Source organism: Crocodylus siamensis, chromosome 6 (assembly GCF_052110815.1).
Source record: "Crocodylus siamensis isolate JL-2025a chromosome 6, ASM5211081v1, whole genome shotgun sequence".
NCBI classification, from domain to species: Eukaryota; Metazoa; Chordata; order Crocodylia; family Crocodylidae; genus Crocodylus; species Crocodylus siamensis.
Window position 1 is genome coordinate 11,558,367 of NC_143400.1, and position 67,505 is coordinate 11,625,871.

The following is a 67,505-nucleotide window of genomic DNA, read 5'->3' on the forward strand; positions in this document are numbered from 1 at the left end:
GCTTTGAATGGATCCAGAGCTTTTAATTGATCTCCCGATTCGATTCAGATTTGGGCCGAATCTCCTCTGAATGGAATCGGCTACTGCAGCTTCACACAGCTCTAATATCCATTACACCAGGATCAATCCTAAACAGGTTTCCCAGATAAGATGTAGTAACAGTCTATCCTGGGATACTGAAAAGTATGTTTGTACAGTTATCCCAGGATCATGGTGGCCTTAGGGTTGTTGGGGCCCTGGGCAAGAGGGTCATTTGGGGCCCCTTTAAAGCTTAATTGTGATGACCTATAAGCAAGTCAGACATCTTCAATTTCAATTTCACTTTGCCCTATCCATGAAACTGCAATGAAAGTATTTTAATACAATATTGATAATACAAATATTCCGTGTAATTAATTTGTATTTTTATAAAATGTGGGGCCCAGGGTGGTCACCCAGTTTGTCCTAAGGCTGCTACTGCCCAGGATTATATCATTGAATCAATGGCAGAAAAGTGGCAGTGTATTCAGCCACCCATTAAACCCTGATTAGAAGGGTGATGTGTACACATGCCACATCCTGGGATATTTCTGTTCTGGGGTAAATACAAGCACTGTTTACCCAAGGACAAATGCAGTGTCTATTCCTAGCCTAAGTTCAAGTATCTCGAGTTCCTAACTCATCCAGTTCTGTAAAGTCTCTGCAGCGGATTATTCAGCAGAGCAGGTTAATCCTGTCTCTTGCCTTGCATCACGTCAGATCTGCTGCGGGCTCTTCCTTAGGCAATAGGGTAATGTCCATGCTTCCTGCATCTCGTTTGAATTTCATTTAGACTTGGGGAAAGATGTCTGCATTTCTCCCTGAAGTCAGTGGAATAGCCAAAGCAAGAACAGAAGTCAGCTTGCTTAGTTAACTAGACTGCACTTCTTCCTGTATCACCTGTTTTTTCTTTCTTCACCTGCAGGCATTCATTTTTCAGTTTTTTGGTAATATTTTACCACCAGAGGGTGGTTAAAGTAAAATGCTAATTCTCTCTGACTCCCTGGCAAACTTTAGAAGCAGATATCTTCTGCTCCCAGTGTTGCTCTCTACTATTTGGCAAGAATATATATTTCTGCCTTTTAAAAAAAAGGTTCTTCTTTAGAAAAACTGGATCTGGAATTATTTGGAAGGTCATTTCTGAGAATTCAGTAGTGTGTTTGAGCAATGAGAGAGTCATGATGATGGAGTGTTATTTCTCAAGTGAACTTCATGTGTGGCTTACAATTAGATAACGAGCATTGTTAATGCTGCATTTATGGTCATGCTATCATTATCTGTTATTAGCCTAATTATTTGTATTACATAAATGCCAAAAGGCCTGACCTGGAAAAAGTCAAGTGTTATATACTTTCCTGTCCCCCTCATCTCCTTTAAAAACCTCAAACTGACTATTGTGGTTTTTGTGATCTGTCCCTGTGAGAAGTGGAACAGTTATCAAATAGATAATGGAGATTTCTGCTGCTTTGGGTGTATTGTTAAACGTGTAGACAACGCCCCCCTCTGATTTTACTGGGATGATACTTCTCTCTGAAGCATATTACAGAAACAGTATTCTAAAAATGTATACAGTTTACTCAAGGTAATAAGTTTTATAGGAAAATCCTGTATATATTGGGCCAAATTTCCAGGTGACTTCGGTGGAGCAATGTTGTTTTCAACAACCCCTTTCCATCTTCAGTACTAGTAAGACCTCAGCTAGAGTACTGTGTTAGATTGTGTCTAATTCTGAGCACCAAACTTCAAGAAAGGTGTGGACTAACTGGACAAGCTCCATAAAAAGGAACAAAAAGTGAGCAGCTGTCTAGAAAACACAATTCATGAGAAAAGGTTGAAAGATTTGGGTTGGCTTTGGCTAGAGAAGTGAAGGCTGAGGGAAGAGACAAGAGTCTTCAAAGACCTCAAAGGTTATTGTGAAGTGGAAGGTTAGAAATTGTTCTCCATGGGCATTGGGAATTAAATAAGAAGTCATGGACTTAATATGAAGCAAGGGAGATTTAGCTTGATATGAGGAAAAAAACTTTCTAGCTGTAAGGTTAGTTCAGAACTGAAGCAGGGAGGTTTTCATTGGAGCTTAAGGGGCAGTTAGAGAAATATCTGTCAGGAACAATTTGGGTATATTTGACCCTGCCTTGGACCTGTGAATGGTCTAGACGACCTCTCAGGGCCCAGTCCAGCCCTATTCTCTATGATAAGAGGAGTTCTGGAAAATTGAGAAAAAAAGAATTGAAGAATAACCAGAAACGAGGCTATTTCATGACCAAACTAAAAGACAAATACCATGATGCTTTCGTGAATGTTATGTTTTATTGTGTGTCATATCAAGCTGCAGCATGAAGCAGGAAAGCAAGATTAGAACGATTCCCATACTCCGGGAGCATACACGACAGCGGAAAGGACCCTCATTAAGAACACTTCACACTTATACAGCGGGCAAATCTTCAAAGCATGGTACCAACAGACACAGAGAAGCTGCAATTTATGCAACAAGACAAAGCAATCTTCGGCACATCAGCCATCTTCATAACAGGAGGAAGGGAACAGGCAGGTCTTGGCTTCTCTCCTTGCTGTTCTTCTGGCTGTTACTTGGGGTACTGTGGGAACTGGGGATACTTGGGGTACTGGGGGTACTGGGGGCATTGTGGGAACTTGGGGTACTGCACAGGGTACTTGTAGCACTGCTGATAGTCTGGGTAGTAGGGTGGACGGTATTGTTGCCATTGACAGTAGGATGGCCTCTCTACCACAGAGATATGGCAGGAAGGTCTGGACTCATGGCAGCGAGACCCAGAACTGTGGCATGAGGGTCGTGATTCGTGGCAGGAGGTTTCACGCTCGTGGCAAGGTCTGCGGGAGCACATCTTCAGTCGTGTGGGCAAAGCTGCAAGAAACAAGGCAGAGACGCTCTGTGTTAAATGAACCAGAAAGGACCTTCTCCCCTTCCCTTTTCTATTTCTACAGCACTCAAGGTAAGGTCTTTCTTCTTCTTCAGTTTTAAGCTAGTGGAAACATGAATCCCCAAAACACTGGTGCCAACATTTCTGGGAGATCATCTAGAATACATGACTTCAAACCAGGGTGTCACTCTGATGTGGGTTTCCGCAACAAGATACAACTAGCTCATGAGAAAGGAAAGCTGCTTCAAAAATGCTGCTTGCTTTCCTCTCTGGCAAACTTCAGCCTAAATTAAAAGGTTGGACAACTCAGTCCTTCAGAAGCCATTTTGAACCAGTGTCATTAACCTGGTACCAACACTCTCTCATTCAGCTCTGTGATCTGGTCCCTCTGTAGGCTCCTTTCCTTCACCTTTTCCCCTGGTTTTCTGATATTCTGTCTGTGCACCACAAGTGTTTTTTGGTGCTAGCATAAAGAAGCAACCACATACACAGAGGGTGAGGACAGGGAAAGCCCAGTCCAGAGACAGGAGTAAATTTAAGACTATGATTTGCAAAGCATTATATTAAAGCTTCCATTCAAGTAGCAGATAGAAACAATAGAAATCAGACTTACCCTCTTCAGCAGCAAGGACAAACGCAAAGGAGTGAAGATGAGTGAATGAGGAGCACTGGGTTATGAGATCTTTTTATATGGTTCCAGTCCATAGTCTAGGAAATGAGACAGCCCATAGCAATGTTGCCCCAGCCCTTTGCTCATCTGAACCCCTGCCTGTCTAGTATATCTAGAACCTATGAACTCTTTGACTCATTTTTTATTACAATGATTATTTTGATCCATTGTTGATGCAGAGCACTTTGGTAAGAAAAGTTCTTTCATGATTATTTCATATGTGATGAAACTGCCAGTAAAGAGTTGAAATGGTTTGCATGTTGGCAACCAGTTCTGAGTCAGTGGAAGAACCAGATTTGCGAAACTTGGGGTGGTTTCCCTGGGACCATGTGACAGCTGAACACCAGGGCTTCTCTGATGTGGTGGTTGCTTGATTGTGCCACAAGGAAATGTAGTTACCAGGTGTGATCCTGTGAATCCTGCTTCTCTCCAAGTCTCTGCAGTCCCATAACCAGTCTGCCACATGCCAGCACAGTAGCTGAAGTGACATCCACCGAAAAAACAGTGATTTCAAAGAAACAGTGAATGAGCGCATCTACATGTGCGCATTTACTGCGCAGTAACTGAAATTACTGTGTAGTATGAGTGTGCGTCTACACATATACAACTGTACTGTGCAGTAAACATGGCGACTTATGCTGATGGCATCATGCAGGTATTAAATTTATGCCCAATTACTTACTGTGCAGTAACACATACAGATGCTTTACTGCTCAGTAACATTGTGTGTGTGGGCTGATTTTGGATTAACTTTAGTCCCAGCTCAGTCCACACACAGCGTTAATGTGCTTTAACACCTGCACATGTAGTTGCTGGCTCATCCCCAATTTACTGCGCAGTAATTTACTGTGCAGTAAATTTAAGTTGGCCTAAATGCACTTGTAGACATACCCACTGAGCACAAACATGTTCAGTTCTCACTCTCACAAAATTAAACTAATAATGGTCTTCATATCTTGCTTCTAATCTCAAATTACAGGGTCATAGACATTAGGGCTGGAGGGGACCTTACAAGATCATCCAGTCCAGCTCCCAGAAAGTTTCCCTTCTCTTTCATTGGCTTTAATTAGCTAACGTCTGTAATGTATTTTCAAGATGTGCACTGTATAAGGTGAAGTGTTCTTATTGAGCTTTATTTCTGGTGCGTTATTTGTATTTGGTAAAGCGTATGAAATATTTTTATGATGGAATAATTTAATTTACTTTCCTTCTTTGGTCCCCAATTGAGGCAATAAGCCTTTACAATTTGGAGGCAATAAACCTTTAGAATTCATGAGAGTTCCACTGTCAGGGGGTTTTCCTACTCTTTGTCCAAGATGGATTTATATTCTTATTTTTTTTATTCCCTTAATTCATATTACCAAAGCCAATAGCTTCAGTGAAGCAGACGGTTTTGAAGGAAACGCAGATCTCAGCAAATTTCCCGTCTTTCAGAAACCAGAAAAAAAGGAAAATTCATCTTGAAAAGTGCAGGGCTGTAACAATATTTTTTTTCTTTGTAGTGAAACATCCCTTTATAGTGAAAATTAAAGAAGCTGGAAAAAAGAGGAGTAAAAAAAAAAGTCATCATAATTATGTAAGCTGGGCTTCATCCTGAAGCCTAGGGCAACATTTAGAAAGAGTGGCAGGGGCATAATTATAGAGACCACTCAAGTTTATGCATCTCTGTGTATTGGAAACACACCTCCCATTCTGATGTTCTTGCTTTGCATCTTGGATTGCATACATCATATAGTGAAACATATTCCTGTCCTCATTCTTAGTTTTGACATCAATAATAATAGGGTTCCTCTCTCCTTTCAGCGTACTAATAAGCCATTTGTTAATTAAATGTCTAATGCATCACACACCATATTAAGCATGTGTTCTACATAATGTCTCAAGAAAGACGTGCCATACTGCACTGAATTGAGATGAGAAGTAAGGCAAGACTTAACATATCAGGGTGGTGAGGTACGGTAGGCAGGTGACTGGCTGGCTCAATGCCCCAGAAAGCTTGCATAAGTGAATAGTTCCCATTCATAAATGCAGGATAGGACCCTAAACAGAATCACAAGGTAAAACTTTGTTAATCAAGGGGTAAATAGGCACTTGATTTAGGATAAATGTCCTTGTGTGCTTGTCCAAGTTATGTGGACCAGGCAGGGAGTAACAAACATGGGAAAAGGCTCCTTGGAGTCTCCACTCACTAACCAACATAAACCTGTCCAGGATGTTTTCAACTGGTATAAACCTGTGTGGCTGCTTCTTTAGTCTTATAGGTTTATATGCTTTTTATTTAATCCTATTGGGTGTGTCAACATGTGCAATTAATGCTATTTGGCTTTACTGCACAGTAAATTTACTGCTCAGTGGACTAATTTACTATGCAGTAAGTACCTAGACTTGTGGACAGTGACACTTTCCTGTGCAGTAGAATAGGTTACTGCACAGTAAAAGTGTCTCATGTAAACACAGCCACTTTTCATCAGTGTGAGGGAAAACAAAATAAACCTGGTTTAAACTGTAATAAGAGTGTGCTTTGTACCAGGTTAATGACACCGGTTCAAAATGGCTTCTGAAGGACTGAGTTGTCCAGATGTTTAACGGAGGGTGGAATTTAAAGCTGATTCATTGTACTGGTACTGAAAGTTATGTGTATGCTGTTACTGTGGCTTAAACCAGGTTTGTTTTGGTTTAGTTGGTGTTGGCTAGCAAGTAGTTTAGGCTAAAGTGAAGCAAACCACTCCTAAATTGATACAAAAGTGTCCATAGAGAGCTTTATGGAATCTGTTCAACTCAGCTGGTGCAGATGTATGTATGGACAAAGCTCAAGTCAAACTGAAGCAATTCTGCAGGTAGTACTGCCAGAGAACTGGGGCTGGCCAAATCCATTCCTGAACACTGCAGTCATTTAGAAACCTAGGAAAAGTCACATGTACCAGCTCTTTGTACTCTGCCATCTTGGTTCAAATGCCCCATCACCTAATTCAAAGGTTCAGGTCTCTGAGACAGTGGTCTCTGATCTTTTTTTTTTGTATGGCTGATGTAGAACAGCAACTGTATTTTATATTGAGGTGGTTAAGCCAGACAATTGAACCAGGTCTCTGATGAACAGTTCTGTTTTTCTATTTATGCTGCAAAAGATTCATTCATCTGACAGATCTGCCTGCATGCTTACTGATCTTGCTCAGATGCAGGATTATGGCCCTAATCTTGCAATCTTTGCTCACCCACCTGTTTCCAAGAAGGCTGTAAGGTGTAGCTATAGCAGCAAGGTTTGCATAATGGTTACATGTTTGGCTGCCTGGGAATTCCCCCAAGAAAATGGCATGAATGTTTGCTTGTGCCAGGCAATGCTCTTACAGGGGTAGGCAAAATGTGGCCCGTGAGCCGGATGTGGCCCCCAAGGCCATTCTACCTGGCCCGCGGGGCCCCTAAAAAATTTTGAAAATTTATATTTATCTGCCCACAGCTGCTTGTCATGCAGCCGTCAACGGCTCGCCAAAATTCAGTAAATGGCCCTCTGCCCGAAATATTTGCCTGCCCCTGCAGTCAAAGAAAAGCTCAAGCTCTTCTTTATAGACTGGGCTATTCCAACATTTTGTTGGCTAATATCTTAGCCTGTTCCCTCCGCCGTCCCATGCGAGCCGGATGTGTTATCACAATGAAATCAGCATGACTGAGCAGTAAGGGGAGAAATTCAGATCCTGTTGAAGTCAATGGGAGACATAGCTTGGCCCTTACAGAATAGCATGTGACCACACCTACACCTGTGATTAACTGTGATGTAGTACATTAATTATAACCTCTATTAATAGAAAATGAAATTCAGTTCATGGTAGGCCAGGACTTCTGGTTTCTGTTTCCACCTTTGCCATGGGCTCAGTGTATCATCTCGTCCAGGTTGTCTTATTGCCCTGTGCTGTGCTTATACCATCAGTAAATGTAGCAGCGTATCTAGCATTTGGGACCTAGAAGCAGGAAACGGTTCATAGTTTTTGTGAAAATGTTCAGAATGTTTTTCTTTTAAATGAAAGGAATTTTTGTTTAAAAAATGCCAACCTCCTTTTTTATAAATGACGTAAATACTTCTTATAAGAAGAATTTGAATTATGTCCTCAAAGTCCTTTAAACCGTGGCATAACTAACTCATAAAGGAGATAGTTATTTCTGATTTTAATACTTAAGCATTTTTGTAGACCAGGCTAGAAGCCTAAACCTTTCTTAGGGCAGAACCCCAGGCAAAACCTTTGTAGAAAATTCTGCTTCTCTTTGGGTAAGGAGAGATATTTATATGTTCAAAGCTTTTTCAAAATCCCTCCTTTTATAAGCACTTTTAATTCATAGTGCATCAGTCATATACAGATGAACAACAGCCCCCTAGCTAAAGTATCACTGAAGCCCTTCAGATTCATCTTGGGCTTGGCTGAAAATGAAGCTTAGGGAGAGACAGTGAGAATATAATAGAAGGGGGGAAAAAAAAGACTGTTGATTTCTGAATTTGTCTGTTGTCCTTTTGTCTATTTATTCCAGATAACCAAACTACAAAGGAAAATGTCTGAAAAAATGTTCTCCCTGTTTTTCAACCAGCGGCAGCATTTAAGAGCTCATGGTTTTTTAACTGGGGCTGCAGATGCCTAGCTGGCATGCGAACCTGGATCTCGCCTGGCTCAGCTCAGGGAAAGGGCACCACATTTACAGCCTTTGCCTGAGATTTTCCAGGCTGTCTCAAGTAGGGAGTGTCACAGATTCATATATTCACAGCTGCTAGGGTTGGAAGAGACCTCAACAGATCATCGAGCCCGGCCCCCTGCCCCGGGCAGGAAAGAGTGCTGGGGTCAAATGACCCCAGCCAGATGCTGGTCTAACCTTCTCTTGAAGACCCCCAAGGTAGGGGAGAGCAACGCCTCCCTTGGGAGCCCATTCCAGATTCTGGCCACCCTTACCATGGAGAAGTTTTTCCTGATATGTAGCCTAAATCTGCTCTCTGTCAGTTTGTGACCATTGTTTCTTGTTACTCCAAGAGGTGCCCTAATCTCTGATTTCTTGCTGTGCCCCCCTAATGAATTTGTAGGTGGCCACAAGATCACTCCTCAGCCTTCTCTTGCGGAGGCTGAAGAGATCCAGGTCCCTTAGTCTCTCCTCATAGGGCTTGGCCTGCAAACCCTTAATCATATGAGTGGCCCTCCTCTGGACCCACAAGGTTATCCACATCCTTCTTAATGTATGGTGCCCAAAACTGGACTCAGTACTCCACCTGCGGTCTGAGCAATGCCATATAGAGAGGAAGTATCACCTCCTTGGATCAATTTGTCATGCATCTGTTAATGCATGATAAAGTGCAGTTAGCTTTGCTGATGATTTCGTCACACTGACGACTCGTGTTCATCTTGGAGCCCACTATGACTCCAAGATCCGCTTCCACTTCTGTGCAGCTGAGAGGGCCATTCCCCAGCCAGTAGGTGTGCTGGATATTTTTATGCCCTAGGTGCAGCACTCTGCATTTGTCTGTGTTGTATTGCATCCAGTTGTGTTCTGGCCGATTTTCCAACCTGTCCAGGTCTGCCTGCAATCATTCCCCACCCTCTGGTGTATTCTCTCCACCCCACAATTTAGTATCATTCACAAACTTGGACAAAGTACACTTCATGCCCACAACCAAGTCACTGATGAAGACATTGAAGAGTACAGACCCAAGGACTGAGCCCTGTGGGACCCCACTACCCACATCCTTCCAGATCAATACGGACCTGTCCACCACCACTCTCTGTGACCCCCAAGCCAATTTGCCATCCACCGGCCTGTGTGATCATCTAAGTCACAGTCTCTTAATTTATTTATGAGAATGGGATGAGATACCATATCGAAGACCTTCCTAAAATCCAAGTAAATGACATCCATCTCTATTCCTTCATCTAAGCATTTTGTGACCTGGTCATAAAAAGAAACCAGATTGGTTAGGCATGATCTACCTGCTATGAATTCATGCTGGTTGCCCTGCTGCATTATTTTTCCCACTGGACTTACACAAAAATAATTCTTAATAATTTTTTCAAAGACTTTTCCAAGGATAGAGGTGAGACTAACTGGCCTATAAATACTCAGATACTCCTTCCTCCTTTTCTTGAAAATAGGGACCACATTGGCCCTTTTCCAGTCCTCCGGGACCTGACCCAAGTGCCACAAGGGCTCAAACAGCCGTGCCAGTGGTTCTACTATGACACCAGCTAATTCCTTCAGTGCCCTCGGATGCAGCTCATCCAGTCCTGCCGACTTGAACATATCCAGTCCATCCAAGTGACTCTGCACCAAGTCAGCGTCAACAGTTGCTGGGCTGATGCCCATCTAAGAACCCGTTAGGAGACTTATCTTGACCCTTGTTCAGGAACAATGAGGCAAAAAACTCATTGAAGAGCTCAGCCTTGTCCCCCTGTCTGAGTTAGGCCCTTCTTGGAAGGGTATTGAGCTGATATTTCACTTGGGGCTGCGAGGTGATTGTTTTCAACAGGAGTTATGTGCTTACAAGGACCTGGGGCCATGTGATACAGATGATCATTTCCAAAAGAGACTTAACAGTGTAGATGGGCTCCTCCTTAGGTGTTTTGGAAAATCCCACTAGGTGCCTCCTTCCTTATCCAGCCATTTAAACACTGGTAGAAGTCTGGCCTTTGGATCTGCAATGCTTAACAGCAGCAGACCTAGCTACCCTAAGAAACTGGGGAGGCCTGAGTTAACCCACTCCCAGTGAAACCCAGTGGGCACTGAAAGCCATCCAGCTGCTTTGAATATTATAGTCTAATTAATAGGAAAGGGTTTAAGTAGCTGTTTAATTCAGGAACCAGAAGTTCACAACTTGTGATCACTGAGCAGCTGGGGCTCAAGAGCTTTTGGGAGGTTGTCCAGCTGATTTCTACTCCTTGGGTTTTTTTCCTGGAGGGTGTCACTCAATGATCTCTCCCACTTTATGTCTCTGCCCAGTTTTATACTGACTGTGTTTACTTCCCCAGTCCCATGCCAGCCGGGCTCTTCAGACTCCCCTAAAGAGGAAGGGAAATAGCAGTAGAGAAGGGATGGAGAATATCCAGGGGAACAAACACTAGGACACCAGCGCTTGTGTGTATGGTAAGTTTTAATGGCTCAATTTTAGCATCAGATACAGAAGCATCAGTGGGTCATTTAATCAGTAGATTGAGTGATCTGAGCATGAAAGAACAAATCACATTTCCTACGGGGGTTGCTAACATAGCAGGTTGACTGCAGCACTGTTTGGAGAGGGTGGTGTAGGAAGATAATGAGGCATGCAAAGCTTTCGGAGCTCCAGGCACCATCCAGGGATTGCAATGCCGGCTCAGCCCCATTGCATTCTGGGATGCACTGCTGTTTGCTGGTAGGTACCCCTTCACTTTTGGTGCTGCTGCTGTGGTGGCCAGTGGATAGGCTGCTTGGTCTGCTGCTGCTGGCAGGGGATGGGGGCCGGAGCTGGCAACGGCATAGGCGGCACGGTCTGGATGTCAGGCAGTGGTGTCACCTCATGGCAGATGACATCCCCAGAGCTGTGGCAAGATGAACGTCCACTGTCGTGGCAGGAAGAGCTCTCCCTGTCATGGCAGCCTCTGTTTTCACGGGAACACATCTTTTCTGTAGTGCAGGGAACCTGAAAGAGAGAGAGAGAGGGAGAGAGAAAGAAAGCAACTTTAGTTCAATGCAAAAGCAGAAGTTTCATCTTAGATTTTCTTTGTATCCCTGTGCAGTGTTCAGGATCCCTCAACAGGTCCCAGCTGCCCACTGGTTTTCACTGGGGGCTCCATAGCATTTGTCTGTGAGACTGTCCAGAAAATTCCCACTTGCTGAGCCAGGTTTCAGGCTAATCCTCTGAAAATACTGGATGAATTGCCTAAAACGGACTGAGTCAGCAATCAAGAGGGAACGATGAGCCAGGGAGATTATTATCATGGAGCCTTGCCCTCAAAGGCTTCAAGAGCCGGAGGGAGAGATGATTAATTCTCAGGTTGTTGCCTTAATGAGAGCATTTCAAGCTCTTTTCTTGTTGTTGTTGGTGGTGGTGAAAACTGCAGACCAGGGAAGGTTGAAAAGTTTGGCAACTTCACAGCATAAGACAAAAGACAACAGGGAAAAGGCAGCATTGCAGAGGAGCAGTAATGTTTCATTTTGGCACTTGGAAAGAAACCATTATTTAAAAGGATCATTTGTTTAAATATCTCCTTCGGTTCTGTTAGGAAAAAGCATGCCTTAAGTACATTTGAATCCAAATCAAGCTGTTTTGTTTGGACCAATTTTATCTGACATGGAATGATTTCATTTTCTTTTACTTTTCAATTCACCAAAATGAATTCCCAGATTTACTAGTGAGGCCAAACACAGTGCTGGTCTCAGCTCTCTTCCACCTGTTTCTCCATTCGTTTGTCCTTTCTGCTCTCCTGTATTTTACGTCAGTTCTTTCCGTGTTATCCTCAGTAAATACCTGGGAGCTAGGTACTAGTACTAGTCATACAAGCAAACAGGAAAAAAAACCCTGCTAATAAAGTATGCTACTTAGCACCAAAGATTTGGCATCAACTTTGGCACAAAGCAAAAACGTACCACCAAGGCAGAACTCAAGTCTGTATTTCAGTATCCTGAACCGTTAATACATCTTTGGCAAGATAGTCCAAGTCCATTAAACTACTTTATATGGATTCATTTATCCATTTAATTCATTAGTGATAATATTAACTTACCCTGAATGCCAACAGGAACACGTGCGGTAGGAGTGAAGCTGAATGGATGAGGTATCCTTGGTTGGGAGAACTTTTATATGGTTTCTAAGCCGTCCTCCTGGAAACGCAATATGCCCCTTGAGGAGCAATGACCAACCTGTTTCAAAATAGCCACACCTCTGATTATCCACCGTCTTGTTTGACTCATCTTGCTTTATCAATAGCTTGCCTTTTATGTGATCTGTCGTCCTTCTATTACACAGAGGTTTAATTGCTAACTCCACCCGCTGTATGTTGCAAAGTGGAAATGGGTAAAATAGTGGGGGAGGATTTGGTTGTACAATTCGGCTCCGTCATCCCTGGCCAAGCGCTGCATTGCAAAACTGACAGTGCAGGTGATTGCTACGTGATGTGAAGCCATTTTCTAGTGCTTGATAAAATTTGGGAAAGAGTCCAATGGAGGCTTGTGGTTTCCCTAAGTGGCTGTGTATTTTATGCAGTGGCCACACTTCTCTAAAGGGAACAGGCATGCTGGGTGCCCACTCTGAAGTACTTTAAAGCCTAATGTTCAGATGGCTCCGAACCCCTGCTTTTGGAGAGTCAGGGTCCTGAGAAGTATTTCCAGTCGAATCAAAACAACCATAGTTGCTAATGGCAGCATAGTCTAATTACATGACATCCAGGACTGGAGCTCAGGAGACTTGGGTTCTGTTTCTTCACTCTGTACCTAAAGCACTTGGGTGCATACACACATACTAAGTCAACTTAAAATAAGTTGCCTTAACCAAGCTGACTTGAGCCATGTCAGAGAGTGCACATGTACAGCTCCTTGACATGGTGGCAGACATCTTACAAACCAAGTCAACTTGACTAATGCGGCTCAGAATAATACAACTTAGAAGTGTATTATCTTGAGCCACATTTAAGTTGACTCTGCTCCACGTGTGTGTGTACACTCTGACAGTTAAGTCAACTTAAAAAAGTTAAGCTGGTTTCACTGGCAGAAAATAGCATGTGCGTGCACAACCCCTCAGTGTCCGTGGACTCATCACTTCCATCCTATGTGTTTCAGTTTCCTTGCATACATAAGGGCGATAAAGATACCACCTCACTGGTGTAAGCTGCTTTGTGTTCTGCTGATGCAAAGTGTTGCCAAGCCTTGCCTAGAAGAATCTCAAATTTTTTACAATTTGTATCGAGGCTTTTCAGAGTTGCCTATAGGATTTAAACAAAGAGGGTCTGATTGTCTTTTCCTTTACATTGGTAAAGGGCTCAGCCTCCAAGCCATCAGGATTTCTAGATTGCAGTTTTCTACCCTGGAGAAGAAGCAGTGCTGTTAAAGAGCCCCATACTTAAGAAAAAACAGCAGAAAACAAACTTCAGATGGGGAAGTTCTGGGAACGGGATCTTCAAATGTCTGATCAAAACTTAGATCTGTTTTCCCACTGTCTCCCCCTCACTTTTCCAGGCAGGAAACTAGGAGGAAAAACTAAAAACAGGAGAGTGAAAAGGTGAGATAAACTGAAATTAATATTTTCAGCTTTAAGAAACCATTTCTTTTTCATTTTGAAATCAACATTTTCATGGAATCTGGTTCCAATATCCTCCTCCCCTCTGTGGAAACAGATTAGTTGTTAATCTGGTTTCTTTCAGCCTCTCCCCCTGAAATTTGCACACATTTCTAAATGGCTCTATTACTAAACCAGACACTAGCAACAACAGAAGATGCTCCGTCATTGGTACCCTATTATGCAAGCCTTGGTTCTATTAATGAACCTTTACTCATTAGGTAATGACGAAGACTTGCTAGGTAGTGATGAAGTCATTGATACCTTCTGTTATGAGTAAGTTCTCGCCAGGCGAAGAAGTCTTGCACAGTTGTGGCGGGGAAGACTACAATTCTGTGTTCAGCCAAAGCTGCAATACAGATAACATTATTCAAGGTTTCTTTCCTTTGTCTAGCAGGCAGGAACTGACACACCAAACACTGACATGAGCTCCTCAGATTAACTTCCCCACCTCTGAGAGAGCTCCCTCCAAAGCTTTTGCCTGCAGGGGTATGCCACTCCGAGTTAGCTGCGCGCGCTTGTATTATTAGTGCTTTACCTTGACTGTCTATCAGTAGAAACAGTTTTTTTTTAACTGATGCGCCATTTGAATGCATGCTGAACAGCCTTTGTCGAGGGGCTTAGTCACAGCGTCTATCCTTCTCCTACTCAGCACCTTCTTGATGCTGTTTTGGCAGGTCTAGTAATACGGTGGAAAGATTTTGATGAGAAACACGTCCCAGCCTAAACTTTTGCACTAGGCCACGTGAGACAAGGGCTTTTGAGGAGAAAAGAATGCTTTCAAGAAATACCTGCAAATGCAGGGTTGCGGCGCCCCTGGGGGGAGGGCACCAGAGAGAAAGTAGAGGCTTGCACAGCACTGGTATTTGTTTTCTGCAAGGACACAAATCTCTCTCCAGATGAAATGGCCTGCACATATGTGGGAAAAGTGAGAGCAGACTGGAGAGAGCACTTCTCTTTCTGGTTCTCCTTCCCCTTTCAGGTTGGAAGGGGCCTTATGGTCACCAAGATGAGTCCCTTGAGGTTGCAGGTAACCATTCGCTAATATACCATCTTTCTTTGCCATATTCCTCCCTGAAGGATCCCAGGGATCTATCTATCCTTTTCAGCTCCTGCTCCTGGAGGAGGGTAGTAATTCTCCAAGAGCCTGTACCAGCGAGAAGTTAGTATCCCATAATGTGGGTTCACGGGTACTGGTCAAGGGGGTATATGTGTGTGTAGTTGCACGTGTGTGTGCATGTTTGTGCATGGACAGAGTGTGTTTGTAAAACTGCTGTCCTAGCATCTCTGTCTCAGGCAGAGGCTGAACGGGGGAGGAGCCCTTTAAATTCTGGACACAATCTGGGCACCTTGTCCTGTTCTCAATGAGGAGCAGGGGGAGCGGAGAGAGAGATCTGCTCATCATCCCCCACCTCCGCGCTGCTCTGGAGAGGCCACACGCAGGTAGATGGTCCTCCTTCCTTCTGCAGTCTCGGATGCACGGTCCAGGTAGCCCATGCCAGGAGTGACGATGGCTCTGGCTGTCTTGCACAGAGGTAAAGTCCATCACAATCTACGCTTCTGAGAATATTAATTTTATTGTGTTACAGTTAACTTCAGTTGTAGGGATTTGTGGAAGGGATAGAAAGTAATATGGCATTTCCTCTCCCTTTCCCAGCCTTCCTGCTATTAGTCATACTATGGTACAGACAAGGGTTATTTCAGATGGCCTACATGCGTACCCTCTGTGGCTTTCAAAGCCCAGCATTGCTTAGCAAGGTACTGTTTTCATTCAGATATCCATGTTAGCAACCATGCCACGGTCTTAAAATTTTTATCGTCCTCAGTGGAGAAATGCCCAAGGGGTTTGCCACAGAATCATAAAATCACAGAAAATTAGGGTTAGGAAGAACCTCGGGAGCCTTTACCCTCAACAGGGATGAAAGAGTCATCACACTGAAATGGGGGCACAGGGGAAGTTGAGTGTTAATTAGTGTGAGTAAAGCCTTCACAACCTGGCCCCTAGATGACAACCATCTTTTGGTCATTCCCATTAAAGAGCTGGATGACTTTTGCTCTGTGGTTCTATCACAAAACAATAGTTGGGGAGTTTGAGATGGGTTGAGAAGGGGTTTCTTTACCTGTCACAGGGTTAAGATGGACCTGGATTATTCATGATCTTAACTGGCATTATTTCAGGGAAAGTACTCTTCCTTTGTAGTAAAGGAAGTTCACTCATTGTCTTATCAGTGGGCTGCAAAATCCACAGAGAGGGACCACAATAGAGATTTGTCTCTGTATCTTTCTAATCACATCCAGTTACACAGATTCTGGACCTGGTTTCATAGTCTTCTTGTCCTTTCCCAGAAGCAGAGAGTCAGACATTGCTCTCAGAAGTCTTGTCCTGAAAGGCTGGGGATGATTTTATAGGGGCTTGAAATCTTGCCTTAAGGCAAAGTCCTCAAAGAGGACATGAGTAACTAGATTTGCGCAAGGAAATAACAAGGTATGAAAAAATGTCTTCTAGCTGAACTTGATCACTCTCAAAGGACATGCATGAAGTCTGCTGGGCTGTTCTCAGTGGGGGGCAGATGACAGAACAAGGAGCAAAGGGCTCCAGTTGCAGCAAGGGGAGTTGAGGTTAGACATTAGGAACAACTCTCTCACTAGGAGGGTAATAAAGCACTGGAACAGGCTCCACAGAGAGGTTGTGGACTGTCCATCCTTGAAGGTTTTTAAGATCCATGTGGACAAAGCTTTGGCTGGGATGGTCTAGTTGGAGGTGGTCCAGCTTTGAGCAGGGGGTTGGACTAGATGTGACCTCCTGAGGTCCCGTCACACTCTCATTTTCTGTGATTCTATGATTCTAAGTCAGGTGAGAGGAGGTTATTCTCATCAGTTGTGCTGTGGTGTCTCTTTGCACCCCTTGATGGAATTAAAATCAGACAAACATGCAAATGGGATGCAGATAATTGTCTGGTTGCCATGCAAGTCCTGCCGTGCCAAAGAATATTTTCACCTTCTTATTGGAGCTTGCCTCCTCTCCCTGCCGTGCCCTGTAGCTGGCTGGCATTTCCTGCTAGGCTGCCTGTCTGGCACAAGGCCTGATCATATAATAAGGCCTAATCCTATATGAAGCTTATGATGCAGGTCATTCCAATGAAGACATTTGGACTGTTCATATGACCACATGAGCAAAGGTTTGCAATGTCTGATTTCTATTGTGCTCTTTAATTTCTTTGTGGCAGGTACATTGTCTTGTAACTATTAATAACCCCCCCCACACACACCTATTGCTCTCTGTAAAGAATAATTGTCATTCAGGGATTATCATCAGGCTCATTTATCAGCTTTGAATATTTGTAAAACCTTGCTTGGCATGTGCAGAGGAGTTTAGCTGTGGTTTTTCTCACACCCTTTGATGTTATTTCCTGCCCACTCATTAAAAGCCTCTTTCAGGGTCTAAGAAATGAAGAAGGGGATGGAAATGAATGGGGATGGTCAATGGCCAGCTAGCATAAGTTAGTTGGCCAACTAGATGGTCAACTAGCCTCAGTTAGTGTGACTCCTTCATCTTCAGAGGTGTAGCCTCAGCCAAGGATTCGCCCCTCTGAGTTTTTTTTAAAGCATGCAATAAATACTGAGCAGGTCCATGTGTCAGAAAGACAGCTTGTTACAGAGGGGTGAATGTATCATAGGTTTCATAGACATTAGGGCTGGAAGGGACCTCAGGAGATCATCGAGTCCAGCCCCCTGCCCAAAGGGCAGGAAGTCAGCTGGGGTCATAGGATCCCAGCAAGATAAGCATCCAATTTACTCTTGAAGGTGTTCAATGTAGGTGCTTGAACCACCGCTGAGGGCAGGCTGTTCCAGACCTTGGGGGCTCGGACAGTAAAGAAATTCTTCCTTATGTGCAGCCTGAAACGGTCTTGCAGGAGTTTGTGACCGTTGGACCTCGTCATCCCTTGGGGCGCTCTGGTGAACAAACATTCCCCCAAATACTGGTGGTCACCCCTGATAAATTTGTAGGTGGCCATCAGATCACCCCTGAGCCTGTGCTTTTCCAGGCTAAAGAGCCCCATGGCTCTCAGCCTGTCATCATAAGGTCTGTTTTCCTGACCTCTGATCATGCACGTGGCTCTTCTCTGGACTCTCTCCAGCTTCTCCACATCCTTTTTGAATTGTGGGGCCCAAAACTGGACACTGTACTCCAGCTGCGGCCTCACCAAGGCTGAGTACAAGGGGAGAATGATGGCCCAGGATTTGCTTGAGAAGCATCTACGGATGCCAGCCAGCATTTTGGTCACTTTACTAGCCGCGACATCACATTGCAGGCTCATGTTTATGTCTCAAGTCTCAAGGCTCATGTCTTCTGGAGTGACAGATAGGGAGACACAGGACATCGTGTCCTGGCTTTGGACAGCAGCACAGACATGGGGGCTGGGAGCATCCAGGGCTACAAAGAAGCAGCTGGGAGTTTGCACAGCAAATCACAGTAGGGTAGAGACTGAGAGTAGATGAGGAAAGGTGTAGGGACCATACACCCTTCTGCAGGACACACACCCCACATTTGGCTCGGCATCTTTCCTGAGGGTATTGGTTTGGAGCAGAGTGGAGGCATGATCTGCCAAATACCAGAGCAGAGACTCCTCATTCAATTCCATGTCTGTTAAAGAGGGCAACAAGAGCCACATATGGAAAGGGGCAGTATCAACAGTTGAGGTGCTGGGCCAGGAACAGAGGCCTTGGGCCAAGGCTAGATGTGCTGTTAGAGGCAAGTCACCAGTCCCAACCAGATTTGGTAGATGCCAGTGAAATACTGACACTGGTCCAGACCCTCCTGTGCAGGGTGGTGTCCACCTCAAAGGATCTTTCTCAGATGAGTGAGGTGAGGGATGCTGGCCCCATGATGGCTACCTTACCAGAGGTGGGAGAGAAAGGAAACAGAAGGGTCTTCTCAAGGTAGGTATAGCAAGATCTACCTTTTCCTGACTGGAGAGCCACAACCTCTGGAGAAAGTTTTCAGAGCAGTCTGGCACAGGCTGGTATTCCTAGTCAGGTATTCCTAGTCAGACTCTTACCTGGCAGAGCAAAGGGGCACTTGAACGTTGGGTCCTACCACTTGCCTCCTTAGCAGAAATGTTGGTGTCCCCTATTTGAAAATGTGGGAAGACTGCCTTATTAGTCTGATTTCTGTATGATGTGTAGGCCTGACTTAAATAAATAGCAATACTTGAATAAAGAGGAGGGGAGAGAAATGTTTGTTTTTCCTTTAATGACGAGACATGCATCTTCCTGAAGGAATGAGTGGTGTAATTTTGACCCTGGTCTTTCAAAGACTCCTGCATATGCTTAGCTTCACCAGAGTCAATGGTACTGCTCAGCATGATATAGCTAAGTCATTATTATATGCCTTTGCAGGCCCTGGGCATTTGTTTTGCCCTGTGATATTTTAAATTGTTTTGTGTGATGAAAGCAGCAGGTTTTCCAGTTATTTCCCCAGCATGTTTCTTGTGGGCATTGGGCTATTGCTAGTGTTTGAAGGACAGGCTCTCAGGTTGCAGCAAGGGCGGTTTGGGTTGGATATTAGGAAAAACTTTCTTACTAGGCAAGTGGTGAAGCACTGGAATGGGTTACCTAGAGATTTGGTGGCATCTCCATCCTTGGAGGTTTTTGGGACCCGGGTAGAAAAAGCCTTGGCTGGATAATGTTGGAGCTGGTCCTGCTTTGAGCAGGGGGTTGGACTACATGTCACCTCCTGAGGTCCCTTCCCGCCCTCTTTTTCTAGGATTCGATGATTCTAAGAGGACTCTTACTGCAAATTTGCCAATGCATCTAAGTTGACTAAGCTTTGTGTTTTTCAATAAGGCATGTGCTCCTAAGTCACGTAGGTAATTCTAAGTATTTCACTCTATACCCCAAGGCAACTAAACAGCTGGCATGCCAGCATTTTCTCCCAGGAAAATTAGAGCTACTTCCTTATGTTTTATCATCTCATTACATTTGGTGCTAAAAGACTTTTGCAGTAGATTTTATACAAACATGTAGGAAGACCGTGTTCCTGGACATCCAATTAATGCAGTTTCCTCCAACAGAAAGATAATGACGCTGACCTCCGTTATAACCTGTTCTGAAATTAGCTCATGAAAAGCACTGTATTAAGATCTAGGTATCACTACTATGAAATGTTTCACTGCTCATTCTGAGCTGTAACAGGGAGATTTAAAGTGTGGATTGTTCACTGTTCTGCTTTCCGATCCTTTGTGGCCCTGGCCTGCAGTGATTGATGTTAGAAAGTATGGCCCAAATCCTCAGCTGACATAAACAGGAGCTTACGAAGAAACAACCTTTTACATCAGAGGGTTTAATCCTTTCTCTCCTCCCATGGGAGGTTTCCAAGCTGGTTCTTTGCTGCAGCACATAAGATTTTATTTGGAAGGCAAGAGAAGGAGCTGGGAAGGAAATGAAAAGGGAAAAGAAAACACTCACACCCTATTGCACTCTTGAACTTATTTTATTTGTTCTTCTTCCAGTGGAGAATCAAGCAGTAAGAGAGAGATGAAAGGGCTTGTCATCACAGTATCAAAACATAAATCACATTTCTTGGTGATTCAATGTTTCAGCTGGAGAAGAGGAGGGAGAGCCTTCACCTCATGACAGAAACGGGTGTAAAGGTTTGCGAATGGAAAGCAGCTTGCAGAGAAGCAGCTGTGAGCACATCTGGCGTTGCTTTCCTGGAATGAAATGCAGCTGGCCCTGCTCTTACTTCTGTTGTGGGGGCCACTGGCAGGGCTGCTTGGTCTGGTGCTGTGGCACAGACTGCAAGGACCCTCCGCTGCTGCCACCACTACCCCCGGAGGTAGTGATCACCTTGCTCAAGGATCCCCCACTGCCACCAGAGGACAACCCTCCTCCAATGCCAGGCCCACCAATGCTGATCCCAGAGGATCCTCCACTGCCACAACTGGATCCTCCACTGCCTATGCTAACTGTTTGGCCTGAGCTACCACCACCACAGCTGGATCCTCCCCCGATGCCATAGCTGGATCCTCCACCAATGCCATAGCCGGATCCCGCACTACCACTGCCCACAATAGTTTTATGGCCTGAGCTCACACCTCCACAGCTGGATCCTCCCCCACTGCCATAGCTGGATCCCCCGCTGCCACTGCCCACAACAGTTGTTTGGCCTGAGCTCACACCGCCACAGCTGGATCCTCCACCGATGCCAAAGCTGGATCCTCCGCTGCCACTGCCCACAACAATTGTTTGGCCTGAGCTTCCACTGCCACAGCTGGATCCTCCCCCAATGCCATAGCCAGATCCCCTGCTGCCACTGCCCACAACAGTTGTTTGGCCTGAGCTCACACCGCCATAGCTGGATCCTCCGCTGCCACTGCCCACAACAATTGTTTGGCCTGAGCTTCCGCTGCCACAGCTGGATCCTCCCCCAATGCCATAGCCAGATCCTCCGCTGCCACTGCCCACAACAGTTGTTTGGCCTGAGCTCACACCACCACAACTGGATCCTCCCCCGCTGCCATAGCTGGATCCCCCACTGCCACTGCCCACAATAGTTTTTTGGCCTGAGCTTGCACCACTACAGCTGGATCCTCCCCCGCTGCCATAGCTGGATCCTCCGCTGCCACTGCCCACAACAGTTGTTTGGCCGGAAGTCACACCGCCACAGCTGGATCCTCCGCCAATGCCATAGCTGGATCCCCCACTGCTGCAGCAGCTGGATCCGCCACTGCTACCACCTGCGATGACAACCTTTTGGGCAGAGCCTCCGCTGATGCCACTTGACAGTCCACCGCCATAGCTGGATCCACTGCTGCTCCCACCGGTCACACCAATCTTTTGGCCTGAGCTGCCACCACCATAGCTGGATCCCCCACCAATGCCACAGCCTGAGGATACGGAACTTCCGCCCCCATGGCAGGTTGAGCCCTGAAGACCTCCAGACTGGTGTGGGATCTCCTGGCAGGCAGTTTTCTGCTGGCTGGAAGACATTCTTCGGTGAAGCAGGTAAACCTAAAAGAACAAAAGTGCTCAGGGCTGGCAAACAGAGGAGATATTTTCTTATAGGATCATAGGAAGGTCAGGCTGGAATAGACCTCACAAGATCCAGTCCAGTCCTCTACTAAAAGCAGGATCATCCCTGACTAAACCATCCCAGTCAAGTGTCTCGTCAACCTGCTCCTGAAAATTTCCAGGGATGGAGATTCCCCAACCTCTTTAGGCAGTGTATTTCAGTGCTTGAACACCCACAGGGTCATGAAGTTCTTCTCCAACCAAAATTTCCTCCAGCTTGAGGCCAATGCTTCTAGGGCTGTCCCCTCCAGCCACAGAGCAGAGCCTATCTCCATCCTCTCTAACATCGTCCTTCAGGCATTTGAAGACTATTAATCAAATTCCGCCTCAGTCTTCTCTTTTCCAGACTAAATAACACTGGCTCTTCAACCTTTCCTTATAAATCATGCTTCCCAGGCCTGTAATTATTTCTGTTGCTTTCCCCTGGACTCTTTCCAAATTATCCACATCTTTCTTAAGTGTGGGGCCCAAACAGAACACAGTTTGTTCTTCTTTTATATACCGTAGCTAAAAAATTGCTCAGTGCGAACAAGGCTCGGTCTATGAATCACTGCCCTGCCAGGAGCTTGGGGACTGAGGAGTTATCTAACTTTCATCTGATTAGGATTGTTTGCAGTTGGTTCAGTGTCTATTCCATAAATATTATAATTTGGGCTATAGCTTGGAGGGCCTATATGAATGCATGGACCTGTCTGAATCGTACTCAGGCCCTTTGGCAGATAAACAATGAAATTAAGGGGAAAGCTGCTGAAAGCTTATGAGTCTCATTGTTCCATGATGGACTCACACATTTTTCAGCTATTCTTAAACTCTTTGGGTTTTGAGGCTAATATCTCAGGAGATGTCAGGTTTGCCAATAGCCCTTTCCTTCTATTCCAACACTGTGGGTTGATAAAAGAAGCATCAAAGTGCCTGTCTGAGTATAAAGGTAAGCAGATTAAAGAAGAAAGTTTTTTAAATGAAATACACATTTCAGTGAAAAAGTGTCACCCCAAACTGATGACAGAACAAGGAGCAATGGTTCTTATTTGCAGCAAAGGAAGCTGAGGTTAGATAGTAGGAAAAACTCTCGCTAGGAGGGTGGTGAAGCACTGGGACAGGTTACCCAGAGAGGTGATGGAGTCTCCATCCTTGGAGGTATTTAAGACCCAGCTTGACAAAGCCTTGGCTGGGATGATGTAGCTGGGGTTGGTCTTGCTTTGAGCAGGGGGTTGGACTAGATGTAACCTCCTGAGGTCCCTTCTAGCCTTCACTTCCTATAATTCTGTGATTATTTATTTAGTCAAAAAGTGTTGGTTTTTTTGCTCAAAAGTGAAAATTTTCCCACTTGTAAAAATTTTTCCAACCAGCCTGTGTAGAAACCTCATCAGAGTAACAGGCACATATTTTACACTTGTCTCCTATTTTACAACAGTCCCAGCTACATCATCCCAGGCAGGGCTCTGAGTAGCTGTCTCATTTTTTTCAGCCTATTTGGAGCATCAGGGATGTACTCCAGCCAGCGAATAAATCCTGCATTGCATCAGAGCAATGAATGTTCCAGATCCTGAGAAATCAGGTTTGGAGGATGAGTGTCCATACTCACATCACCGGGCTTGCTTTTGCAAAGCATTTCTTGAAGTCTATGAATGAACTCAATGTATATCTAATAATAAAAGGAAGAAAAGATAAAATGACTTACCCACCGCAGGAACTGGCAACACGTGCAAGGGAAGCAAAGGCAAGTGAATGAGGAGCCTTGGGTCAAAAGACCTTTTATACGGTGGCTTGGGCTCTCCTACGGGAAGTGAGACACCCCCAGGAGAATGGAGATCAGTTTATTTGCCAGCCTAACCCTGCTTTTACTATGCACTTATGTTGACTTGTCATTTCAGATCAATATCTGTTGCCTGTATCTGTTGTTATGTTGTTTACAGATGTAATTGCTAATCCTTCCTAATGACTGTATTCCTGTGCTCTTGTGTTGAACTGGGGGGCTCCTGTGCTAATGGAGGTGCACTAATCCTCTCCCCAGGGCCTGCAGAAGCCAGTCATGAGCCTTAAGAACCAGCTGTACAGCTTTGTGCTCAGCTAAACTGAGCATTTTTGTTTGCTTCCTTCCATCCATGGCCACTTGGCCCTGAAACCTGCTCTACCAACACTATGCGTGCAACTGTAGGCCACGAGTGTGCACTATGCATGCAATGGTAGGCCACGAGTGCAGCTTCTTCATGCTCTCCTCAAATGCAGCCAATGTCACCCACCCATGTCTCTGCCACCATTACAGTTCTAAGGGCAGTGGGGTAGAACTCCTCAGTCAATGGGACTAGAGTAGGTGCTAGGGATGTTTGGTGGAGCTGCTAGCATGGTGATGGTAGGACCAGGGTGTTTCAAGATGCCACCTGGGGAAGCAGGCAGCACTGCAGAAAGCCAGAGGCAGATGAAGCAGGGGCCTCGGCAGATGCTTTGGATCCTGGGGGATGAGACTAGGAGAGGGGTGTTGCTTGGGGAAGGGCACTAGGGAGGGAATCTGGCAACACAAGCTCTGCATTTAGCAGCAGGAATTTGTGTTCCCTTGAGAAGCTGTTAATGTTCAGATCTGGGGCCTTTTCTGCTTGAAACGACATTTGCTCTGCACATGGTCTTGGCCTCTAAGTAGGGTCCAGAGCTTTTTTCTTCAGCGCTGTGCGTACCTGCATGTATCTTAGGCTTTATACGGTGTTATACTCATCACATTAGTATCTGGGCAGTACAGTCAGTCTGGGCTTTCCCAGTGAAGCCCATTTTTGCTGGGTATTGTAGATGCATTAAAAGTAGAAGGTCAGCTCATGAGCAACGTGCAGCGGAGCCCTATAGGGTTGTGCTAGGCATGCTCTGAGCCTGCTTCCAGAGGACACACGCAGAGGAACATCTTGTTTGAGGATCCTGGTTAGATTTATTGGTAGAAACTTTGGCACGTGTGGACTTTAGGTGTATAGGGGGATTCAGCAGGGGCTTTGAGCATTGCACCCTTGGACATACATCCCATCCAAGTCCCAAATTAGGCATTTAGGCCGGGGGTGGGTAAAAGGCGGCCTGCGGGCCAGATGCAGCCCACCAGGCCATTTTATCCAGCCTGTGTGGCCCCCACAAAATTTAGAAAATTAATATTTATTTGCCTCTGGCTGCGTGTCATGTGGCCCTTGATGGCTTGCCAAAACTCAGTAAGTGGCCCTCAGTCTGAAATAATTGCCCACACCGATTTAGGTCTTTTTGTGGATCTGGACCCAGCTAGGCATTGTGATGCACAACTCCTATGCTGCGTTGAAGGTCTGTTCTACAGCAGCTTGCCCGAGGTCTCCCAAGCCATAGACTAATACTCTAACCACCCCATGTTCTTCCTCTCGTGACAACTCTTCCCTCTCCATTGCTCCATTACCCTGCCACCCTCAGAGATCATTTGGAAAGAGATAATATTGACAGAGGAGATGGAGCCAGCAGGAATTTTGCCAAGATAAATAGTAAAACCAGCAGCATTCAGACACAGGCTCTAAAATAAATGTGGACAAAAGGAAAACAGTACTGAAGAGGAGTCTGGAGGAGGCTGCTTGGGATTGGGATCAGGGATGTAGCCTGGAAGACCATGAATTAATCTTCACTCTCCACCATCTACATGCATCTCCTTCAGGCTGGAGGGAGGAGTCTGGGTTGTTTTCCAGGTTGATTTCCATGTAGGTGGCCACCAGATAAGGTCATGGATCCTGTGATGCTGTGCAGTGATTGTCATCTATTAGCATGTCTGAAATTTTCTTCTGCCCGTGCTGCACCTGACGTCTAATTGCCCTGATGGCAGCGATCTGCCATCCAGCTGACAAGCAGCATTGTCCTTGCTCACCAGGGGCTTGTGGGGATTCTTGATTTAAGATTGCAGGGTTCCTTAGGCTTCGTGCCAATGCCTCTAAACCAGCCTTCTGCTTTCCTGGCCACAGACCTGGGGGGTTCCAGCAGGCCACAGAACTTAGGCACCGTTTAAGCTACCTGGGAAAGAGCAATGCACAATGTGTCCAAACTGGAGTCATTTTCTTGTTGGAAACACTGGATGGAAACACTTTTTTTTTCATTTTGCAGCAGAAAATGTTGATTTTTTTTCCACTGGGACAAACATAAATCTGAAAACCAAACATTTTTCAGCAATTAAAATCTAGCATGTTCTTTTCCAAAGTTTCTAAAAATGGTGCTGTCTTCAATGAATAACTGAAAATATTCCAGCAAAACAGACACTGTCAGTGAAAGTCTTTTTTCTCTGGGTGAAAAAACATTTCTCTCTTTATATATAAAGAAAAGTTTAAGAGGGTAGACTCTTCACATAACTAATCAGGTGTGATTTTCTTTTCAAACAGGTGCTTCGATGTGCTCTGCTGGCATTCAAGAAATAAAATTGGTTGATGGTGCCACAGCCACCACCTCAGCTGGCAGAGGATTCAAGATGGGGACCAGGTACTGCAATTTCAGGTGAACGCGTGTAGTGAAGGGTTGTAAGACACTCATATAATTTCCAGACTGGGCTCCAAGGGTATCTGTAGCACACACTACCCCAGGGCTCACATCAGCTTTTGAAACCCCAACAGATCCTCTTCCTGTGCCAGACTAAGGAGGAGGCCAACCTTGACTTTGTGCTCAATAGTGGTAAGTTCCCAGGCTCCCAGAACATGCTGGTTGCTTTTCCTCTGGGGTCTGACAGCTTTTTAGGGCTTTTTTATGCCAGCCTAGCATAGCAGAGCACACTTTGTCCCTATTTGCTTCCTGCACCAAGTTGGCCTGGCTTGATGCTGAGAAGCTATTGGAGTAATTCTGATTTTGTACCTCTCTGCAGGGTACAAGGCATATAGTGGAGCAGCATTTAAGGGGATGGGGATTTCAGAGAGAATTTGGACCCCTGTGTGCCTGTGATATGTGAAAATACTTTCAGCCTAGAATCAGGGCTCAGTTGTGTATTGCAAGGTGCGTGAGAGCAGGACGGTAACACCTATCCATATCTGCATCTGCATCTGTCTGAGGAAAAGCATGCTGATGTTGGTTACTCCCACTGTCCTGTGATGAGTGGTTGTTGGGTGGAAAAGCTGTGACTACAGGAACTTGCACAGATAATAAGAGGCCCGGTTGCCCACGCCGTCATCTTTTAAAGTGTGCACAGTCAGAACAGCTCACCCCAGTGTGTTTTTGCGTGTGAACCACACATTGAATAATACCAAGATTTAACCTTTGTGCAACACTTTCCATCGCCAGCTCCCCAAGAGCTCTTCAGAGGGAGTCAGTGTTGCTATCCCAGATTGACAGATGGGGAAGCGAAGGCACGGTGGGAAGCTTAGTGTAGGAATGGGACCCTACTGCGGAGAAGGAAGTGTTATGTGGTGTTTATGGAGTCAGTCCAGGACCTGAAAGATCGTTTTTTTTCCTGGCTTGGTCACGTCATTCCTGTGTGATCGTGCGTAGGTCACTTCCATTCTCTGCTCCTAATCTTCCTAATCTCTAAAGCAGCAATAATGATCTGCTCACATGGAGGGCTGGGAGGGTTTAATCTCTACAATTTTGCAGAATGCCCGAGGCCAGAGCCTAGGATTTGGTCTTCAGTCTGTATCCAAGAACAAAACCACGTCATGATGAAACCGTGTGGCTGCAGTACTCCAGCGTGGTACGTTAGGGTGCATAGTCCATCGATGCACCAAAGACTGTCCTGTTTACTCATTTGTGACCCTGAAAACACACGCCTGTTTGCATAGGCTGTAGGATATTTTGGCTGGATACTTTGTTTTGGAACGTGCCGTTGCACTGGGTCGATTTATCTCAGTGGTTGGATGACAACTAATATATCTTATAGGCAGCAGAGGCAGTAGAGGTGGCTGAAAAAGCTCAGGTTTTTTGGTTAGGAAAAAGACCTTTTCCCTCAAAAGGAGTAGTTTTCCTGAAAGGTTTTCAACTTTTCATCTGTCACAAGAAATTGGTGCCATTTTTAGTTACTATCTTACAAAAAGGCTGAGTAAGTGAAACAAAATTTGGGATATGACCATTTTTACGTTAAACATTTACAACAGTATCATGGGAACCAGGTCTGTATCAGACCACACCGTATCAATATGACTGAAAATGGTTTACTTTAATTAAAAAATAAATCAAAGCCAACATTAAAGAAAACATGAATGCAATGTTTCTTCCTAACATTTTGACCCATGGTTTCATCCTCAGAAAGACATTTATTTCACATCAGATGAGCAGGTTTAACCAAACAGGGAGGTGGCTCCAGTGGGTTATGCTGTGTGCCTGGATCATGTTGGCTTGTACAGCTCAGAGCACCCCCCTCATCTGTGCTGCCTTGCTACAGAGTTTAGAAAAGGAAAGGTTTATTTTACTTTCCAAAACATTGCCAGAAAGTGCCATACTGAATGCAAAGCTTCCCTTCTAGGGAAATTCCTTTTACCGTCCTATTCATGGAGGGATAGGAATAAATGGATGCGTAGTGAATTTGAGTCAGGTTACTACTAACCCTGAGTCCTGAGTGCATCTTAGATCCTTTGTGTCTTGTGTCTGGCTCACAAAAGGCTGCACAGAGCCTGGAGGGTCATCCCTGAATGGTGCAGAGCTATGTCCCGCCAGGAAGGACCCCGCAGCTCTCTGCTAATGGAGCCCTAAACTGGTGCAGGGTCTGCTCTGCTGACTGGTGCATGGGGAGCGAGTGGGCAGTGCACAGGGCAGAGCAAAGTCCCTGCCTGTTCCCTTGTTCCTCTCAGCCCCTCCCTATTCTCCTGTTTGGGCAGAGAATGAGTATGGGACATGCAACCTTCTGGTCTTTGCCTGTACGCAGCTGTCACGGAGGACACACCAATTAAGTCATTGCTATGTATTGGGGGTGGTCTTATATCCATGCTCCTTAAATGTAAGTCCTTATTCATAGATTCATAGCTGTTAGGGGCTGGAAGGGACCTCCCGAGATCATCAGGTCCAGCCCCCCTGTGCTTGGGCAGGAAAGACTGCTGGGATCAGATGACCCCAGCAAGGTGAGCATCCAGATGTTTTTTGAAGTTTTCCAGAGTAGGTGATTGTACCACCTCTGGGGGGAGTCTGTTCCAGACCTTGGACACCCGAACCATAATGAAGTTTTTCCTTATGTCCAATCTAAAGTGATATTCTAGCAATTTATGATAGTTATTCCTTCTTTTCCCCTGGGGTGCTTTCATGAACAGATGCTCCCTCAGATCCTGATGTGCGCCCTTTATATACTTACAGGCTGTCACTAAGTCCCCTTTTCATCTTTTCTTCTCCAGTCCCATGTCCTTATCCTTTGGTGATGGTTTGAATCCTAGTTTGGTTGACATCTTTTCCCTCCTAGGCTCCTGTTATGTAGAATACCCATTTGAGCATTTGGGGATAAGAGGTTATCCCTAAGATAGAGAGGAAGAGTTTAGCCTTGCAGTGGGTTTTGATTGAGACATAAAGTCTAAATCTGAAGGACTCCCACTCCCTTAAACATGGGACTGCTGATCCCAGGTGGATTTCTACCCCAGATCATTTGCTTTTCAAATTTTCCCATACAATTTCTACCTTGTTCAATATTCTTCTGTTTGGCATGGCTGTGGTATGGAAATTGAGCTCTATCTAGAAGCACTTCCATGTCAGTGAGCAGACTCTCAGATACTCGAAGGACATGTGGCAGCATGAAATGGTCGGAGAATGGAAGATACATGAACCTTTATGAATGATATGTGCTAGCCTTGCATCATCTAGAAGGCTACTACGTGGGGGTTGGATTAGAAGACCTCCTGAGGTCCCTTCCAACCCTAATTCTTTGATTTATCTATCCTGGTATCATCTTCATCATTAGTAACAACAGTCTGCTGCTCACTCATGTTGTGGGATGCCCATGTGTGCAGTCCAGACTCTTCCAAAACCAGCATATGCAAAGACCATAGAAACAGAAGCAAGGAACGATTCCTACACGTGGGTCTCTTGAGTTCTCCAGGCCTCATATCTGACTATCTCTACTGCATGTTGCTTTCAGAGTGAACCCTGTAGACTCACCCTGTAGACTGGATTCAGCTCAGAAGACCCCTTACCCCTCTCTGTTTTTAATAGACCAGGGTCTTTACTCAGAAGAAAACTATGGTAAGAAAGGGGAATGCATTCAGGGCTTGAGAAGAACCACCTAGACACTTAAACTCTCCAGAATGACAAGTTTTATTGTCTCATGCCTATAGCCGGACACTGAAGCTGGAGATCAGTATGTGAAACCAACCTTACACCAGCCTGCACACCATATTTCTCATTAAAAGTGCATTGGAGATGCACAGCCAGTTGCATCAGGAATGAGGGACTCGGCAGTGGTACATGCAAAGCATGGTACGTTTCAGGCGGTGGGAGGTCATGAGGTGCTTGCCATCAGGGTTGCTTGATTTGGGCATTGCTAGGCAGTGGCTACTTCTGCTGCTGCTGCAGGGGCCACTGAGGGGGCTGCTGGGTCTCTTGCAGTGAAGAATCCAGAAGCAATGAAGAAGATTAATTTTTGGTAACCAGAACGAGCTATATTATAAAGCAATTTACTTTGTCCCGCAGCACAAGAAAGCAAAAAAAAAGTTGAGAGGAGTGAGGATACTTGGAAGATGAGAACTTTTCATACAGTATTTAAGGCCTCCTTCTGGAAGTAAGACATGCTCTGGGACAATGACTGGTTTATTTACCAGCCAAACCCAGCCTCAGCTGCCCACTTGCTTGGCAGCATCTTTTGACTTGTCATTTTTGATGAACATCTCCCTTCCACAACCCTTGTTGTTTTAAGCCATATAAAAAGACCAGTGGAGGGCCTGCCTGCTTGGGGGAAATGGGGAGAAGCAGAGGTGCTCTTAAATTGGTGGCTGAAACAGAAACTAAGCCTTTGAATCTGTGCCACCAACAAGGAAAGGGCTCGGGGAAGCTTTTGTACTCATTTATCTTGAGTACAAAAACAATCATTTCAGAAAGTGTTTCTAAAGACCTTAAATGTGAATAACGTAAGCACCGTGCTGTTCATATTGATCTACGGTTGTGAGGATGGCCTGACATAATTGGTTCATGGTGATCATTGCTGGTAGTCTATTATGTATATCTGATGACACCCACAATGTGTCAGGGGCTGTATAAAAAAAAAGGACTGGAAAAAGCAATGAGTTTTTGCCATGAGGAGCCTATAAAAAAGACAAAACACATTGCTCCAAATGCTCTGCTGTTGTAAGTCTGGGTTATTTCTCTTATTGAAGCTGATTTGTAGCCAAGGAGCATGTGGCTCATAGGAAGATGGGCACAGGAGGGAACCAAACTACAAATGACTAAGATCACTGTTGTCCATAGGCTGCAGTGCAAGAGTAACTGTTTTATTATGGGTGAGCTGTTTTTTACCAACCTCGTCATATCATTACAGCTTCTAGGCCGTGTGCAATTATACCATCCAATGCACCCTCCACCCATGGTGATGACTTAGGGATGGTACAGGGATCCTTTGTGCCTTACTTTGCAGATCACCCCAGTACAGCTGGCTCCTCTTTTTGTGCAGGAATGGGCCATCTTTAGAGACATCTGACAAAAAATAACTGCCTCCTAGCAGTGAAGAGTAGTTATGTTAAGCACACAGCTCAGAGCAGCTCTGAGTGTGTTGCATAGGGCTGGGCTCAAGGTCTCAGTATTGGGAGACCTGAGAGCATTGCAGAGGTGATATACAAGTCTGCTGTGAGGCCCGTGGAGACACTTCTGAGTTGTCCACTTGCCTAATTGCCAGTCCTGGCATACTCAGGGAGGAGCATCTGGGCACGACTTCTTTTGTCAGAGGCAGGCCTGGATTTTGGAGGGGAGCAGTGTAAACACAACCCAGTCAGCCCATTGACATTGGTATAAGTCTGTTTCATAGTTTCATAGTAGCTAGAGTCGGAAGGGACCTAGGTAGATCATCTAGTTCACTAGAGTGAAAAGATTTGTGTTGTAGATTTACTGATGTCCTACGACTTTTGTGTGCAGACAGAGCTCAGGGTCACTAGGGAGTGGTGTGGTGACCAGTAATTGGCTTCAGACCCTTAGAAGGGGGTGTAGTGAATTGCTTTGTCCTGATTTCTACTGTAGACCCAGCAGCTTGTATGCTGCCAAAGCCTTATGAATAATAATAAGAGCGGCAGCAACTCCAGTTTGGGTGCACAGGTTGCGGTTGTTTTTCATACCCTTAAATCACAAAATGAAGGACTAAAAATATCACTTACAGTGCCTAAACTATACTCCTGAACCTTCAGGCTGACTCTCTTATGGGCCTGTGCTTCGGGCAGTGTTCATTTGCCGCCTGTAATGGAATGAACCTCCAGCAAATTCGGTAACGTTCCCCGTACTGAAACAGGGTACCACCGACTTCTGCCGGGTGTGCTGCAGTGCACCTTGGGGCTCTTCTGCTGGATGCGAGCAGGTACCGGTTGAGGCTGTATGTGTTTGGGGAGCAGACAACTGCAGTGTTTATTTGAGGAGTGGAGATATACATTTTTTACATAAGCTTGCTTAGACTATAAGCTCCTTGGGACAGGAACTGCATCACACTCTGTGTTTGTACAGCACCACGCACAAATGGAGGTCCATGCTTGGGACTCCCACATCCTACCACAGCATTACTGCTACTGCTGATAGCTTGGGGTTGGGAAAGAGTTTAAAGAAATCACCAAGAGGACAGTGCTGTCATGAACTGCAAGCTGTAACGTCACTTCTCCAACACTTGTTTTTGCTGTGGTGTCCACTGGGCTCTCTGATCTGCTGTCCAGTGAGGAAACTTGACCTCCAGGTCTAGGTGGTCCCTGTCATGGCCAGATGAGCCACTGCCCCTGCTTTGGCTTGACAAGCCCTCATTCTGATGGCTTGATGAGCCTCCACCTTTCCTGTGGCAGTCTCCACCACTACCACTGCTGGAACATCTCCTGGATGGCTGTGGGCCACCAGGGCAGTCACTTTCCTGTTGGGACCATGCCTTCCTGAGATTCAGGTAACCATGCGAAAACAGCAAAGTGGGGGATAAAATCTGTCTTGCAGTTTCCCCTTCTCAAGGCAGGTGAGGGAAGATCTCATTTCCCTCTGTTGATTGCACCTGCCTGTTTTTCTGAGCTCAAGCGCTGTCTTGAGAAGATACCCCAGGTTGCCTGACCTCTGGTAGACGCTGCTGCTGCTCCTACCTATGAGCAGGGTGGCAGAAGGTTGCTGAGAGGCTGCTGATTATGTTGTTGCTTATTTGTAGTTCCTTATTATAGAGGGGGCTTCTGCAGTGGGAGGTCAGGATCTTGTCAGCATGATGAGGACACATTACCCAAGTTGCTCCCTGTATAAAGAAACAAGACAGGATGATCACCCCCAGGTCATGGATGGAGAAGCAAAGTGCAGAGAGAACAGAATGGCTTGTCCAGAGCCCCAAAAGGAGTTTGTGGCTGAGCCAGGGATTTCACTCCAAAACCTTCATAAAATCATAGGATCATAGATAACGAGGGTTGGGAGGGACCTCAGGAGGACACATCTAGTCTAACCCCCTGCTCAAAGGAGCAGCCACAACCAGATCACCCCAGGCAGGGCTTGGTCAAGCCAGGCCTTGGCCGGGGCCTTAAGCACAAGCGACTCTTTCCTAGCTCAGAAGAAACACTTTCCCATTAAACGGAGCAGCTGAGACCCTGCCAGGCAACAAGATGCCTCATTTTACCCAGTCCCTCTTGTGCAGGGCCCTGTCTTCTAAAACTTTCTCATTGATTTCATGCGACATCTCCCAGCTGCAGCGAGCAGGTTTGAATGGCCTCATAGCAACGACACCGCACAGCAGCCTGGGATTTTGGGCTGGCAAAGCTGCATTGGGAGGGTGGGGTATAATTAGCAAGAGGGAGGATTAGGCAAGGAGACTCATTCAAATGTTTTCATGACATGTTTGCTTAATACTCTCTTGATGGCACCCCACGCGCAGGTTAGGAAAGAGCAGAGATCATAGGGCCCTGCCCCACACATGGCTCTTTGGTAAGGGAAGGACAGTAATTCTGTCAAAGAGTGCCATTAAGCAGGCACCATTTCTCAGGCCAGGTACAGGTACTACACTTTTACCAGTATAAATGATTGTAAACCGGTCTATCCCCGTAACAGAAGTTTGGCATGCATAAACTGGTTTAAACAGGGCAGGATCTGGTCTAAGATTTTCCCCCCATTGCCACTAAAAGGCAAATGTATGTCCTGTTTGCTGCTTATCTAAACTATGCCGTTTCCAGAAAACCATGCGACTTAGATCAAATCTGCCTTGGGCTTTATGACGGTCTGTACCTAGCCTCATTGTCTAGATACACACATGTGATACAGCTACTGTGAAGTCATACCTGCTGCAGGTCTTGTATGCAAACCAATCATTTTCCCTTCAGGTTCACAAACTTATTCATCTTTTAGGGGCCAGTGGTACCTCCGTATCCCGTGCCCCCTTATGCTGGGGACGGTGTGGAAATATATCCAAGGCTTGGGTTTTCCCAAGCCTTACACTGCTTTAGAAGCATGAGTCCCTGTGACTTTGTGCCTTACTTTGCAGATTTTCCATGGGATTTGGGGGTCTTGGGAATCTCACCAGTAGGGGCATGTGCCTAATGCTCTTAGTCGCCTCATATCTAGGCACAGGATGATTTTGTGTGCTGCTAGGTGTTATTTGCATTACCAGACTGACTTGGAGCCTGGTCCCCGTTACAGTAGGTGCTGCAGAGACACAGAGCAAGACCTTCCATGCCCCAAGACATTCATGGAACTCCTTGCAATTTAAGAACAAAACAAGCCTGTAAACAGCCCATGAGAATCTAAGTCAGGTCCAGGCACATGATCTGCACATTGTTTAAAACTCATTAGGGTCAAGTTTTCTGTGCCTTCCTGCTGGATGAAGTTGTCGCAGGGCGGGTTCTTCTCACCTGCCGCGATGCTCACCAGGACAGTTTGGAAGTCCTACCATTCTCCTTTTCCTCTGTAAGTTAGGAAGAGAAAGGGCCGCGAGGAACAAGGCGGTATGGACGCAGCTCATGTTCCCAACTCTACTGCTGCTTTTGGTGGGTGGCCTTGATCAATTTTCCTTCTCATGCCCCAGTTTCCCCCCATTTTGTGAAGACGTGGTTGATAACACAGAGCTGTGGATAAACAGGCCCTTTGATTTTAATGAGATTCTCCATGTTTATCCCAGTGTGGGAGGAGAGCTGTAAACTGGAAAAAAGCCACAGTTTTCCAGCGATTCATCATTCTGGTTTAGTTGCTTTTGGTGTATATAAGGGAAAAGTGAGTCATCTGAGTGTCTCACTCTTGCCAGAAGTCAGAATAGCTCTGGCAGGGCACAGAAGAGAAACCTTTAGCTTTTCCTTTCACAGTATTAATCTGGAAAAACAGCAGCTTTGTTGCCCTCCCTGTATACAGCTCCATGCAGTGCCCTATGCCAGACTCTGCTCTTACATCTGGTTCGCTTTGGTGCCCTTCCAAAGGCTGCGTTGGAGGTCTGGTTTGCAGTAGCATGAAGGGAGAATCAAGCCCTTAGACCTGCATGAAATGGGTGGCAACACTGCTGGGAGTTTCACACTTCTCCAGGAACAGGGGCTAATCCTATTTCAGAGCTGGCTGGGAGTTAGGGACCCACGGGGTTGTGATGTGGAGTTTGCAACAGTCTGCTGTGTCCTGCTGACATTCCTTATTTTTATTCCATTTTACTTTGCTCCGCTCCTTAACTGCTTCTGTGTCCCTGGTATTTGAGTCTCCTGTGCTGAATAATCCAGTGTCAGCATGATTTTTCCCCCTTCCATGGGACAGAAATATGAACGGAGAGAAATCCAGATGTGGTGTTGCAGATGACTGTCATGATCTGGGACAGGGGGCCCAACTTTTTTGGCAGTTGTGCAGCAAATTGGCCCTGAACGCTACCTGAGAGTTTCTCTGATCCCCTTCTTCTGCCTGATCTGCTGCTCTGCTTTCTGCTCCCTTCTCTGTGCTCCCTGCCTGGTGCCCTGCTGTGCTTTCTTCTTCCTATCCCCTGCTTGATCTACTGCATGCCACACACTGAGCTGCCTGTAACACTTATGGCACTCACACCACGGTTTGGTTACCCCTGATTTAGGTTATGTATGTAGAGAGAGGTCATTCCAGTCTCTATCCTGAATTTCCCTGTATGAATCACAGTAATAAAAAGAGCATCTGTTACTAATTTACATCTCAATTAACTTAGAAAGCCTCCTGAGTCATATGTGAATGCTCATGATACACACAAAATTGGAAAAGCAAGGGCAATAGCAATGCATTATTCTTGTAATTGCTCCTAATTAACAAGCAAATCAATTAGGAAACTATTTTCCCATCTTGAAAAACTTCTGAGATTTCAAAATATTTCCCATTCTGCATTGGAAGGAAAGACAGGACCTTTCACCTTTTTCTACCAAAATAAGAGATCTCAGCACAGCCAGTATCCAGCTACAACCCGGGTGCATGTTCTGAGCAGGGGGCTGCACTGCATTTCTCATTTTTCCATGGAAGACCTCAAAGCTTTGGTTTTACTCTACTATGATACAGCCACACCCCTGAAGCCTCGATCAGGTTCTCAGGGTGGAAATGTCACTCCTCACCCTGCTCTAAGCCATTGGAGGAAATGCAATGTCACAACTGTGATTTAACATGCATTAGAAATGGGCCAAGGAGGAGGATGCTCATGTATAAGACAAGGCCTTGGCAGAGGTGGCAGCAGATGAAGGGAACAATAATCTCAGCTAAACATCATATGACACAGGTGGAACATATAGTGCATCCCCGGCTCCTCTTTATTCATAATCTTTGTCCCTCGTCCTACTGCTGTGATTAACACCATCTATATGTCCCATGCAGTCATTGTATTCCTAATTGCTTTAGCTGCATATGTAGTCATATCCTGTTGGTGGTTTGTTTTTGGGGGAACTCCTCAGTCCTCTCAGCAGGGAGCTCTTACTCCATAATCAAGACTATCCGGTTTGACTGCCCAGTATCAGTCTGGAGGGAATGGGAATGTGATTCTGATCTGATAGGGACTGGCCAAGAACCATCTTGTGGGCCCTGATTCAGGATTCAGGACAGCATTAAGGTATCCTGAATTTGAGCCTGGGGTTCTAAAAACTTGAGGACATGGGTTTTAAAGGAGAGGTGACAGCCTCTGAGGAAGAATGACACACCAAAAAAAAGATAAATAACAAAACTATGACCCCAAAGTAGGTGCCAACATCTAGACAAATGATCAGACATTTTAGTAAGGTGTAGGCTTTTCAAAAAGGGCAGAGCACAGGCAGGTCTCAAGAATTTCCATGCAAATTTACTTTTAGGCAGGTCCCTCTGGGAAGTAGCAGGGATGGGATTGTCTAAAGCAGCTGTGGGATTTGGAGTACAAGTCCCACTAACAGCCAGTGGTACTTGGTCCTAAGACCTACCCTTATTTTTGAAAAACTTCCATCCCTAAGCCATGTAGTTGTCTAGGCAGAAAACAGTATAGATCACAGAGGCACCTGGCTTCTGAACTCACACCAGAGCTGGAAAACTGCGAGCTGGAGGCTGGCCCTTAAAGGAGTTGCAATAAGGTCTCAGAGTGAATGAATACCCTGGATGCCAGAAGGTACTGATGACCCACCCAAGCTAGTGTACGTGATTTACAGACCACCAAAAAAGCCACATGCTGGCAGAATCTGCTGCTCTTGCTGGAGGACTCACGCTGTGTGGGCTCTGCTAAAAACACCGACTCAACTAGTCGCAGTTGTACCTGTGCTACGCGCTGCATGACTCCAAGAGCAAAGCACACCCTATTCTCCAGGAAGCAGTGTTTAGCCCCCCCCCCCCCCAAGCTTTCAGGTTAGTTTGCTGGGGGTTTAGACCTGTACTAGGATAACTTTCTTAAGGGAGAGCTCATTCAGTCCCTTACATAGGCTTGGTCTAATACTCCACAGCTGTGAGTGCTGTACCCAGGTGGCAAGGAGGAGATGTATTTATGAGCAGGCCTCAGAACTGCTCTCGTCATAATGTAGAGCTGATCCTAAGGGACTGCCTGCAGTGCTCTACAGAAAGGTGAAATGGCTTGGGGGCTGGTGAAGCTGGGGCATGATCTTGGGGTCAGGATCAGCGTTTGGAAGGGTAGCTAGGCAGCCGGAGGTGCAGGCAGATACTTAAAGTAGCCCCAGCTGCCTCTAATCTGGGCACTTCTATAACTAAAAATCTTGCCCTCTGCATCTCTGAGCCTCAGTTCTGTACTCCAAAAGGGCGGGGTGGTGTTTGTTTTCTTCCACTCTCTATGGCCTCATCATAAAACCTCAAGCCTGGGCAGGACTGCAAGGAAATATAAATACAGAGTGTGCTAAGACCCTCCGTAACTCAGGTCCCAGGTGGCTCAGGTTGAGCCCTTGATTGTCAGAGGTCACTTGCACTAAGTCTGACTAATGACCAGGTGACTGAAACAGGTTTGTAACTGCTCTCGGTGGAAATATGACCTCTTTTCCTACCCCTCTGCATTTCACAGGAGCTATATTAATATTGTACCCATGCAGAGGCCATAACACAATGTACATGCTCTTCTACATCACTGGACCCTGGTAATATTGCAATAATCTACCTTTGTCTATGCTAGCAGGAGCTTGTAGGCAGATGCATGGTGCAATAACAATAAACCTGCTTTGAGAACCTCCCTCTTCTGTTTTGCTTTCTCACACCCATGCTCCTTTACCAGCCAAGAGCCCTGCCCCATGCAATAGTTCAGATTATTCCTTAGAAATGAAAGAGGGAGCTCATTTGTTTGACTCACTTATTTGCAAACAGTCTTAGACTTCTGATCTGAGCTCAGTGGTGATACAGTAATTTTTTTTTTAAAGGCACCTTCTATGCATAGGAAAAAACCCTCCACAATTGTTTTGTAGGAATATCTCAAGAGGGATTTTTGTTTTACTTTTTTCCCCCTCTTCTCCCCTGCCCCCCAAGTGTTGCCAGATCTCATGATTTTTGGCGTTGTTCTTAAAGTCTGTGGAAAAACTTAGGGAGGGGTGTAAAAGAAGGAGCTAAGGTGTTTTGTCCCCCGCCCCCTTTCCAAAGTGTAGACTTCAAGAACAATGCCAAAAATGATAAGAGTTGGCGGTACTGCTCATCCAGCTTAGCTGGAACCCATGCAGGGTTTTGCTGGGCTGAGTCTCTTTTATTCATTGCATTTGTGCACTGCTTTTGTAAATGGATAGAAATAATTATGAAGGCTATGGGAAGGATGCCTGGTGGGGCAAAGAAGTGGCACTGTCATGACAGCAGGAGGTGCTGTTTACTCCAATTCAGTACCTAGCCAGAGCCACTGTGGGGTGCTGCTAGACTTATTATTGAAATTCAGGTCAAACCAACACCTATCTTGGGGTGTAGCTGGTAAAGATCCCATAAGATCTCTTCAAGGGACTGGCTGTTAATTGCCATGTTTGAGTTGCATTTCATTCTGGATAGTTACTTTTCAAACTCCAAAACTTACCCTTGGAAGTGTCAGGTGAACATGGGCTGCTGCTTTACCCTCCTGAGGCAGTGTCTGGTGTGAAGTTGTGGTACCCTCCTTGGGTAGCTGTCCATCTCCAGCTCAGAGGTGGTTGCATTTCAGCAGTGGGGTCGGCATATGTAGTGCAGGGTAGGCAGAATGAAAATCTCCCCAGAAATAGAAAGGCTTAGAGGATATTTTGCAGTTCTATCCTTTTTTTATTTTAAAACAGCATTGCATGCCATGACATCCCGTGATTGCCTCTGCTGACTCCTTCTGCAGTAATCCTATTTCAACAAGTACCACTGGTGTCCGTTTTAAAGCAGGGAAAATCTGGAGAGGTCTTTCAGGACATGGAGAGTGGCTGCTTTCCAAACTCCTTCCTTAGAGCAAAGAAGTGCACGAGTAGAGAAATCCTGTACTCAGCAAAGGCAAACCTCCCTGGCGAGTCTGCTTGTTGGAGTCGTGCTCACATCGGCAAGCAGCAGGATCTCCTGGCTGTGCTCCTATCCTGCAGTGCAATCATCTGTAACCTCTGCTTTATTTCAGCCTGTGTATCTGCCTGTCTCAGACAGTCTGCTGAGGGCTTGGTGGACAGGGGACTGCAGGGCAAGTGCTGGAAAAGCAAATGCAGCAGCTCTTCTCGGTCAGTGCTCCCTCCAGCTGTAGCTGGAAAGGGGTGGGAACCCTAGTGTGGGATTTAACCCTTCAAAACCTGTGCTGCAGGCTGGTTTGGAAAGGACTTCATTATCATTATTATTTTTTTGATTGGGTATTGCAAGGCTCAGGTGTTACGCTAGAGGGCACCAAGGAACCCCAAATACTCAGAGGATCCCTATATTAATGGGTAGAGCACAACACTGCTTTGTAGGTCTGTTTCCTCTCTTTAACCGACTGCGCTGCCTGGAGGAGTTCACAATAATTCTCTGACAAGCCCAGGGAGTCTCTCATTAAGGCTATCCCAGTACTCTGCACTGGGCATTTGCAGGTCCGAGAAGAAATTGCTGGGCATTTGCTGCTTATGTGCAGCTTTGCTCTGTGGCACATGACACTATGTACAGTGCACCCACTGCAGGAGGCTCTCAGGTGCTCTTTTCCTGTCCGTGGGGCCAGGATGGAAGTGGAGGGAAGATGACTTCACACTATCAGTTTGGTCCTCTGGGGTGATAAAGAGCCCTCCTTGGCCCTTGGTATCAATACAAGCAGGCTCAGGACTGCGCTGATTTGCAGGGCTTTTTGCTACAGGGTCCTATCCTTGTTACCCAGTTCACTCTGTCCATATTCTTGGTCTGCCCCATTCATCAGAAACTGGGACCAGGGCTGTTCAGCGTCCTCATGCCTAATCTACACCAGGGCTGTTCCTACTCCCTTGAAGGCCCATTTTTGCTTTTGGAGCAAGCAAGACAGTCCTCACTGTTCAGTCGAACTGGCTGGCCCATTCTGAACTGGCAGCAGAGCAATGGAAAATCAGTGCTGAGAGCTTTCTAAGCCACTGGATTGTCATTATTACGTAGTGTGATATTGAGCACAGTGGCTTTCTCTGGTCCCATTGCATCAGTGACTTAAGCCACTAATTAGATGTTAAAAAAACCACACATGGCTACTTGGCAGGAGAGGCCTGACTCATTATTTTATATCCACCAAGTATTGGGACCTGGAAACCTGTCTGAAACGTTCATACCCACAGGGGGCACCTCTGAGCTTTCAAAGGCCACATTACTCAGCTGAGAGCTAATGCAACTCCAAATTGCAGGCATATCTGTAGCCATGTGTTTCCTCAGGTCTCCCTGCTCATCCACAGTTTTTGAGCTTCTTTCTAAAATGGCAGGTTTCCAAAATCGGTGATTTAAGTTGCTCTGATTCATCTGCCTAGCTCATCAGTTTAGTCTGCTGAGCCCTGTTGCTCTTGTTTAAACCATAATATTAAAAAAAAGGAACAGTGAATCACTTGAGGACATGTATAAACATACTGTAGAATAATTGATTGCTCAAAGGCATCTCCTATTGCCAGCTGAATAACCCCAAATCAGCATTTCCCAAATGATGTAATGCCAAAATGTGTTAAATAAGCCATTTGAGGCATATGAATTAGTTGGGTATTCCAAACACTGCATGAATCATTTACTGCCATTCATTTAATGCCGTCAGTGAATGGTGCTGAATATTATTTCTAGACAGATTTTATTGTAAAGATACGGTCAGAGAGGGTTACAGGTGATTTTTGTGGGTTCCTATCTCGTGCAGAACTGGGACTCGGGACAGCTGGGTTCCAGTCTGCTGTGGAAGCTGTTATGAACCACAGCTTTGTCATATAGCAAATTGGTGCTGATCTTGCTGGTAACCAATGCCAAGATCTATGGGTGCAAGGCCACGGTATAACAGACAAGGATAAATATAAGGAAAGAACACACACTGACCAAGGCATTGTTCTGAATTGCCATATTTAAGAGGTCATGTGCTGCTTGAGAGTTGGACATAGCCAAAGAAACCCTTTGAAAGACCGCCCAATATCAAAATCATTCACTGCCAACAGTTCAGTTGTCTTAAATCTACGTAACCTGCATAGGGTTGACCTGTTGCATGCAGGCATGTTTGTGATATTATTGTTCCAGGGATCCTTTGCTCGGGTCATTAAAACCACCACGTTTGTTGTGACAATGAAGGTGGGGAAGAACATTCAGTTTTATCGGTATCGCATAAAAAAGTTCAGTGTGAGAAGCTCTGACCAGTTCACTAGATTCTTGTTCCTGCCAGGACTGTCATGCAATGGGCACTCAGTGTTTGGTTCGTTATTTATCTAATTAGGTTTCCTTGGCAGCCAGATAGTCAACTGGCTTAAAGTAAAGTAGCCCTATGTAGCTGCATAGTTTTCAGCGGAGCTGCACCAGATCAGACCGGCTTCCTGCCCTCTTACCCCTCAATGAAGCTTGCATTGGGTTGAAACCACTTGCAGGTTTCTTATATACCCAATTTTTTAAAGGCTGCTTTCTTGCTGTATGAATCGTTTTGCATCTCTTGCAGGTTAACGTATGGGTGCATCAGCAAGAAATCATCGAAAACCTGGCTTACTTGGTTGGCCATGGATGGTATAATATTTCAAAGTGAAAATTGCTCTCTTTTTTCTCTCCCTTGTCTCTGGTAATCTGATGGGTAGGAGGCACCTGTCTCCTGCAGTGTGCATCCCCTCAGCATGAATGGTTCACAATGTTTAGCTCACAGTAGGAGATGTGTAGCAAGAAAGGGAAATCGGGAGAAACACCTGGAGACAGATTCTATCTTCATTTTAATGGCAAAAAGAAGGGAAGGATACAGGACTGCAGCCCTGAACAAGGTGCCTTCAGGTGGGAAAACCAGGACAACTGGCACAAAGCCCCACACTACCAGGGACCACCCAAAATGTTCTTCTGCTTTTGTTCCCAGGCAGTTACAAGCCCCCTGTTTTCAGTAGGGTTGCCAACTCTCCAGGATTGTCCTGGAGTCTCCAGGAATCAGAGATAAATCTCCGGGAGACTGCTGAGAGTCACCCAGAAGATAAATGACAGGGCATTCATTAAGATAAATATTAAATGTTGAATACCATTTATACAGTCCAGTAGGTTTTTAAAATGTAAGAGTCATGTGCATTTGGCTTCTGGATGTAAAGTCTACGCATCATAATCTGTCACCGATATACGCAAGAACATCCGCGTTGTGTCGTGGACACATCGGCACTCTGGAAACCTCCCAGAATAGATTCAAGCAGAGTTGGCAACCCTAGTTTTCAGCCTTGATCGGTTCCTGGCTTTAGCCGGGTCTCTCTCAAGATGTTTATGAAATGGGTAATTAGGCATTTAAAGAGCGCATTGAAAAACAAGGGCTAACTTGCGCTGCACATGGATTGAAAAGCCCGACACAAATGGTATAGTGACACCCAAAGTTCAAGTCAGGCTTACTGCCTGAGAGGGGATAAAAGCTGGAGAAACAGAGACGGGGTAGGGGGGTGAGCCTGATGCAATCCGAGGTCCCGATTCAGGAATAAGAGAAGCAAGATTGTGCTGCTGCAGATTCTGCCGTTTGCTAGAACGGCTCGGCCATGTGGCCCTTCTCAGCAGGTGGGCATAGCAGGGGCTGAGGAGATGGGGCCGGCTCTGGGCATTTTGGCGGAGCAGAAGGGCAGCTTTCCAGGAATTTCAGATGAGGACACAGCTTGGAGCTCTCTGGCGGTGGCTGGAGCGGCTGCTTGATCTGCTGCTGGTCATGAGACATCTTCCTAGGTGCAGAAATGAGAGGATGAAGAGTACATCATGCTTGTTGCAGCACTTTGTGAGCGGCAATGAGGCATAAAGGCCACTACCTCTGGCAGTGGCCGGGAATCTGACTGTAGTCAGCTCTGTGCCAGCAGAGCTCCCCAAAAGCTTCTGGTTTGGATCTTCTCCGAGATGGCATCTGCCTCCCAAGCTCCCAGCTCTTCCACCCACTGCTCCCAGGTCCTCTGCTTCCTCCCAGAGCCTCGAAAACCCTTGGAAAATAAGTGGGGTACAGATTTACAAGTTGCTGCAAATGCAAATGATGGCTAATTAGCTATGCTATATTATATATTTCTTCAGGAACAAGTCCTCACTGAAGACCAGCCAAAGACTTGCATCCACCTATCTCAGTACAAGGAAACCAGCCTGGCTCTTTTGTTTCAGTCTCTCTTGAGAGTGCTGACCCCCACATCACTGTCTTGTCTGATCACCTGCCCCAGAGCTGGCTCTTAATCCGTGCATGTATATTTAGTGCAGCTGGACTTACCCAGGTCATCAGCAGTGGGAGTTCGAAGCAGTGGAAAGGTCTGGGGAGCACTTGGAAGGCAGAAATTTTATACAGCTTGCAGGCCCCACCTTGAGGAAACAGGCTATTTTGGGGGTATGATTTATCACCACCAGCACTGACCCACCTCTCCTCTCCCTCCAACCACTGGTTTGACTCACTGTTTTGTGCTGGAAAAATCCCTTTTTGGCACTGGTCTAGCTGCTCCTCTCTGTCCTGTCCTCTCTGGAGCTCACGTTTCACACATTTTTCTGAACATTGGTATCATTCTTTAGTGTGACACTCAGGGACCTGGGTGCAGCCGGATCCACTCTCAGGCATAGCTGGATCCACCCTCATAGATATTCATATGAATGAGAGCACTGGAAATTGGGTGGGATTTTAAGGAGACCCCAAGCCTTGGCCATAAGTTGAGGCTTGATATTGTAGCAATTTGGTTTAGGAACTCCCAAAGAATGAGTGATTCAGGGGGGACTATAGCTTCATTTTCTGGCAGATGGGTTCCCCAGAAGCTCTGTGTCCTAATACCCCTATTTAATGAATATGTAGTAATCCAGGCACTCTGTTCCCTACAGCATTCTTCAGAGCAACTTTATCCCCAGGACAGTGGCCTAGTGGACAGAGCATCAGACTAGGACTTGGATCTGCCACTTTTTCTGGGCTATGCCCCTGCCTGACAGATGAGCCACTTCACTTCTCTATTCCTCAGCTTCTCTCCTTTCTGCAGCATATCAAACTGTACAGGTCTATAAAAGCTAAGGAGTCTTGAAGAAGAAAGCAGTGTATTTGAAAGCTTGCCTAAGTCTATCCCAACCATGCAGTTGGTCCAATAAAAGAGATTACCCACAAAAATCCTTGCCTTTGTTATACTTTCTGGACCAACATGACTACAACAACACTCCAACGCTATATAAAAGATCTTGTTCCTGCATCTTGTGTCTTTCTTTCTTGCCCCCGTTCAGCTGGAAATTTCCTCCATAGCAAACTGTAAATAATGGGTGGGTGGGAAAGCAAAACCAGAAGGCAGGTGCTGTGATGCAACATGAGTTTTAATGTGCAAGAGAAGAGGAGCATATGTGGTACAGAATAAAGTAATGCAAGCTACAGAGCATATATTTCCAGGCTCCAGTTAGATACAGTCCACTGACCATTCCCTCTGGGGTGAGTCATTTCACTCAAAGATGATCTTTATTGAAGCTTTAGAGTTTGGCAGTTGAGTCCTGCTTTCCATCATGTTCAATGAGCATTTTTTAACCTTTGGTTGACTTCAGGTAGGACTAAGCACAATACATCCTGAATTAAATACTGTTTCTCCATGAAACCTCTTCTGTTTAGAGCTGCCGCTTGTTCATAGTGGCTGGAACATACAGGGTGTGATTCTCACTGACACTAAAGCTACTTTCCACCGCTCCAGCAATGTCACAGAGCCTTGAAGTGAGTGTAAATGTAATTGCTGCCCATTATAAGGCCCTAACCTCTTTTACAATGACAACGTGGTCATGCAGGGGCTTGAAGACAACCGAGACTGAAGCCTGCTGTGATACTAACAGAGATGCTTCGCTAGAAAGCCATTAGAAATCATAGTCCTCTATTCAAGGTAAAGGGAAATATGGGAAAGATCTACATGGGCCTTTTTATCAAAAGTGCTGAGTAGCCCCAGCTCCTATTGACATCAGCTGGGGTTGTGGGTGACCAGTACCTATGGAGCAATGCCCCTAAGCTCAGCTGTGAATCTGCATCTTGCTTTTCATTGCCCAGTGAAAAAGCAGGATGCTTCTTTTGGGGTTAACATGGTCCGCAGTTCCCATAGCCATGTCTGTTGGACCACTGGAAATAATAAGGGGCAGTGCACTTCTGAGCAGGGGGCTGCATGTAGGCAGGACCACATGCTGAAGGGCATCTCGTGGGACATGGCCATATGTACTGGGGAGCCCATTGGTGCTCCCATCCCTCGCTGAAGGGCTGAGGCTGCTGCAGGCCACATGGCTCAAGGTACCCGGTGGCACACGGTGTTACGCACTTTGCAGCACATGGCTCAGGGCGTGTGGGAGTGCATGGCAGTGGGCACCTCACAACCTGGGTCTTGACGCATGTGGTGGCACATGGCTCTGGGAGCTTCTTGGCAATGCAGGGCTCAGTGCATTTGGTTGTGCAGGGTGTTGTCCACTTCATGGCAGAGGGCTTGGGGCACCGTGTGACACACGAGGAGTATTTCACTCCAGGTGGTACATAGCACTGCTGCTTGAGCTGGTATCCATAGTAAGACATCTTCATGAGAGGGAGGATCACCTGGAACAGGGCAAGCAGAGGGAAAACAGAAAAAGCAGAAGTGACAGTGTAGGATGCTCTCAGCACAGTCTTGAGGGTCAAGATTGAACCTGGGTGGGTATGAGCAGATAGTAGCTATGGCAAGGAGAGATGTGATGAGAGAAGGCAGGGAGGTGAAAGGCAGTGGTGAGTTGGGTCCCACAGCATGCCTCATCTGGAAAGCCTACACTGTTGACCCTTGCTGGAGATCCCTGGCCCCAGCCCTTCTCCCCTCATGCCTTGCCATGCTGCTTCTTGGGTCTACAGCTCTTAGCTCTAAGCAAACCAGTTCAGTTCAGGATCACAGTATAGCTCCCTGGTTTCCAAATCTTACAGGTCAGTTATTAAGTGCTAACACGTTTAAAATAAAATGTTCTTTGATGCAAATAAGCCCTCCCAGGCCAGATCCTCAGCTGTTATCAAGCAACGCTTTTCACCCGAGTTCAAAGGAGGACAGTCAGCTTTCATTAGCTATGGTTATGGCCTTAAAACTGCTATCTATGCACACATGCACAGGAGAACAGCCAGATTGGATCAGCAGGGTCCATCTTATTCACTATCTTCTGTTGTTCACTGCTGGAGACTAGCAAAGGACTGTCTTCTCCTTAAAACAGACATAAAACCACACTTCCGGTGTTACATATAATCAATCTGATCTTCCTAATCCCATGGAAATATATGTACAGATTCCCAGGTGGTTTCAAATTGGCATAAAGCCATTTGCTTTCAGCTGAGTAAATAACTGTTCAAATATTTGCTGTGCTAATATGCTCCAGCCTCAGTGAAGTTTGAGGCTGAGATTTTCAGAGATCTGGATGCTCAATTCCCCAATTAACTGTGATGGAAAAATATTTCCTTAACTCCAGTGTTGCTCTGTAAATCCAAGCCTGAATTTCTAATGCCTGCAACTGAACAGCCACCCAAGCTTTTGCATAGAAAGGAACCACCTAATAATTCTAACTATCAGAGTCTTTCTTTAGGATTCAGTCTTAAAACTATCAACAAAATCACATTTTAATACTTATTGGGAGATTGAGACAAGTCAGACTTACCCAGTCCACTGCAGAGAATAAATCAAGAGAACTAGTTCAAGAGCTCAAAGTTATGAGCTTTTATATCATTTCCTAGATTGCTTGGAGGCACTGAGACATCCTTTATGCATCAGATCCTAATTACTTACCATGTAACATTTATGCTATACACAAAATCTCCATTTGATGGGATTATTTTACTTCTAATTTGTGATTATAAATCTATTTCCAGATCTGCCTGAAAACAACACGTTTAGCACACCCAGCAAGTTCCTTTCATTTTAACATTTTATTGGCCAAAATAATACCTGGTTTTAATGTTTTATTGGCCAAAATAATACCTAGTTTCATTCCGCTGACCTCACTGGAGTTACACCAGGGAAGAAGCTTGCTCCACATGCTTTGATCTTCTTTCAGCAAATTAATAAAAAAGGTGGCTCAGAGGCATGTGCATGGTATGATTTTGCATCGTGCCCAGAATTTATTTTGGGTCAATTCCTTCACATTTAAGCCTTTCAGTTCCTTACAAGCTGGGCAGCTTCATTCCTCATGCTTAGCATTCCCACACAGGCCACTGACAGCTCTGGAGGGTCCTAGGAAATTATGATGTGAAGTATATGCAAGATCCTCAAGTGGTAGGAAATGGCCTTCAGTTCTTGAAGCCTGTGGAGCTGTGCTGTTTTTGCTTAGTGCTGGATTTGTCCTGTAAACTTTAAATCTGATTTTTATTAAAAAGAGAGACAAAGCAACTCTTTAACAGAAATTAGTTCATGATCCCTGTGCTAGAAATGATGACTTTTGGAGGGAATGACTTGAGGGAACTTGTGATTTTTTTTTAAGTGACACTCATTCAACATGTAGGTGTCTGATTTCAGTAGCAAACTAATACTATACCACCTTGTACATGTAAAGCATTAATGAGTGCTTGTGAAGAGCTTTGAAGTCCTTTGTTTTGGGGAAGCCTCGTAACATCCTTGATGAGTATTATTATCCTGGTTTTATTTTCAGGTGAAGGTCACGCAGGTAATTTGTGAATGGGCCCGAACCCAGGAGTTTTGGCTTCTCATGCCATGCTCTGACCATTAGCGCTGCCCTGTGTCATGCTGTGAGGCCAGACTCCATCAATCACATTTTTATCTAGTTAGTATTGCTTCAATAATAATTCTTAGAGAAATAGGTTAATGATTTATTGTTGATTCTGAATGAGCCAACTTTGCTGATCAAACATTTCACCTATATATTGACATAAAAAGCCATTTATAGATGTTATGATTTTCCAGGTTTAATCCAGACTCCAGCTGTCACTATTTTCAAGTTGATGTCTGTAGGTCAAATTAAAATTTGTCTTCAATCCCAATGAAATAATCCTCATTGAATGACGATTAAAGTGAATGCAGGCTAAGGCAGTTCGAATTAGGCAATTTAAACTGTATTAATTAACTTGTATAGATGAGTCCCTAAGCATGGCAAATATCAATCCCCTGGCAAGGGAAATGCAACTGGGTTTTTGCAACACAAGAGAGGCTAACAGGCACAAAGTAATGCCTTTACAAAATCAGATGTGCCAATAACACCTCAGGGTGACTATTACTAATTATCTATTGCAGGTCATTGCATCCATTAGGGCTTCTGGAAGAGCACTTTAGATAACTGTCTAAACCTTGGGTTGCAACAATGTAACAGTGGTTAAACAGGTTTATTATTGCCTCCTAATTACTAGGACCCCACACACACAGGCTGCAAACTCCAGCTGTTAAGGGACTGTCAAGTGTATAGCCAGGGCTCCCTGCTGTGAGGGTCAATGATTATCTATTAATCCTTAATTCAAAATGAAATTTGATTTGAACTGTGTTTAGTTTAGAAAGCAGTGAGCAATGTCTACCAGTGGCCCTAGATACTACTGAAAGTTGCTTTAACTTTTCCCATTTTGTTTATTATCATTTTTCTCACAAATAATTATTATATTTAAGGAACATAAGTTGTTGCCTAAGGATGCTTTTTTCCCCTGCCCTTCATACTTGCATGGCCTGGTTATAGTATCTGCAAACGTAACATTTTTTGTAATCCTAATTCAAGCCTTTTAGAGTGGATTATTGCATTCTGTCTGGAAATTACATTGAAGAATTAGGGGAGATTAGAAGCCAGGAGACGAGTATAATTTGGGGTGAAAAACTGTGCTGTCCTGACTCCAGCAATAGCCAAAAGTACAACTGCTTCTGGTGCAGGTATTACAAATCCAGCCATAGACAGTTATGAGATTGTTTTGCAGTGGAGATGCCCTGAGGCAAGGGGGTTGCATGCTTAGCAAGTCTAAACAATGAGTTCATCTCAATTGACAGCTGCTATAGATTACTGTATGCACCACAGTCTGGATTGCTAAATTACTGTACCAGCTGATTACTTTGCAGTGAGATGCACCATCCAATTAATGAGGAATGTAAACAAGTAGCCCTAAATGCCTCCCGTGCTGATGAGTAAAACCTGCTGAAATCTAACAATAAGTGTTTCCTTTTGAGATTACTGCCCTCTTTGAAAACTGATACCTTGAGGCTTTGACATTGTTGTCTGCAGTATTGACTTTGTGGTTAGGAAGTGAAGCATTCAGGATCCCTGGAGGGAACCTTCTACTGGCTGAACTATAATCTCCTACCTCAAGACATCAGAATACCTTGCAAAGGGGAACCAAAGCAATGACCATCCTAAACACCATTGGGGATGTCTCTACTAGTATGGAAACAGGGCTATTGACACGGGGATGAACAACAGGATTATGGCTAGCTCATGGTGAAATGGCAGAGGGAAGATGTGGACTGACTTACTTTAGATTAAGTCAGTGAACTATTTGCTCAGTTCTGTAAGGAGATAGAGCAGTATTTTCAAAAGTTGCCACTGATTTTATGTTCCCAGCAAGATGTGCCTGAGCGAAGGTTTAGAACTACACAGACATCCCTCTGGATCTAGCGGGCACAGCTACACATGCATTAATGTCCTTTAGTTAATGCATATTAAATCTAGTCACTCTGGGCATTTTTACATGTGTTTCTGATGCCCTGCTAGGCTGCACTAATTAAAAGCGCCTGTGCATCAAGTGTATCAGCGGTGCTATGCATCCCCGTGCTGAAAAAATGGTGGTGGGGTGCATTGAACTAAAGGTCATCAGACATGTTTTATTTCACAGCACACCCCTGCCATTTTGTCAGTGCAGAGACACGTGGCAATGCTGATGCACGTGATGCATGCAGCTGCTGGAGTGGGTCAATGTTCCAGCAAATCTGATTCATTGAGACAGCTCTGATGTGCTGGATTTCCAGTGTATTAGAGCAGGCTGCTGTACATGTGTAGGAGCCCTCCATTGTGAGGTACTAGGAAAATGCACATTAGCTTGTTTTAATGTGCATTAACTATGGAGCATGTTTTGTGGCAATGCTTTAATGTGTATTAAAATAGGCGAAGGAGCATTAAAGTGCATGTGTAGATAAGATGCACTCCGTGAGGCCTATGAGCACTCTAAATTGGTTTGGAAACTGGGTTCCAGCATGCATTACCTTAGACGCTGAACACTAGAAGAACCCAAAATTTGTCTGCATGTAGCAGATAAGGCCTTGGCAATATGTAAAGCTGAAACAATAGTGGAGGAGAAAAAAAAAAAGAAGGAAAAAAATCCAGATGGCCAATAATAAGATGCAGCATAATTTTTATTGTGAAGAAAACTGAATAGACAATTGCAGTCTGAACTAATGCAGAGTAAACAGAATTATGTATTTCCGGGGTTACAGCATGAGCTACAATTAATTACTTGCTTCAAAGAGATGCATTTTACATGAGCTCATTTGTTCACCCGTTCACTCATTTTTGTTGATGTGGAGGTTGACCGTCAAGACCCCTTTGAACCACTGTAAGTTGCTTTACCCTGATCAAGGCCAAAGCAGAGGACTAAACAGTTTTTCTATTATGCATTCTCTGCTACAAAGCCAGAAACAATAGATGTAACATACAGAGACTAATTCTCATAGCCACCAAAGTCTCTAGACTTGCTTCACACGATAGAAAATGGCATTGAGGTGAAGGCAGGTAAAAGAATGTGGATTGCATTAAGACACCAACATCTTTTACATTAGTAGAGCGATGTGAATATCCTTCATGCCACAGCTCACAGCATCACTAGTTGAAGAAATACTTAGCTAGACACTATTACAGAAAATACTCATAATTCTAAGATAAAGTAGAAATGCGAAAGAGGAAGGGTTATTTTTATCTAAGATGCTGAGCACTGACAGCTCTCATTGACTTCAGCGAGAGTTGTAGGAGCTAAGCATTTCTGAAAGCCATGTCCCAGAGATTAGCCGTAAATCTGTATCTTGCATGTCATTGCCTGGTTGTTCCTTGTTCAAAGGCCCTTCCTTCAGGGTTTAACATGGTCCACAATTGCCATTGAGGTACCTGTGGCCCCATCGCAAGCCCCCAGAACCACAAAGGCCCCCATAACCCCATAATCCACCATAGCCATAGGGACCCCCAGCACCAGTGTAGCCCGGGGAGCTGTAGAAGCCCCTGGACCCGAAGCTGCCCCCAAATCCAGCTCCAAGGTGAGGAAGCCCGGCGGATCCCACAAAGCTGTCCTGAGGGAAGGAGCTGAGGGTGGCTCCAGGGAAGGTCACAACAGACGCGGGCGGCTGGATCACCACTCTGGAGTCGGGGCACTGCCGGACGCACGGCTCGTTGTAGCTGTCAGAGATGGGCTGTGGGACAGCCACCCCGCAGGGGCTGGCGCAGATGCCAGAGCTCAGAGCTGGAGAGCAAGCCATTTTCTTTGTTTTGGGGAAAGAAATCTGAAATAAATGGCAGAGAAAAATGATAAAGATCAGGCACAACTATTGGTTGAATAAGAGGTTTAAAAGCTAGGTTCGTTTGAGAGAGGGAGACCCAGGGCCTGCCTCTTGGCTGGGAACTCCAGTAGCTTGCAAATGAGGTGCTAGAATACTCAGCATTGTGTATCAGACCCTTAATTTTTGCTTCTCTCTCATGTCACACCAGCTATTCACTCCTGGCACCCATCACCCTTAAACCCAGTCCTACCCAGCCTTTTGCCCCCTTCTCTCCGTCTCTTATATACTCTGAATGTAAGAAGTCAATTCTCCCCCAGAATTAACCCAACTGTGGTGTCCAGATAGGTCTGAAAATCCCACCCTATGGTTCAGAAGCCTGTAGCTTGTCCAGATTAATTGTAAGAAGAGTCTTTATGGAATGGAATAGATAGTACCAAGAATGAGAAAATATTTGTGTTGTCTTCCCCTGCAAGTTAAAATGAGTTGAATTGAATACTTACAAAGGGATGGAGCTGAAGTGGATTTACCAGAGGCAGCAAAGAGATGAAGTGAAGAGCAGCAGTTGGAAGAGTTGTGAGTTGCGAGTACTTTTATACAGTTTGTAGACTGCCTGGGGGATCTGAGAAACCGTGTGTGTCAGGTCCTAATTAGTTGCTAAGTCACATTTATTAGACATGTAGCTCATGTTGTTGTTAGTATATTTTCAGCCCCATGCAGTGTGGTGTGTAGATTGCATCCTTTAATTCCTAAAATTTATAGGCCAGTGGGATGGTCCCAGGAATGAATTTGATCTCAGTGGATTATGCCAGAGAAGAAGCTGACTCTATGATTAATTCTTTTAATGTGATTCAGAGCCTCAGGCAAACAAAGGATGACCAGGTAATGTGTAATCAGGGGTCTCCTCGGCTTCTTTTTGCACCTCTTAGGAAGGAGGAAGACATTTTTGTGTGCTTAGGCCCAGCATCCCAAACAGGTCGTAATCAAGTACTTTGAAATCAATGGGAGCTTCATTGACTTTACTGGATTTTTCATCAGGTCCTTTCATCCCTGTGGGCAGAGGCCTGATACAAGACCCATATACTATAAAAATAATCCCGCTTAAACTTTCAAAATACAGTTTACCCACAGCTATAAATGGTGCAGAGATCTTTGTGCTGTTTTTTTGGCTGGCAATTAATTTCATCCTGTGTTGATAAAGAAAAGCTTTTTGGTTTAAGAGTGAGTCAGACAAAACCTCTTGGCAGAGACATACAGTATTGGAGGGCATGGGTGAAGGGAAATAGGGCAGCAATTTATAGTCTTTCACATGATAGGCTGAACTCTGAACATCTCAGATTTGTTTAAAATTAATTCCATTTACCACTTGGTAATTTCATAAGGCACTTGAACTTTTCTCTGTACCTTGGGTGGATTTCCAGCACTTGCATCTATCATTTAAGGTACCAGTAACATTTATAAGTTGTAGTTTGGTTTTTAAGTTGTTGGGTTTTTTGAGTAACAGATCTTGGGTCCACTGCTCAAGGAAACTATTGCTTTGCTGCTTGTGATATGATTTCCTTCTGAATATCTCCATTAGCTTACATGTTCCTGCTGATGTCTGCAAAGTGACTCGCTTCTGGTAATTTACTGCCCTCTAAAGTATTGGCTAAATTGGGAGTCTCTTGGGAAAACTAATAAAGTTGCGCTAACTCAGTGTCCTGGATTATGAAACTTTATGAGTGTTTCTGAAGTGCTTTGGAAACCTTAGTTGTGAAGTTACCTCTGAATGCTTGGCATGAGTATTGTTATCCCTGTTTCATATTCCACCTGTCGCTCTTACACATAAGAATAATTCTCTAAAAGAGTAGTAAGTGTGTACATTTCCAACTGGGTCATGGATCTGAATCTTTCTAATTTCAGTTACACCTCCCCCCCCCAATACCCAGCTTCTAAGTCATGGTTTATGACATTCGGTTTTATTTATTGTCCATCATGCATCGCTAATTTGAATGATTTTGTTCTTGCCAGTTGCTTTTTCACATGCTTACCCTTAAATATGCAGTTAGCATATTCCTCACCAAAGTAACAAATCAGGGTTTAAATCAGTGTTCAGTTTTTCATAAACAAGAATATCCATCCATCCACTCCCCTTGTATCACAATAGATCAGTTATGGAAACTTTCGTATTAACCTTTGCCAATTTGAAAGCTCTTTCTTTTCTATATGACAACCAGCATTGTTACGAGCCTTGAGATGTCCCTCCTAACACACCATAAAACTCTTTCAAAGCTACACTTGTGTAAATGACATGTTTGAAAGGCAAGGAAGCTAAGATGCGAGGCTGCTGTCTTGTAATGAAATCCAAAACAGGATGAGGCCAAGGTCTTTCATATGTACAAGCTGTCAGGACTCTTGGACCCTATTTCTGACTCTGCCATAAGCTTCCAGGGTGACCTTTACTTCCATGCGCCTGTATCTGTTGGCTTGTAAAATAATGATAACAGCAGTCATGCTGAGGGTTGTGAGGCTACCTCAGTAATTAGGATATCAAAGTACATTTCAAACACTCATTAATGCTTTTACAGGTCAAATTCTTTATCATGATCATGGTAATAGATTGTCATGTATTTATAAACAACTCATTTAATATAGGGGTATGTGATCCCAGAAAGTGTCTCACATGTTGTTCTTCTAATTATTTGGGGGATCGATGAGAGCCACTTCCACATAGTGATCCTTGGGAATGTCTCTGATGGCCAAGAGCTCCCGAACTGACAAAAATGCCAACGTGCATAAAGATATGGACACCGCTTTTGTCATATCAAATAAGACGTTATTTGGGCCTCACGGTCTTTTCTTTTGCTTAAAAAATAGCTTTGTAGCTTTTCCCATTTTTTTAAAGGCACGTGAGCTAGACCCTTGACATTCAGGGAATGGCTAATTGACTTTGGGGGCACATAGCTGGTACTGTAAAAATACCTGGACACTGTAGGATGGTTATCCTTTAGGGCTGTGTGAAGCTTCGGGTGCTGATTCAATTTGGAGGAGATTTGCCCCTATTCAGTGGCCAGATCTCTGAATCCAAATCGAATTAGGAAACCAATTAAAAGGTCCGGATTGATTCGAAGCTCTCCAAATCGGAGAGCTTTAGTGATTTGGGCAGTCCCTGCTCGCTGCAGCAGGGAGCTAGACCCAGACTCTGAGCTGATAAATAGGGGGCTGGAGGAGGGGGGAAGGGCCCATGGGGGGACCCCCACCAGGCCCCATCCCCTGCCTGCTCCCCCAGCCACCCCGAGCACCCCCGACCCCTGCCCACTCCCCCAGCCTACCCCCCATGTCTGCCCAGTGCAGTCCCAGCTCCCAGTTCTTTAAAAAAAAGCCCCCACTTACCAGCTGCTGCCATGCAGGGGGGGTGGTCCCTGCTGCCCCCCATTGCCCAAAGCTGCATGAGGGGCTCTGCCACAAGCCCCCTAACCCCCAGCTACTCTCCTAGCCCTGCCCATGGTTGCCCCACCTGCTCCAGCTCTGGCCCTTTAAATCCCGCACCCCCTCAAAAACCCCCCCATCCCCAAACTCACCAGCTGTTGCACTGGCTTTGAGGCTTCTGGGGACTCATGGCAGAGCCCCCCACCCAGTGCAGGTCAGTGGGGATTGACCCCGTCTGGCAGGAGCCAGTGAGTTTGGGGCTTTTTTTTTTAAAGGGCTGGGAGCTGGGGCAGGCAGAGCAGCCATGGAGGAGCGGTGGGGCTGGAAGAATGGGCAGGGGTTGGGGGGCTCATGACAAATCCCCGCCATGCAGTGTGGGGCAGTGGGGATTGCCCCCTGCACAGCAGCAGCTGGTGACTGGGGGCTTTTTTTCCCCAAAGAGCTGGGAGCTAGGGCTGGGCAGGGCTAGGAGAGCAGGCAGGGGATGGGGCCTGTGTGATCTGGAGATTTGGCTGATTTGGCAGCAGCTGAATCTCTGAATCTGATTCAGCTGAATTGATTTGGGACAGTGATTTGGATCCATCTCCTCTTACTATGGCAGGCTGTTAGTGGGTCTTTGGTTTTAATGTCATAAGGTCCCTACCAGCTGTGGTTTGTGACAGGGGTCAGACAGCAGTGCCTAGGACTGTTTGGATAAATGGTTAGGCAGAAGGCAGGGTAGATTTGCACCTTACAGACTAACTAAATCAGAGATGCATACGCTTTTGTAAGCAACAGCTTACATCATGAAATGCTATGAAGGGACTGCAGGAAGCTGATGTGCTGCTAAATAGGAAGCAGTGTTTTGAATACAAAGAATAAATGGTTGCCTACACATGCAAGGGACTGGAGTTAATGGCTTGGGAGCCCTTTTCAGTCCTATGTTCCAAAGACGTCTTTGTACCTTGTCCTGATATTCATTTGAAATAGGCTAAAGTCATCCCTCAGCCATCTCCCTTATGGACAAGATCACAATAATTGTTACATTTCTGTATCCTCGGGGCTTTGTTAGCTGCATTTCTCACGTGAAAATGAGTCCCATTGGCTCCAACATGCGTCAGATCCAACCAGTGTTGGAGGATGATGTAAAAATGCTAAAGCATCCCCCCACCTTCCTAGTTTTTGCAAAGATAAGCACTGCTATCACCTGAACTGGCAGGGGCATGGATTTAAAGGACAAAGCTCGACATCCTAATCCCTAGAGTAGACTGTTCTCTCTATACACCTCAGAGCAACCTCCCTATGAAAACAGAGCTAAACATACGTATTCTTCCTGTAACCCCACTGAGGTCATAGGCATGATACAAAGAATGAATAACAGCTATAATGTCCTGAAATGAAGGGATCTGCAGAATGTAATGGGCATGTTGCATTTTATGGGGCAGGGGACAGACTAACAATCACAACCCATGGTTTACAAGAGTTACGATAATTAGAGGAGTTACATATCCAGCAAATTTTGTTTAGAACCTAATTAACACTTCTTACACTAGGGGTGTCTCATAGGCTTCCAGCAATCTAAGAGTGTATATAAAGGCTCTTGTGACCAGAGACTTTTCTAACCATTTCTCTGATTTCTCCGTGAACTGGGTAAGTCTGATTTTGGTTCCTCTCTTTAGGACTAACAAAATGTGACTTGCTGATACTTCTGATCCTTCAAAAACATAAATCCTTAACAATTGAAGGGGGCCCTCCATATAAGAATCCTTCTATGTTTGCTGTTCAGTTGCAAGCATTGCTAAATGCAGGCTTCACTGGTTAGGGTTAAGGTTTTCACTGGAATTTTTGTGGATGTTTTCCCATTCATTTTTTTTCTAGAAGTGAGCTTTTTTCTGGAGCTTTGGAAATGGCATTCTACAAACATTTTCATATAGGACATCTTTGAACGAGAGTCTTTTAAAAACATTCCTATGCCAACCCCTCAGCCAGTTTCAATATTTCATTTTTGCTGAGGGATAGGGTTTAACTCCCTGACATGGTAGATACCCTAGATATCTATGGCTGATATTGGCTTTCATTTATAACAACTGAAATGAGACATTGCTGATTTTTTTTGATAGATGGGCACTATTTTCTGAAAACAGAAAGAGTGTGCTTGATCTTGTTGCTGTATTGTCCCTGTTTCTGCAGTATCAGAGCCTTGAACATCTAACACAGCTGGCACTCGTGCCGCCGATGCGTTCTACCCTGTGTTTTCTATTCCAGATTTAACATCCTCACCGAAAGATGGCTTGCTCTACAAATGTGTGCAACAATTCCGCCGTATCCTGCGGGGTTGCTGCCCCACAGCCAATTGCTGACAGCTGCAATGAGCCCTGTGTTAGGCAGTGCCCTGATTCCAAAGTGCTGATTTACCCTCCACCTGTGGTTGTGACGTTCCCAGGACCCATTATCACCTCCTTCCCTCAAGAAAGTGTTGTGGGCTCCTCAGCGGCACCTGTCTGTGGAAGTAGCTTGGGGGGCTCCTATGGTCCTGGTCACCCTTATGGAGGTTCCCAGTGGGGCAGTAGGTACATCAACGGAAGCTGTGGGCCATGTTAAACCCAGCAGGAATAGCTATAGAGTAACCAGGAAACAGAAAAGAGGATATGGATTCATGGCTGAGCTTAGGGGCCTGGCATTCGGAAGTGCTGAGTGTTGATGACTCTCATCAGGATCCCTGGTGGTTGTAAATGCTCATCGCTTAGGAAAGACGCACATTGGCCTTATTTTTCAATCTGCTTTTTCCTGCTAATTCTCTCAGCTATCTGCTTCTTCTCTGACTAGCATGGTGGGGCTAATTCTTCATGAAGAAGGAAACAAGGGTCTCAAGTTAGGCATTTTTTGTTGACTGTAAGGCTTCTTTCTCTTGTCTAAGAGCTGTAGAGGAACTTTAGGGTCAAGAAGAATCGGGCCTTTTCATGCAAGTTCAACATTTATTTCTGGCTGCAAGCAAGACACGTGACTATCAACACTGATGGCTGCCACAGAAAGAAGCATATCAGTTGGGAAATCCTTCACCTTGGATCAGGCGACAGAGTGCAGCCCTGAATCATTTTATTCTGCCATAATCCACTTTCCTTTCTCATTAAAAATACGTTGCCTCATAATATGGGCTTTCTGGTTTTCCTTTCCTGGTCCCACTTCTCCTGTCCTTCATCATGCCAATACCATTATTGCCAAAATAAATTAAAAAATTCCCCGACCCAGTCTTCCTACCATTACACCACAGTGCCACACTCACAATTATGTTGACAAAACAGAAAAATGGTCTGAAGGAAATAGTACGAAATGCAGTAAGGACAAGTGCAAATACAAAAGTCCCTAAATACAAAATTGGGAGTAGCTAGCTAGAGAGCAATTTTTCAGGGGTTTTAGTGGATTGCTAACTGAATAGGCATCACCAATGTCAAACTGTTGCCAAAAACCCCACAATCCTGATACTGGCATGTATAAACAACAGTGTCTCATATAAGACCTAAGAACTAGTCCTTCCCTCCAGCACTGGGTCTCAGCTGGAGCATATCCAGTTTTGCGCACCACACTCCAAGAAAGACATAGACCTCTTGGAGAAAATGCAGAGGAGAGCAGCACAGATGTATAGAAGTTTAGTAAACATCACTGGGGAGGAATAGCTAAAAGTGGGGGCTTGTTGTTAGAGGAAAAGAACACTGTGGGAAAACATAATACCCTTCAAATACAAAAAGCGTACTGTAAAGAAGGGTACAAACTCTTCTCCATGCCCACTGGGAATAGCACATGAAGTAATGGGCTTAAATTGCAACACAGGAGATTTAAGTTAAACATTAGCAAAATGTAAGTGTGAGAATAGTCATGCATTGGAATAGATGCCCTGGAGAAGTCATGGAATGCTTTTCTTTGGAGATTTGTAAGAGCAGCCCAGAGAAATATCTGGTAGCGTTGGTCCTTCCTTGGAGCAGGAGGCTGGACAGATGACATGATGAGGCCCTTTCCATCCGTACGTTCTGTGATTCTGTTCTAGTGTGACTGACAATCTTATAGTTTATCCCTGTTTCTATTGTTGCATGTCCTCAGTAATAAAGATATTTCTGATACATCCTGATTTGGCCATTCCTTTGTCGCACTCTCATGCTTTAGGATACAGCTACGTTATCTTGAAATAAAACCCAGAGACAGAGAGCAATAAAGAGAAGTGCTGTGTGAGGCTTCAGGCCATGCTTTGGATCTGGAGAAGCTGCGGACACTTCAGCGTCCGAAGAAGCATGTCCAGATCGAAGTGCTGGCTTCATTAGGCTTTCTGAAGCAGTTTGGAGCTTCTCAACTCCTTTGGAAAGCTTCGGAGCCACTTCAGAGATCCGGCCATAGGGTATAATGGGGAATCAATGAAATATCTATAATTTTGTTGTTTTTTGTCTGATTTGGATGAAACTTGCAGGAGTGATAGCATCTTCTGAGAACACAAAGTCTGCCACTTCAAGAAGATCGGTGCAGGGGTTCAGGGTAAACTGCATCCCAAATTCTTGAAAGCAAAACTCATGTCACACTACTGGGAGGTGAAAACCGCAGGGGTGGTGGCCCATTCTGAGGCCACAAAACCTGCCAAGTTTTAAGAATATAGGTGCAGGGGTTTATGGGGAACTGTACCTCAAGCTGCTGACAGACAAAACTCATGACATAGATGACCCTGTGTATGTTAAGGCGCAGCAGGCTGAAAACTGCAGGGATGGTGGGCCCCCGCTGTGACACCTGCCAGCTGTCGAGGAGATTGGTGCAGGGATGTTCAGGGGCCCTGCACTCCGAGCTGCTGACAGGCAAAACTCGTGACATGGGTGCTCATGCAACTGACTTTCTCTGTCTTGGGCCAGCTGATTGTCTGTATTGACTATTTCCTCTGCTTAGTCTGTGGGTTTGTAGGTGTTAATCCATGCTCATTAACTCATTATGTAGTAGCTAGGTACTGTGTATTGACCTGGTCCCTGAGTGGATCATGATTAATTGGTGACTGGTAACACAGTAGCTTAGCAGCCAGGCCTGCAGTAGTCCCCCCATCCCCGTCCCCCCTGTGCCCCAAGACAGACAGTTGCACAAGCACCCATGTCACAAGTTTTGTCTGTCAGCAGATAGAGGTGCAGGGCCTCAGAACCCTGCACCGATCTCCTTGACAGCTGGCAGGCTTCCTGGATGCAACAGGGGCCACCATCCCTGCAGCTGTCCCCCCGCTGCGCCTTAACACACCCAGTGTCACCCATGTCATGAGTTTTGCTTGTCCGCAGCTTGAGGTGCAGTTTCCCTCAAGCCCCTGCACTTCTCTCCTTGAGACTTGGCAGGCTTCATGGCCTCAGCAGGGGCCACCACCCCTGCAGTTCTCACCCCCCACACATACATGTGACATGAGTTTTGCTTTCTGAAATTTGGGATACAGTTCCCCCCAAGCCCCTGCACAGATCTTCTTGAACCTTGGCAAGATTCATGCTCTTATCAGAGGCTAACATATCTGCAAGTTTCATCCAAACCAGACAAAAAACAACAGTTATAGATATTTAATTAATTCCCCCTTTTACCCAACGGCAGGATCTCTGAGGCGGCTCCGAAGCTTTGGAGCTGCTTCGGCCAGATCAAAGTGGGAAACCAATCTGGAGCTTCTGATCAGATCCCTGGCATCTGAAGCAGCTAGAGCCAAAGCTGGATTGAATAGCTGCCTACTCGCACAGGCCTAATAAATAGGCTTTCTTGTTTTACATATTTTGAGATTCCACAAATGTTACCATTCTGCCTCTGCATGATGATTTTTTCCTGGGAGATGTGATGGCAGGTTATTGGCCCCCATCCTCCCACCCTTCCTCACAAATCTCCTACTCCTATTCTCCTTCCCAGCTCCACTGTTCACCCCCCCACCCTGGGACACCATCCCACCACTTCCACTGCCTCTAATCTGCCCCAATCTCTAGAGTTCAAGTCGATGGCTCCCCAAACTTCCTTTCTCCTAACAAACCCAGAGCTCCCCCAATTCTGGGATGTCCAGAACTGATCTTCTTGGCTGAAGTCTTGTCCCCAGCATGAACCCTCCTCATCATCTCAGTACTCCTTGGCATCTCCTGTCCTAGGGGCACCTGGCAACTGGACTTTCCCTCAACAGAGACACTGCTCACATCTGTCTTCACAAGCTACCCAGACCTCCTCTGCGGTTTTGAACCCCTTTCCAAATGCCTGCTTTCCTTGTATACTCCTCTTGGATTCTCAACCTGTGAAGAATCTACTTTTTTAACATCCTCAGTTCCTTTCCCCTTTAATCCCATGTTTTTTTTCCTTTACACAACCACTAATTGAGACTGCATTTCCATCCAAATATTTTCTTATCTCTTCCTGCAGCTCCAAACTCTTCTACATGAGTCACATGTGCTAAAACAACATGTATTACCACCACAGTGATGAATGTGCCAAGTACAGTGGGTAGGTAATTCTCTAAGTGGAAACGCTTTAATGTGTCTGATCTTAGAAAAGCTTAAATTGTGGGTGAAGCATTTCAGTCGGTGCCAGGAATTTGAATGTGTTTGAAGTTTGTGCTGAGTGTGTGAATTTAAGTTTACTTCACTCATCATTGCTTTGTAGTGGGTTGCAACATGATCTAGTCCCTCTTTTTTTTATACACATAATCAGAAGACAATTCAATCAGACGCTTACCGAATTATCTCAACCTTGTACCAGTCTTTGTAACCCGTAGTTAGTTATTTGGAAACAGAAAATGTAATAGGGAACAGGTATGGTTATCATCATGTCGTATGGAGAGGCAGTAGTATTGATTAAAGGCAAATGATGAAAAGAACTATTGTTGTATTATTAGAACAATTGTTATTAGGTTGCATTTATGTCTTAACCGCTGGTGCCATCCCTCCTTCTGCCACCCCTCATTAAAATGTGTGAGCCTTTACTTATTTACTCCTAAAACAAAAATAATGACAACAAAGCATCTTGCAAAATGCTCATTAATGCTTTATAGGTCCGCACTGTGCATCATATTAATAGTTTCCTGCTGGAATTAGAAACTCCTATACTGCAAAATAGATAGATCTTAAAAATACCTATCAGTGTCATTTCTCTAACCAGGTTATGATTTGAAGCCTCAGCATATGGGGCCATTTTACACACCAGCCATTCTTCTGGGAATGATAATTTTCCTGTGCCAAGAAAGCAAAATGTTTGCAATATTGTTTAGTGGGACATTATTTTTGCTGAGGCCAAAAAATGATTCATCCAGTTAATCTAAAAAGACTGACGCCCGAAGGACTCTCTGTATTCTTCTCCAGTTAATGACGCAGCTGGGAGTCAAGACTAGGAACTGGTTTTTGGTTGTTTGTTTTTTACAGGGCCAGTGCTGCCTTTCAACACAATATATTAATAGAGTGGTTTTAGATGAAACACATCATCATTGCCAGTGGGTTGTATTTGGAGCTCTGCTACATGATTCCAAAGAACTTTTATCTTAAGGTGCCTTTCACTACTGGTATGTAAAAGCAAGATAATAACACCCCAGCTAGGTGCTCTGAAGCTTGTTCGCATATTAATAAATTCAGGCGCCGCAGTGATGCATTCCAAGCACTGACATGCTTATTATCTTAAAACCACTAACATAATAACAGTTCATTAGTAGAATTAGATACCTCTGTATTCAAAGAGTGAGGTGAGATGGATACATCAATGTTTATCTTCTTGTTGCCTTAATTAGATCATGATTTCTAGCCTCTGAACACAAGGGGATTTTACAAGTGCTGAAAGTTTTTTCTTTCCCAATATTTTAAAAAAGATATCCTTTTGCATGATGATGTCCCAGATCCTCAGCTGGCATGTTTGCAAAAGCTCCATTGACTTATTTGTTGTGCATTGTCCACTTTAAAGATCATTCTTGCTCTGTCAGGAATAGGGTCCTGCAGTGTAGCACAAAGCTAGTTAGGCTTTGAGAGAATCTCTTCTCATTGCAGGGCTGTCTTCCTCCTTTCATTCCTGCTCCTTGGCTTCACCAGTTGCTTTTTCTCCCAAGGAAATGACACTTACTGATTTCAGTGCAGCTTGGACAAGGGATGACAGCATAGCAGAACAAGGTTAGCCTTCTTTCTGTGTGTACTCTGCCTTTCCCCTAATACTATTATGGATTTAAAGGACAAAGATGGAATATTGTGCGTGAGAGAAGTTGTCTCTATCTGCACACAACTGAGTCAGCTTTCCTTAGTGGACCTGTTAGGGAAAAGCTACAAGTTTAGAAAGACCCTCCATTTCTGTTGTAGCTTGACTGAAGTCAGTACCATGATTAAAGGCCCAAACCTGGCCTTTGAAATTTTGAAGTGATTGGAAGCTGGAGTACTGCATCCAGTTTTGGGCCCCCAACTTTAGGAGAGATGTGGATAAGCTTGAGAGAGTCCAGAGGAGAGCTACCTGTATGAACAAAGGCCAAGAGTGCAAGCCGTATGAGGAGAGGCTGAGGGACATGGGACTCTTCAGCCTGGTGAAGAGAAGACTCAGGGGGAACTTGATGGATCTCTATAAGTATATAAGGGGGATGCATCAGGATTTGGGAGAACACTTGTTCACCAGGGGTCCACAAGTGATAACTAGGACTAATAGCCAGAAATTTCTAGAAGGACAATTCAGACTCGATATAAGGAAAAATTTCTTTACAGTCCAAGTGTCCAAGGTCTGGAACAGACACCCCCAGAGATGGTGCAAGCACCTACTCTGGGCTCATTCAAAAGGCATTTGGATGTTTATCTTGCTGGGATCATTTGATCCCTGCAGACTTCCTGCTTCTGGCAGGGAGGCTGGACTTGATGATCCCATGTGGTCCCTTCAAGCCCCTAATGTCTATGAAACTTGCTAAATGGGTACTTTGCATTGGCCTTTCATCAGTCCCAAGGGACGCCCCTGCCCATTACAGGACAGGAAGGCCCAGGTGAGGGAGATTCCTTACCCTTCATCAATGCTGACCTTGTGAAGGAACACCTTGAGAGGCTGGATGCCTCCAAGTCATCTGGTTCTGACAGCTTACACTCCAAGGTACTCATGGAGCTAGTGAGCATCATAGCCCAGCCCCTGGCACAGATCTTTGAGAGCTCCTGGCGCTCTGGTGAAGTGCCCAAAGATTGGAAGAAGCCCAATGTGGTGCATATCTTCAAGAAAGGGAGGAAAGGGGATCCAGTAAACTACAGGCCCATCAGCCTGACTTCTATCCCAGGGAAGGTCCTAGAAAAGATTATCAAAGAGACCACTCTCAACAGACTGCCTGATGGCAAAATCCTGAGGGATTGCCAGCACGGGTTTGTTGTGCGTAGGTCTTGCTTGACCAATCTTATTTCCTTTTTTGACCAGGTGACCTATCACCTGGACAAGGGGCAAGAGATTGATATTATATATCTTGACTTTAAAAAAGTATTTGATCTGGTATCTCATGATCACCTCTTGGCAAAACTGGCCAACTGTGGCCCTGCCTCACCATGATCCACTGGCTGGGGAATTGGCTACGTGGTTGGACCCAGAGGTTGATGGAAGTCAATCATCTTGGTGCCCTGTGACCAGTGGGGTCCCTCAAGGCTCTGTCATAGGGCCAACACTATTCAACATCTTCATTAATGATGTAGACATTGGTGTCAGAAGCGGACTGGCCAAGTTTGCCGATGACACCAAACCCTGCGGTAAAGCATCCACACCTGAAGACAGGAGGGTGATCCAGGCTGACCTCGACAGGCTCAGGAAATAGGTGGATGAGAAACCGATGGTGTTTAACACTGAAAAACACAAGGTTCTCCACCTTGGGAGGAAAAACCCGCAGCATCCTTATAGGTTTGGCAGTGCTACACTGGTGAGCACTATGGATCAAAGGAACTTGGGGGTCATGACTGACCACAAGATGAACATGAGCCTTCAATGTGATGCTGCAGCTAGTAAAGTGAGCAAAAAGCTGGCTTGCATACATAGATGCTTCTTGAGCAGATCCCAGGATGTCGTTCTCCCATTGTATTTGGCCTTGGTGAGGCCGCAGCTGGAGTACTGTGTCCAGTTTTGGGCTCCACAATTCAAAAACGACATGGAGAAGCTTGAGAGGGTCTACAGGAGAGCCACGCTTATGATAAGAGGTCAGGAAAACAGACCTTATGATGAGAGGCTGAGAGCCATGGGACACTTCATCTTGGAAAAGCGCAGGCTCAGGGGTGATCTGGTGGCCACCTATAAATTTATGTGGGGTGCTCATCAGGATCTGGGGGAATGTCTGTTCACCAGAGTGCTCCAAAGGATGACAAGATTGAATGGTCACAAACTCCTCTGTGGCCATTTCAGGCTGGACATAAGGAAAAACTTCTTTACTGTCCGAACCCCCAAGGTCTAGTACAGCTTGCCACCGGAGGTGGTTCAAGCACCCACTTTGAACACCTTCAAGACACATTTGGATGTTTATCTTGCTGGGATCCTATGATCCCTGCTGACTTCCTTCCCTTTGGGTGGGGGGCTGGACTCAACGATTTTCCAAGTTCCCTTCCAGCCCTAATATCTATGAAGTCTATGAAATCTATTAAATCTATGAAGATGCAGATTGTAAAATGCATCCAATGCTACAGAAGGCTGAGTATGGACTATTGATCACAAGCAATGAGTAAAGCTATAACATCAATTAGATGAGTTACCCAGCTAATAAATTTTATTCATTAATTCATTCACGTCTCATGTGCAGCACTTGTCTCAGGCAATCTAGGAGCAGGTATAAAAGCTCCCTCAACTTGTAGCTTTTCCAACAGCTTCTCTTGACCTGTTTTCATCTCTGAACAGTGTAAGTCTGATTTGTCTGTATCTCTTTATATCTATCCAAATGGATTTTATTAAAACCTTAAATTTAGGGCTGAATTCTGGATTAATATCTTGCAGGGGTATAGGCTGTAGCTGTGTTGATCTAAGGATATAGGAAGACAAGGTTCTTTGGGTAAATCTGATATCTTTTATTAGACCAACTCAAATAGTTGGAAATATTCTTCTTCATAAGCTTTCGGGTATAACCCTTTGTCAAGCTGAAGAAGCATTTGCTGTTGGTGTGTGCATGAATATTTTGTAGTGTAAGAGTGATGTTGAAGCGGTGATTGCATAAATATCTGTAACTCTTATCCAATGTTTTTCTTACTATAAAAGAAGCCTTTGTATTTTTTCAGTTGCAGGCTTTGGTTGAGGAGTTGTATCTGGTATTTTCAGTGGGATTTAGAAGCTGTATTACAATTCATTTTGCAGTGAAATGCCTTTCCAAGTCTCTCCAGCTGCTCAAAGAAATGGAGAATACAAAAACCTTTCAGCTTTCCTTTCAAACACTCCAAATGGTTGCTTTCACTTTAACACATATGATATTTGCAATGTCAAGTGCAAATGTCATGCTTCTCTCCCTCAATCCTCTGCCTACTACTATAGCATCTGGCATTGAAACTCTTCATCTACTAGCATGCATGTCTTATGCTTAACTTAGACCTTGCTGTGTGTTTCAGGTTTGCCTCCATCACACAAAGATGTCTCTCCAGCTCTGAGCTCTGGCATCTGCTGCAGCCCCTGTGGGATGGCTGTCCCACAGCCAATTGCTAACAGTTCCAATGAGCCCTGCATCAGGCAGTGCCCCAATTCCAGAGTGGTGAGCCAGACACTGGCATCTTTTGTGACCTTCCCCGGACCTATCCTCAGCTCCTTCCCTTAGTATCCTGGGATCCTCCGGGGCT

The 67,505-nt window shown here is 45.1% G+C and overlaps 2 protein-coding genes across 2 annotated transcripts; both read right to left on the bottom strand.

Annotated features, from left to right (window-relative positions):
• Nucleotides 1-20,332: 20,332 nt before the first annotated feature.
• LOC149861053 (uncharacterized) lies at nt 20,333-40,070 on the bottom strand. The gene is made up of 3 exons (XM_090053244.1): nt 39,414-40,070; nt 32,155-33,245; nt 20,333-21,865 (listed from the first exon to the last, which is right to left on the bottom strand). The coding sequence occupies exon 3, from the start codon at nt 21,842-21,844 to the stop codon at nt 20,594-20,596; it is 1,251 nt and encodes a 416-aa protein (XP_089909370.1). The 5' UTR covers nt 21,845-21,865; nt 32,155-33,245; nt 39,414-40,070; the 3' UTR covers nt 20,333-20,593.
• An 11,189-nt stretch (nt 40,071-51,259) lies between these two features.
• Nucleotides 51,260-52,980, bottom strand: LOC149861054 (claw keratin-like). Its single transcript, XM_090051635.1, has 2 exons — nt 52,869-52,980; nt 51,260-52,371 (listed from the first exon to the last, which is right to left on the bottom strand). Exon 2 carries the CDS (start codon nt 52,345-52,347, stop codon nt 51,952-51,954), a length of 396 nt encoding a protein of 131 aa, XP_089907761.1. The 5' UTR covers nt 52,348-52,371; nt 52,869-52,980; the 3' UTR covers nt 51,260-51,951.
• Between the last annotated feature and the right edge of the window lie 14,525 nt (nt 52,981-67,505).

Excerpts from the sequence above, each read along its gene's own strand:
- LOC149861053 (XM_090053244.1), bottom strand. The coding sequence starts at position 21,844 with ATGTCTTCCAGCCAGCAGAAAACTGCCTGCCAGGAGATCCCACACCAG.
- LOC149861054 (XM_090051635.1), bottom strand. The coding sequence starts at position 52,347 with ATGGCTTGCTCTCCAGCTCTGAGCTCTGGCATCTGCGCCAGCCCCTGC.